Source organism: Delphinapterus leucas, chromosome 17, assembly GCF_059928025.1.
Source record: "Delphinapterus leucas isolate spDelLeu-1000000601 "Yukka" chromosome 17, BTC_Dleu_Yukka2, whole genome shotgun sequence".
Lineage (NCBI taxonomy): Eukaryota > Metazoa > Chordata > Mammalia > Artiodactyla > Monodontidae > Delphinapterus > Delphinapterus leucas.
The window spans coordinates 53,700,659-53,772,747 of NC_143145.1; the positions used below are offsets into that span (position 1 = coordinate 53,700,659).

A 72,089-nucleotide genomic window follows, 5' to 3' on the forward strand; every position below is an offset into this window, starting at 1 on the left:
TCTATTTGTATCATCTGTAATTTCTTACATCAGTGTCTTATAATTTTCTTCATATAGGTCTTTTGTCTCCTTAGGTAGGTTTATTCGTAGATATTTTATTCTTTTTGTTGCAATGGTAAATGGGAGTGTTTTCTTGATTTCACTTTCAGATTTTTCATCGTTAGTGTATAAGAATGCAAGAGATTTCTGTGCATTAATTTTGTTTCCTGCAACTCTACCAAATTCATTGATTAGTTCTAGTAGTTTTCTGGTAGCATCTTTAGGATTCTCTATGTATAGTATCATGTCATCTGCAAACAGTGACAGCTTTACTTCTTCTTTTCCGATTTGGATTCCCTTTATTTCCTTTTCTTCTCTGATTGCTGTGGCTAAAACTTCCAAAATTATGTTGAATAAGAGTGGTGGGAGTGGGCAACCTTGTCTTTTTCCTGATCTTAGTGGAAATTCTTTCAGTTTTTCACCATTGAGGATGGTGTTGGCTGTGGGTTTGTCATATATGGCCTTTATTATGTTGAGGAAAGTTCCCTCTATGCCTATTTTCTGCAGGGTTTTTATCATAAATGGGTGTTGAATTTTGTCGAAAGCTTTCTCTGCATCTATTGAGATGACCATATGGTTTTTCTCCTTCAATCTGTTAATATGGTGTATCACATTGATTGATTTGCGTATATTGAAGAATCCTTGCATTCCTGGAATAAACCCCACTTGATCATGGTGTATGATCCTTTGAATGTGCTCTTGGATTCTGTTTGCTAGTATTTTGTTCAGGATTTTTGCATCTATGTTCATCAGTTATATTGGCCTGTAGTTTCCTTTCTTTGTGACATCCTTGTCTGGTTTTGGTATCAGGGTGATGGTGGCCTCGTAGAATGAGTTTGGGAGTGTTCCTCCCTCTGCTATATTTTGGAAGGGTTTGAGAAGGATAGCTGTTAGCTCTTCTCTAAACGTTTGATAGAATTCGCCTGTGAAGCCATCTGGTCCTGGGTTTTTGATTGTTGGAAGATTTTTAATCACAGTTTCAATTTCAGTGCTTGTGATTCTTCTGTTCATATTTTCCGTTTTTTCCTGATTCAGTCTTGGCACCTTGTGCATTTCTAAGAATTTGTCCACTTCTTCCATGTTGTCCATTTTATTGGCATAGAGTTGCCTGTGGTAATCTCTCATGATCTTTTGTATTTCTGCAGTGTCAGTTGTTACTTCTACTTTTTCATTTCTGATTCTATTGATTTGACTCTTCTCCCTTTTTTTCTTGATGAATCTGGCTAATGGTTTATCAATTTTGTTTATCTGCTCAGAGAACCAGCTTTTAGTTTTATTGATCTTTGCTATCGTTTCCTTCATTTCTTTTTCATTTATTTCTGATCTGATCTTTATGATTTCTGTCCTTCTGCTAACTTTGGGCTTTTTTTCTTCTTCTTTCTCTAATTGCTTTAGATGCAAGTTTAGGTTGTTTATTCGAGATGTTTCCTGTTTCTTAAGGTAGGATTGTATTGCTATAAACTTCCCTCTTAGAAGCGCTTTTGCTGCATCCCATAAGTTTTGGGTCGTCGTGTCTCCATTGTCATTTGCTTCTAGGTATTTTTTGATTTCCTCTTTGACTTCTTCAGTGATCACTTCGTTATTAAGTAGTGTATTGTTTAGCCTCCACGTGATTGTAGTTTTTACAGATCTTTTCCTGTAATTGATGTCTAGTCTCATAGCGTTTTGGTCGGAAAAGGTACTTGATACAATTTCAATTTCCTTAAATTTACCAAGGCTTGATTTGTGACCCAAGATATGATCTATCCTGGAGAATGTTCCACGAGCACTTGAGAAAAATGTGTATTCTGTTGTTTTTGGATTGAATGTCCTATAAATAGCAATTAAGTCCATCTTGTTTAACGTATCATTTAAAGCTTGTGTTTCCTTATTTATTTTCATTTTGGATGATCTGTCCATTGGTGAAAGTGGGGTGTTAAAGTCCCCTACTATGAATGTGTTACTGTCGATTTCTCCTTTTATGGCTATTAGTATTTGCCTTGTGTATTGAGGTGCTCCTATGTTGGGTGCATAAACATTTACAATTGTTATATCTTCTTCTTGGATCGATCCCTTGATCATTATGTAGTGTCCTTTGTCTCTTCTAATAGTCTTTATTTTAAAGTCTATTTTGACTGATATGAGAATTGCTACTCCGGCTTTCTTTTGGTTTCCATTTGCATGGAATATCTTTTTCCATCCCCTTACTTTTAGTCTGTATGTGTCTCTAGGTCTGAAGCGGGTCTCTTGTAGACAGCATCTATATGGGTCTTGTTTTTGTATCCATTCAGCCAATCTGTGTCTTTTGGTGGGAGCATTTAGTGTATTTACATTTAAGGTAATTTTCTATATGTATGTCCCTATTCCCATTTTCTTAATTGTTTTGGGTTCATTATTGTAGGTCTTTTCCTTCTGTTGGGTTTCTTTCCTAGAGAAGTTCCTTTAGCCTTTGTTGTAAAGCTGGTTTGGTGGTGCTGAGCTCTCTCAGCTTTTGCTTGTCTCTAAAGCTTTTAATTGCTCCATCAAATCTGAATGAGATCCTTGCTGGGTAGAGTAATCTTGGTTATAGGTTCTTCTCCTTCATCACTTTAAATATGTCCTGCCAGTCCCTTCTGGCTTGCAGAGTTTCTGCTGAAAGATCAGCTTTTAACCTTATGGGGATTCCCTTGTGTGTTATTTGTTGTTTTTCCCTTGCTGCTTTTAATACGTTTTCTTTGAATTTAATTTTTGACAGTTTCATTAATATGTGTCTTGGCGTATTTCTCCTTGGATTTATCCTGTATGAGACTCTGTGCTTCCTGGAGTTGATTAACTATTTCCTTTCCCATATTAGGGAAGTTTTCAACTATCATCTCTTCAAATATTTTCTCAGTCCCTTTGTTTTTCTCTTCTTCTTCTGGAACCCCTATAATTTGAAAGTTGGTGCGTCTAATGTTGTCCCAGATGCCTCTGAGAGTGTCCTCAGTTCTTTTCATTCTTTTTTCTTTATTCTGCTCTGCAGTAGTTATTTCCACTATTTTATCTTCCAGGTCACTTATCCGTTCTTCTGCCTGTTATTCTGCTATTAATCCCATGTAGAGTATTTTTATTTTCATTTCTTGCATTGTTCATCATTGTTTGTTTCATCTTTAGTTCTTTTAGGTCCTTGTTAAATGTTTCTTGCATTTTGTCTATTCTATCTCCAAGATATTGGATCCTCTCTACTATCATTATTCTGAATTCTCTTTCAGGTAGACTGCCTATTTCCTCTTCATTTGTTAGGTCTGGTGTGTTTTTATCTTGCTCCTTCATCTGATGTGTGTTTTTCTGTCTTCTCATTTTGCTTCTCTTACTGTGTTTTGGGTCTCCTTTTTGCAGGCTGCACGTTCGTAGTTCCCTTTGTTTTTGGTGTCTGTCCCCAGTGGCGAAAGTTGTTTCCGTGGGTTGTGTAGGCTTCCAGGTGGAGGGCAGTAGTGCCTGTGTTCTGGTGGATGAGGCTGGATCTTGTCTTTCTGGTGGGCAGGTCCACGTCTGTTGGTGTGTTTTGGGGTGTCTGTGGACTTATTATGATTTTCGGCAGCCTCTCTGCTAATGGGTGGGGTTGTGTTCCTGTCTTGCTAGTTGTTTGCCATAGGGTGTCCAGCACTGTAGCTTGCTGGTCGTTGAGTGATTCTGCGTGCTGTTGTTGAGATGGAGATCTCTGGGAGATTTTCGCCATTTGATATTACGTGGAGCTGGGAGGTCTCTTGTGGACCAGTGTCCTGCAGTTGACTCTCCCACCTCAGAGGCACAGCACTGCCTCCTGGCTGCAGCACCAAGAGCCTTTCATCCGCACGTCCAGGTACGTGGGGACTTTCTTCCCTTTTGGGAGGTCTGAGGTCTTCTGCCAGAGTTCAGTAGGTGTTATGTAGGAGTTGTTCCTCGTGTAGATGTATTTCTGGTGTATCTCCGGGCGGCGGGCGCAGGTGCCCGTTTGCGGGCTTCTCTGGGCTCCCGGCTCCCGGCGGCGGGGAGCGGCGAAGGAACCAGGAGGGCTGGCGGGCGGTCTGGGAATGTGGCGGCCGCGCAAGAACGGCCCATGGCCCTCACTCACCGCTCCAGTGCAGCCGCGACACGGGCCCACGCCCACCACCCTCGGGTTCCGCCACAGCCGCTGGACACGCCGCGGACCCGCACGGCTAAGCGGAGCTGGGCTCAGGCGTCAGCCCTCCCGCTCCAACTAACTCCCCAGAAGTATTGCTTGGTGTGCATTTCCAGGCTCTGCCTTCTTTCTCATCTCTTGGTGGCAGGTTGAGGAAGAGGAGAAAAGGTTAAAAGTTTTTCATAAACCGGCAGAATAAGCTTATAACATCCTCTCACTATCTCTGCATAGGTTCTAGTCTCTGCAGCACTACATAAGCTTTGCCCGAAGTAATGGACAGTTAAAAGTCAAGTGTAGTACTTCACCAAACAACTTAAAAATGCTTGCGCACTGTAAAGGATTACGTTGCAGAGAGCACACATGGACCCAGAGCAACTTTTGCCAAAAGAGAATATTGTGCTAAATGTACAGCCATAGCTCTTTTCCATATGAAGAAACAGTCAGAAGGATAAAAGAACTTGGTCAAAATCACACAAGTAAGTAGGACAGAATCTGGTCTGTCTGTCGTAAGGGTTGTGTTCTTTAACCAGCAGGCTAGCTTTTCTCAAATCTGATTCATGCATAGAATAACTAAACACCTCTGTTTGCCTTGAATATTCCCTGTTTATACGTAGGGCTGCTGCGGTTTCTCATATTGCCCGCTTTGACTCCCAAAAGCAACCGAGAATACACAGTAATTTGGTCATTCTATCCATGGACCACTGTGGTGGGACTGCCCAGGAAGCTTATTAAAAGTGCAGCTTCCTGAGCCCTACTCCACATCTAGATAAGTTTTCTTGGGGTTGGCTCAAGAATCCAGGTACAAGTCTTTTTAAGTGCTTTTGTGGAACCCCCCAGGTGAGTCTCTCGCTCTCGTAGTTAATAAACCATTTATTCTGCCTCTCCCAGATGCCCAGCCAGGTCCTATTAAGGTAGAAGTTCCCCCACCACATCAGAGGGATGCTCCCAGCCAAGTAATCTCTGGAGCCTTGGAGAATCTGAGTGGTCTCATGCTGGCCCACCTGCCATGACAAAGCTCCTCCAGAGCATTCCCCTTCACATTTTACATTCTACCATTCCCAAAGGCAATCTGCTCCAAATGGGGCCTGACTTCGTGTGTCCTAACGTGCACCCGCTGATTCAAGCAGTTTAGGAATAGAAGGTGCTGTGGTTTTCAACCAGGGTGGTCCAACCTCTAAAATGGTAGTCGAAGCAGTCTCTACCTCCCGGGCACATCGCCTCTGCAACAGCCCCAGTGAACGAATGTCCCACCTTTGCTTTTTCGAGGTCGGCAACAGGGAGTCCCCTCCTAAAGAAGGTTGTCTCTCATTGCCACACTATCAAAGCCTGCCGCAAATGTTCCTTCCCGTAGGCTTGATCAGGCTAAGGGCAGAGTTGTCTCTTTCCTTCTCTGAGTCGGACCAAATCGTCTTAGAAACACCTCTTCACACTGTTGACCATGTTTTTCATGGGAGCTGCTGCTGAGTCTTTCTCTCATCCTTTCATGGTGGAGAGAAAGAGGATTCTAATGAGTTTTACTTCTAGGGGAGAGGGGAGTGTAATGATTATGTTGTCATTTTCTATTATGTCCTTGTGTCATGAATTTGTTTTCAATTTCATGTTAAAAGTGGGCCCACCATTTCCACTTTGTGAGGTCATTCAGCACCCTCCTTTTGCTCCTTTAACATCTCTCTCGGTATCACTTGGAAATATTTGAAATGGCATGAGCTTGTCCTCACATTCCTATTAGCTGTAAATGTGGAGCCCCGACATGAACCTAACCATTGAGCAGAACACCTCTCCACTACCTGTGTAACACTGGGTAGGCCCCGTAGCCTCTTGGTTTTTTTAAGTCCTCAGTTGTAAAAATGTGAGGGTGCTATGGATTTATATTTGGGGCACGACAAGGTCGAGAAGAGTGTGTCTTTTCCTTTATTCTTCCAAACTGGAATGTCTTCCCTCTCTTCCGCATGGGTCCAAATCTCACTTGTCCTTCAGGCCGACTGCCAAGGAGCCTTCCCTGATTCCCCAGGCCACACAAATCTCTGCCTCTTAGGGTCAGTGCCATACAACCTAGCTGTCTCTTACGTTAATCTTGTCTCTCAAGCCAAACTCAGAATATGGGTGTCTCTTGCCCTCCTGTGGCCCCTGCGGCTGTGCCAGCCCACCGGCACGCCCCACGTGGGGTGTCTACTAGGCTGGGGCGTGGGTGGGGAGGCCCAGGGGTGAGGGGCGAGGCAGAGTACCTTTGCCTCTACCCTGTTCTCCTCCACAAAACTGCCCCTCCTCCTCAAGCCTGCCCCTCAAGTCAAAGGTTCCATATATGACGTCACTGGGTAGTGATGCCCTCACAGGCGTTCTCAGGGTTTCCATGGCAGCATAACTGTGCAAACGGGCTGCACTCAGAGAAACTACTCTACCCGTTCTCCACCAGATACCAATCTTTTTGGCTGTCTGTGTGAGAATGTGTGACCGGGTAGTGTATGTGTACTCTAACCTGTGCTCTGTTCCCTGGGTGGGCAGTGCAGCAGGTACACCCAGACAGGGCAACTCTACAGGAGGTGTGATATACACACAACCTCACCCGGCTGGCACATGTTCCTGTGGGGGTTGCCAACTACGTACAGCTGAGCACTTTCCCCCCAAATGTAAGTAATACCAGTGACCTGGGACGCCTTCAGGGACGCACAGTTCTCACTGCTGAGGACAAGTGAAAGCTCATCCCTGGACAAGTGTGCAGGACGGTTCTGAGCTTTATAAATGTAGCCTTACCCTTTGGGCTACAGGATGCTTCCATTCAGACCCTTTCCTGATTGGCCTCTTAACAAAAGACAAGCGCATTTTTGTTGGCAAGTTGCAAATGGAGCGGTTTGAGGAACAGGGCCACTCTTGAACCGCACCTTCAAACCCAGGCACCACTGTGCTATCATGTAGACATCTATATCGGTCCCCTCAGACACATCCCTTACTGAGTTGCTGAGTACTAGGGGAGAGGGTGTTGCCATATTGATGGGAAGACCGTAAGAACGAAGGGGGGGGCGGTGATGAAGTGCTAATGAGACTGGAGGGCTGAGGAGATGGTGTCCCAGGAGGCTGGGTTGATGTGAGCCTAGACTTGGTACCCAGAACCCGGTTCTGAGTCTCCTGATCACTCTGCCTCAGTATTTGGCCTTGTTCTAATCGACATAAAAGTATTAGACAGCTAGAGTTCAGTGTGGTTGAAATAGGCAGTATAAATGGGGCCCAAGAGGGGTTGCCAAGGTGGGCGGGGCTCTTAACCAATTTATATTAGATTATTTTTTTCCAAAACTTGAAAGACATTTCCATGAAAGCCTCAGAAGTGACAGACTGCAAGAAATGTTTTCTCTGTTGTGGAAGCGAGAGATGGAGAGGATCATGATTGCAATTACTTTCGGGTTCTACTGTTTTCCCTGGGAATGGTGAAGAGACTTCCTCATGTGCTGCAGCCCTAGGCTCTAGGGATTGCTTTTGCAGCCAGTGTCCCTTCTCTAGGGACTCATAGAGATGATGCGCCAAGGCTGTGTTTTGGACGTCAAGTAGATTAAAAGGTCTTCAGCCAGAAACTGGGAGAGACATGAGAGAGGGAAATTCTGGCAGGAGACTGTGCACAGCAGAAGTGACTGATCAGTTCTGATTTTCTTTGCAGCAGCAGTGGCTCCCGCTTCTCATCCTACACCTGGTCACTACCATGTCCTGTACCGCGGGTGTGGAGAAACGCAGTTGGGCTGGCATGGGGAGACATACTGCCTGGTTGGTGGCTACCGGCTCTACGGGGATGTTCCTTTGGCCACGCCAGCTAAGGTAGAAGCAGAGAAGCCAGTCCCCAGACGTGCTCCGAAGAGAAAGCACTCTCTGGAATGGTCGGACGAAGACCTGGGTTGCCCCAGACCCAAAATCCGGCGATTGGAGCTTTCAAGCAGCACAGGAATACAAGGTGCTTTGATTGTCAAGCAGGGTGGCCCAACCTCTGGGCACATCGCCTCTGCAAGAGCCACAGTAAACGAATGTCCCATATTTGCTTTTTCAAGGTGGCAGCAGGGAGTCCCCTCCTAAAGAAGGTTCTCTCTCATTGCCACACTATCCAAGGTTGCCACACATGTTCCTTCCTGTGGGCCTCATCAGGCTAAGGGCAGAGCTGTCTCTTTGCTTCTCTGAGTCGCACCATATGGTCTTAGTGACACCTCTTCACCCTGTTGACCATGTTTTTCACGGGGGCTGCTGCTGAGACTTTATCTCATCCTTTCATGGTGGAGAGAGAGAGGATTCTAATGAATTTTACTTCCAGGGGAGAGGGGAGTGTTATGATTATGTTGTCATTTTCTATTATGTCCTTTTGTCATGAATTTATTTTCAATTTCATGTTAAAATGGGCCCACCATCCCCACTTTGTGAGGTCATTCAGCACCCTCATTTTGCACCTTCAACATCTCTCTCAGTACCACTTGGAAATGTTTGAAATGGCATGAGCTTGTCCTCACATTCCTATCAGCTGTAAATCCGGAGCCCCACCATGAACCTAACCATTGAGCAGAACACCTCTCCACTACCTGTGTAACACTGGGTAGGCCCCTTAATCTCTTGGTCTTTTTAAGTCCATAGTTATAAAAATGTGAAGGTGCTATGAATTTATATTTGGGGCAGGACAAGGTAGAGAAGAGTGTGTCTTTGCTTTTGTTCTTCCAAACTGGAATGTCTTCCCTCTCTTCCCCATGGAAGATGCTCCTTTGGCCTCGCCAGCCAAGGTGGAAGCAGAGAAGCCAGTCCCCAGACGTGCTCCGAAGAGAAAGCACTCTCTGGAAATGCCGGACGAAGACCTGGGTTGCTCCAGACCCAAAATCCGGCAATTGTAGCATGGTGGCAGGAGGCGGACCCCACAGAATCTTGCAGGTGAGTCATCCTGAAGAGAAGGCAACGGTTTAAATGCCTAAGGCAGCGAATGCCTCTTCCTGCACTGACACCCCCCGCCCCCCACTGCCCACTGCCACAGATTAGAACCTGCATCGTTTTGTCTGAGCCTTCCCCAGCCAGGAGCCTCCTTCTATACTAAATGGCCATAAGCCAGGAGCCTCAGAAACTGAGGTTTGTAATGAGAGTCTGCCCTGAACATCCCAGGGCTGAAGCTGGCCTGGAAGAAACCCTGACGTTCCTCTGCTTAATCCTCAGGGGCCCCTTTGTGAGCTGAAGAAAGAAAAGTCTAGAAAAAACGGATACCTGGGAGGGGAAGATGGCGGAAGAGTAAGACGCGGAGATCACCTTCCTCCCCACAGATACACCAGAAATACATCTACACGTGGAACAACTCCTACAGAACACCTACTGAACGCTGGCAGAAGACCTCAGACCTCCCAAAAGGCAAGAAACTCCCCACATACCTGGGTAGGGCCAAAGAAAAAAAGAAAAAACAGAGACAAAAGAATAGGGACGGGACCTGCACCAGTGGGAGGGAGCTGTGAAGGAGGAAAGGATTCCACACACTAGGAAGCCCCTTCGCGGGAGGAGGGTGCGCGTGGCGGAGGGGGGAAGCTTAGGAGCCGCGGAGGAGAGCACAGCCACAGGGGTGCGGAGGGAAAGCGGAGAGATTCCCGCACAGAGGATAGGTGCCAACTGGCACTCACCAGCCCGAGAGGTTTGTCTGCTCAGCCGCGGGGCTGGGCGGGGCTGCAAGCTGAGGATCGGGCTTTAGTCGGAGCGCAGGGAGAGGACTGGGGTTGGTGGCGTGAACAGAGCCTGAAGGGGTTAGTGCACCACGGCTAGCCGGGAGGGAGTCCGGGAAAAGATCTGGAGCTGCCGAAGAGGCAAGAGACATTTTCTTCCCTCTTTGTTTCCTACTGCGCGAGGAGAGGGGATTAAGAGCGCTGCTTAAAGGAGCTCCAGAGACGGGCGCGAGTCGTGGCTAAAAGCGCGGACCCCAGAGACGGGCATGACACGCTAAGGCTGCTGCTGCCGCCACCAAAAAGGCTGTGTGCGAGCACAGGTCACTATCCACACCCCGCTTCCGCGGAGCCTGTGCAGCCCGCCACTGCCAGGTTCCCGGGATCCAGGGACAACTTCCCCGGGAGAACGCACGGTGAGCCTCAGGCTGGTGCAAAGTCACACCGGCCCGTGGCGCCGCAGGCTCGCCCCGCACTCCGTGCCCCTCCCTCCCCCCGGCCTGAGTGAGCCAGAGCCCCCGAATCAGCGGCTCCTTTAACCCCGTCTTGTCTGAGTGAAAAACAGACGCCCTCCAGCGACCTACACGCAGAGGCGGGGCCAAATCCAAAGCTGAGCCCCTGGGAGCGGTGCAAACAAAGAACAGAAAGGGAAATCTCTCCCAGCAGCCTCAGAAGCAGCGGATTAAAGCTCCACAATCAACTTGATGTACCCTGCATCTGTGGAATACATGAATAGACAACGAATCATCCCAAATTGAGGAGGTGGACTTTGAGAGCAAGATTTATCATTTTTTCCCCTTTACCTCTTTTTGTGAGTGTGTATGTGTATGCTTCTCTGTGAGATTTTGCCTGTATAGCTTTGCTTCCACCATTTGTTCTAGGGTTCTGTAGTTTTAAAAAATTTTTTTCTTAATAATTATTTTTATTTTAATAACTTTATTTTATATTACTTTATCTTCTTTCTTTCTTTCTTTCTTTCTCTCTTTCTTTCTTTCTTTCTTTCTTTCTTTCTTTCTTTCTTTCTTTCTTTCTTTCTTTCTTTCCTTCCTTCCTTCCTTCCTTCCTTCCTTCTTTCCTTCCCTCATTTAGACAAAGAATCATCCCAAATTGAGGAGGTGGACTTTGAGAGCAAGATTTATGATTTTTTCCCCCTATTCCTCTTTTTGTGAGTTTGTAAGTGTATGCTTCTGTATGAGATTTTGTCTGTATAGCTTTGCTTCCACCATTTATCCAAAGGTTCTATCCGTTCGTTTTTTTTTCTTAATAAGTAATTTTTAATTTAATAACTTTATTATATTTTATTTTACTTTATCTTCTTTCTTTCTTTCCTTTTTCCTTCCTTCCCTCCTCCCTTCCTTCCTTCCTCCCACCGTCCCTCCCTCCCTCCATCCTTTCTTTCTTTCCTTCTTTCCTTCTTTTCTTCTTTCTTTCTTCCTTCCTTCCTTCCTTAAATTAAATTCAATATAGATATTTAAATTTAAGGTAAAACTAAATTATAATTTGAAATTATATGTGGAGTTTTATTTCCTAAAGAATATTTTGGAAATTTCAACTCCTATTTTAACTTATATTTTCAGAGAAGGTATTTGGTCCAAATGAAGAATATCTTCAATTATCGTTCTTCTATTGCAAGCAAAAAAAGATTTATACTTCTTTTCATGAAATATGGTTGTTTGACAACAGAAGGATAAATATTTTATATTTTTAGAAACAACAGTCAGGCTACTGATATTCTTAATGAGTTTTAATAAATCTGAATGCTTCTTATCATCTACTCTTTAGCTGGTACCTGAGGAGTTGTATACCTCCGGGAAGATATGTGCTCCAGACCCGTAAATATGCAGTTCACAGAGCCCACCACCAGAGGACAATAATGAAGTAAAATCTTGAAACCATGTAGTGAAAATAGTGGGAGTTTAAATAAAAGCAACATTTCACAGTATGCTTTTCTGACCAATGTTATATCTAATAACAATGGATTATATGTACATGGATTCTGAAAAGTCAGCAGCACACTTCGCTGGTCAATTTCTATGATAAGGGGAACGGAATTTGAGTGTAGAAAAACAGTATACTTACATCTTAAAATCCCACCCCTACAGAATCTACTCACTATTGAAAACTGGTAAGAATAATAGCTTTCTGTGTCTCAGTGACCAGTTAACATTTTCAAGAGTAGAATTTATCTTCCTATGATGCTCAAATACACAGGGAAAATGCATATCTAGGACAATGGATAAACTCTATATGACATGAGAAAATAGTTATTCAAATGGAAAAAGTATAAGATCTACAAGGCACAGTTTTATATGCATTAGTGTGGATATATACGTAAAGAAGCTCTAAGAAACATAAAAATCACTTCCAGGAAGTAATTTTAGGTAGAAGAGAATTAACATGGATGAGGAAGAAAAGAGAGTTGGTTTTAAAATAGTTTCATTTACTTGTTTTTTTGTTTGTTTATTTATTTGGTCTTTGGAATATAAGAAAACAGTGGCTTTCAGATCAGTATCCCAGTGGACCAAAGGGACCGAGGTCTATCCTGGAGCCCGGCCATTGTTTGACTATCTTGTAATAATCCTGGTGAAATACAACCAAATCATTTGAGCTATAAGCATCCTCTCTGACAATAAACTTAAGACACCAACATTATATATTAAAGAAAGTAAAGAGAGAATACTGTTTTCTTTAGAGAGAAAATACAGATCCTGGCCCAAATCAATAAGGTCAGCAAACCTCATGGGTATAGAATATTCTGCCGCCTGTCATTTAGAACATGCCTCTAGAAGAGGGAAACTGGGCGATAATTTCCCCAGATTTTATATTTAATTCAAATATTTTAGATAAGAGGCATCTCTAGTAAAACATTGTATTATTGATTCTTTCCAATATGATAGCTCACAGGAGTTCCTCTTTCCTTCTCAAATACATATGGGGAAATGGAGGTGGGTGGGGGTTAGAGGAAGTATCTAAATAGAGCATAATAATCAACAGTTTGTTTTTTAAAAATAGAAATTTCTATTCAAATTGTTTCCAGAGACAGAAACACACAGAGACAATTCCATGTGACAAGAGTGAAAGAGACCAGAGTGATGCAGCTGCAAATCAAAAAACTGCCAACACCAGTGATTGATGGCCACCACCAGAATCTGGTTAAGACAAAGAAGGATCCTCCCCTTGAGGCGTCAGAAAGAACATGGTCCTCTCAACACTTCGAGTTTGAACTTCTGGCCTCTAGAGCTGTGATAAAATAAATTTCTGTTCTTTTAAGCTAACAAGTTTGTGGTATCTTGTTATGGTAGCCCTAGAGATGACAGTATTTGATTCCTGAGCTGGCAACTGTATGTTGATTATGTAATGACTATTCCAAGATAATCAACAGACACAAAGATAAAGGCAAAACTGAGACTAAGCCCAGTTCTTTTTATTCCCAGAATAATAAATGATTTTTTAATTAATTTAGATCTCTTTGTCTAACCCCTCTGCTTTTCAGAAGAGTATGTGGGACCAATCAAGTATTAATATGTTATACTTTCATTTTAATTCATCTCAAATTATTTCTAATTCCCCTTACGAGTTCTTACTTGACCCATGAATTATTTAGGAATATATTCTTTAATTTCCATTTGTGATTTTCAACAAATTTCTTTCTGTTAACGATTTCTTATTGCATTCTGTTGTCATCTGAGAGCACTCTTCGTATGGTTTATATCCTTTAAAATGTACTGAAATTTGTTTTATGCTCTAGCATATAGTATATCCATGTGCATTTGAAAAGAATGTATATTCTGATGCTGTTGGGTGGAATGTTTTTTAGATGGCTGTTAGGTCTACTTGATTGATAATGCTGTTCAAGGTTTTTATTTTCTTGTTGATTTTCTGTCTGTTCTGCTATTGAAAGAAGGGTTTTAAAGTATACGACTATTATTGTAGAACTGTCTGTTTCTCTTTTCTGTTGTGTCGATTTTGCTTCATTGTATTTTGAAGTCCTGTTGTTACGTGCATATAAGTTTATAATTATTATGCATTCTAGATGGAATAATCATTTTATCATTTTAAAATGTCTTTGTCTCTGGTAAAAATTTTCGTCTTAAAATGTAATTTTTTTCTGATATTTTCTTAGCCACTCCGGTTTTGTTGTTGTTGTTTTGTTTTGTTTTTACTGTTATGGTATATCTATTCCAACCCTTTTACCCTTCGCCTATATATTTTCTTTTTTTTTTTTTAAACATCTTTATTGGGGTATAATTGCTTTACAAAGGTGTGTTAGTTTCCGCTTTATAACAAAGTGAATCAGTTACACACATACATATGTTCCCATATCTCTTCCCGCTTGCGTCTCCCTCCCTCCCACCCTCCCTATCCCACCCCTCCAGGCGGTCACAAAGCACCGAGCTGATATCTCTGTGCTATGCGGCTGCTTCCACTAGTTATCTACCTTACGTTTGTTAGTGTATATATGTCTATGCCTCTCTCTCGCTTTGTCACAGCTTAACCTTCCCCCTCCCCATATCCTCAAGTTCGTTCTCTAGTAGGTCTCTGTCTTTATTCCTGTCTTACCCCCAGGTTCTTCATGACATTTTTTTTTCTTAAATTCCATATATATGTGTTAGCATACGGTATTTGTCTTTCTCTTTCTGACTTACTTCACTCTGTATGACAGACTCTAGGTCTATCCACCTCATTACAAATAGCTGAATTTCATTTCTTTTTATGGCTGAGTAATATTCCATTGTATATATGTGCCACATCTTCTTTATCCATTCATCAGATTACGGGCACTTAGGTTGTTTCCATCTCCGGGCTATTGTAAATAGAGCTGCAATGAACATTTTGGTACATGACTCTTTTTGAATTTTGGCTTTCTCAGGGTGTATGCCCAGTAGTGGGATTGCTGGGTCATATGGTAGTTCTATTTGTAGTTTTTTAAGGAACCTCCATAGTGTTCTCCACAGTGGCTGAACCAATTCACATTCCCACCAGCAGTGAAAGAGTGTTCCCTTTTCTCCACACCCTCTCCAGCATTTATTGTTTCTAGATTTTTGATGATGGCCATTCTGACTGGTGTGAGATGATATCTCATTGTAGTTTTGATTTGCATTTCTCTAATGATTAATGATGTTGATCATTCTTTCATGTGTTTGTTGGCAGTCTGTATATTTTCTTTGGAGAAATGTCTATTTAGATCTTCTGCCCATTTTTGGATTGGCTTGTTTTCTTTTTTCGTTATTGAGCTGCATGTGCTGCTTGTAAATTTTGGAAATTAATCCTTTGTCAGTTGCTTCAGTTGCAAATATTTTCTCCCATTCTGAGGGTTGTCTTTTGGTCTTGTTTATGGTTTCCTTTGCTGTGCGAAAGCTTTGAAGTTTCATTAGGTCCCATTTGTTTATTTTTGTTTTTATTTCCATTTCTCTAGGAGGTGGGTCAAAAAGGATCTTGCTGTGATTTATGTCATAGAGTGTCCTGCCTATGATTTCCTCTAAGAGTTTGATAGTGTCTGGCCTCACATTTAGGTCTTTAATCCATTTTGAGCTTATTTTTGTGTATGCTGTTAGGGAGTGATCTAATCTCATACTTTGACATGTACCTGTCCAGTTTTCCCAGCACAATTTATTGAAGAGGCTGTCCTTTCTCCATTGTACATTCCTGCCTCCTTTATCAAAGATAAGGTGACCATATGTGTGTGGGTTTATCTCTGGGCTTTCTATCCTGCTCCATTGATCTATCTCTCTGTTTTTGTGCCAGTACCATACTGTCTTGATTACTGTAGCTTTGTAGTAGAGTCTGAACTCAGGTAGCCTGATTCCTCCAGCTCCGTGTTTTGTTCTCAAGATAGCTTTGGCTATTTGGGGTCTTTTGTGTTTCCATACAAATTGTGAAATTTTTACTTGTAGTTCTGTGAAAAATGCCAGTGATAGTTTGATAGGAATTGCATTGAATCTGTAGATTGCTTTGGGTAGTAGAGTCATTTTCACAATGTTGATTCTTCCAATCCAAGAACATGGTATATCTCTCCATCTATTTGTATCATCTGTAATTTCTTACATCAGTGTCTTATAATTTTCTTCATATAGGTCTTTTGTCTCCTTAGGTAGGTTTATTCGTAGATATTTTATTCTTTTTGTTGCAATGGTAAATGGGAGTGTTTTCTTGATTTCACTTTCAGATTTTTCATCGTTAGTGTATAAGAATGCAAGAGATTTCTGTGCATTAATTTTGTTTCCTGCAACTCTACCAAATTCATTGATTAGTTCTAGTAGTTTTCTGGTAGCATCTTTAGGATTCTCTATGTATAGTATCATGTCATCTGCAAACAGTGACAGCTTTACTTCTTCTTTTCCGATTTGGATTCCCTTTATTTCCTTTTCTTCTCTGATTGCTGTGGCTAAAACTTCCAAAATTATGTTGAATAAGAGTGGTGGGAGTGGGCAACCTTGTCTTTTTCCTGATCTTAGTGGAAATTCTTTCAGTTTTTCACCATTGAGGATGGTGTTGGCTGTGGGTTTGTCATATATGGCCTTTATTATGTTGAGGAAAGTTCCCTCTATGCCTATTTTCTGCAGGGTTTTTATCATAAATGGGTGTTGAATTTTGTCGAAAGCTTTCTCTGCATCTATTGAGATGACCATATGGTTTTTCTCCTTCAATCTGTTAATATGGTGTATCACATTGATTGATTTGCGTATATTGAAGAATCCTTGCATTCCTGGAATAAACCCCACTTGATCATGGTGTATGATCCTTTGAATGTGCTCTTGGATTCTGTTTGCTAGTATTTTGTTCAGGATTTTTGCATCTATGTTCATCAGTTATATTGGCCTGTAGTTTCCTTTCTTTGTGACATCCTTGTCTGGTTTTGGTATCAGGGTGATGGTGGCCTCGTAGAATGAGTTTGGGAGTGTTCCTCCCTCTGCTATATTTTGGAAGGGTTTGAGAAGGATAGCTGTTAGCTCTTCTCTAAACGTTTGATAGAATTCGCCTGTGAAGCCATCTGGTCCTGGGTTTTTGATTGTTGGAAGATTTTTAATCACAGTTTCAATTTCAGTGCTTGTGATTCTTCTGTTCATATTTTCCGTTTTTTCCTGATTCAGTCTTGGCACCTTGTGCATTTCTAAGAATTTGTCCACTTCTTCCATGTTGTCCATTTTATTGGCATAGAGTTGCCTGTGGTAATCTCTCATGATCTTTTGTATTTCTGCAGTGTCAGTTGTTACTTCTACTTTTTCATTTCTGATTCTATTGATTTGACTCTTCTCCCTTTTTTTCTTGATGAATCTGGCTAATGGTTTATCAATTTTGTTTATCTGCTCAGAGAACCAGCTTTTAGTTTTATTGATCTTTGCTATCGTTTCCTTCATTTCTTTTTCATTTATTTCTGATCTGATCTTTATGATTTCTGTCCTTCTGCTAACTTTGGGCTTTTTTTCTTCTTCTTTCTCTAATTGCTTTAGATGCAAGTTTAGGTTGTTTATTCGAGATGTTTCCTGTTTCTTAAGGTAGGATTGTATTGCTATAAACTTCCCTCTTAGAAGCGCTTTTGCTGCATCCCATAAGTTTTGGGTCGTCGTGTCTCCATTGTCATTTGCTTCTAGGTATTTTTTGATTTCCTCTTTGACTTCTTCAGTGATCACTTCGTTATTAAGTAGTGTATTGTTTAGCCTCCACGTGATTGTAGTTTTTACAGATCTTTTCCTGTAATTGATGTCTAGTCTCATAGCGTTTTGGTCGGAAAAGGTACTTGATACAATTTCAATTTCCTTAAATTTACCAAGGCTTGATTTGTGACCCAAGATATGATCTATCCTGGAGAATGTTCCACGAGCACTTGAGAAAAATGTGTATTCTGTTGTTTTTGGATTGAATGTCCTATAAATAGCAATTAAGTCCATCTTGTTTAACGTATCATTTAAAGCTTGTGTTTCCTTATTTATTTTCATTTTGGATGATCTGTCCATTGGTGAAAGTGGGGTGTTAAAGTCCCCTACTATGAATGTGTTACTGTCGATTTCTCCTTTTATGGCTATTAGTATTTGCCTTGTGTATTGAGGTGCTCCTATGTTGGGTGCATAAACATTTACAATTGTTATATCTTCTTCTTGGATCGATCCCTTGATCATTATGTAGTGTCCTTTGTCTCTTCTAATAGTCTTTATTTTAAAGTCTATTTTGACTGATATGAGAATTGCTACTCCGGCTTTCTTTTGGTTTCCATTTGCATGGAATATCTTTTTCCATCCCCTTACTTTTAGTCTGTATGTGTCTCTAGGTCTGAAGCGGGTCTCTTGTAGACAGCATCTATATGGGTCTTGTTTTTGTATCCATTCAGCCAATCTGTGTCTTTTGGTGGGAGCATTTAGTGTATTTACATTTAAGGTAATTTTCTATATGTATGTCCCTATTCCCATTTTCTTAATTGTTTTGGGTTCATTATTGTAGGTCTTTTCCTTCTGTTGGGTTTCTTTCCTAGAGAAGTTCCTTTAGCCTTTGTTGTAAAGCTGGTTTGGTGGTGCTGAGCTCTCTCAGCTTTTGCTTGTCTCTAAAGCTTTTAATTGCTCCATCAAATCTGAATGAGATCCTTGCTGGGTAGAGTAATCTTGGTTATAGGTTCTTCTCCTTCATCACTTTAAATATGTCCTGCCAGTCCCTTCTGGCTTGCAGAGTTTCTGCTGAAAGATCAGCTTTTAACCTTATGGGGATTCCCTTGTGTGTTATTTGTTGTTTTTCCCTTGCTGCTTTTAATACGTTTTCTTTGAATTTAATTTTTGACAGTTTCATTAATATGTGTCTTGGCGTATTTCTCCTTGGATTTATCCTGTATGAGACTCTGTGCTTCCTGGAGTTGATTAACTATTTCCTTTCCCATATTAGGGAAGTTTTCAACTATCATCTCTTCAAATATTTTCTCAGTCCCTTTGTTTTTCTCTTCTTCTTCTGGAACCCCTATAATTTGAAAGTTGGTGCGTCTAATGTTGTCCCAGATGCCTCTGAGAGTGTCCTCAGTTCTTTTCATTCTTTTTTCTTTATTCTGCTCTGCAGTAGTTATTTCCACTATTTTATCTTCCAGGTCACTTATCCGTTCTTCTGCCTGTTATTCTGCTATTAATCCCATGTAGAGTATTTTTATTTTCATTTCTTGCATTGTTCATCATTGTTTGTTTCATCTTTAGTTCTTTTAGGTCCTTGTTAAATGTTTCTTGCATTTTGTCTATTCTATCTCCAAGATATTGGATCCTCTCTACTATCATTATTCTGAATTCTCTTTCAGGTAGACTGCCTATTTCCTCTTCATTTGTTAGGTCTGGTGTGTTTTTATCTTGCTCCTTCATCTGATGTGTGTTTTTCTGTCTTCTCATTTTGCTTCTCTTACTGTGTTTTGGGTCTCCTTTTTGCAGGCTGCACGTTCGTAGTTCCCTTTGTTTTTGGTGTCTGTCCCCAGTGGCGAAAGTTGTTTCCGTGGGTTGTGTAGGCTTCCAGGTGGAGGGCAGTAGTGCCTGTGTTCTGGTGGATGAGGCTGGATCTTGTCTTTCTGGTGGGCAGGTCCACGTCTGTTGGTGTGTTTTGGGGTGTCTGTGGACTTATTATGATTTTCGGCAGCCTCTCTGCTAATGGGTGGGGTTGTGTTCCTGTCTTGCTAGTTGTTTGCCATAGGGTGTCCAGCACTGTAGCTTGCTGGTCGTTGAGTGATTCTGCGTGCTGTTGTTGAGATGGAGATCTCTGGGAGATTTTCGCCATTTGATATTACGTGGAGCTGGGAGGTCTCTTGTGGACCAGTGTCCTGCAGTTGACTCTCCCACCTCAGAGGCACAGCACTGCCTCCTGGCTGCAGCACCAAGAGCCTTTCATCCGCACGTCCAGGTACGTGGGGACTTTCTTCCCTTTTGGGAGGTCTGAGGTCTTCTGCCAGAGTTCAGTAGGTGTTATGTAGGAGTTGTTCCTCGTGTAGATGTATTTCTGGTGTATCTCCGGGCGGCGGGCGCAGGTGCCCGTTTGCGGGCTTCTCTGGGCTCCCGGCTCCCGGCGGCGGGGAGCGGCGAAGGAACCAGGAGGGCTGGCGGGCGGTCTGGGAATGTGGCGGCCGCGCAAGAACGGCCCATGGCCCTCACTCACCGCTCCAGTGCAGCCGCGACACGGGCCCACGCCCACCACCCTCGGGTTCCGCCACAGCCGCTGGACACGCCGCGGACCCGCACGGCTAAGCGGAGCTGGGCTCAGGCGTCAGCCCTCCCGCTCCAACTAACTCCCCAGAAGTATTGCTTGGTGTGCATTTCCAGGCTCTGCCTTCTTTCTCATCTCTTGGTGGCAGGTTGAGGAAGAGGAGAAAAGGTTAAAAGTTTTTCATAAACCGGCAGAATAAGCTTATAACATCCTCTCACTATCTCTGCATAGGTTCTAGTCTCTGCAGCACTACATAAGCTTTGCCCGAAGTAATGGACAGTTAAAAGTCAAGTGTAGTACTTCACCAAACAACTTAAAAATGCTTGCGCACTGTAAAGGATTACGTTGCAGAGAGCACACATGGACCCAGAGCAACTTTTGCCAAAAGAGAATATTGTGCTAAATGTACAGCCATAGCTCTTTTCCATATGAAGAAACAGTCAGAAGGATAAAAGAACTTGGTCAAAATCACACAAGTAAGTAGGACAGAATCTGGTCTGTCTGTCGTAAGGGTTGTGTTCTTTAACCAGCAGGCTAGCTTTTCTCAAATCTGATTCATGCATAGAATAACTAAACACCTCTGTTTGCCTTGAATATTCCCTGTTTATACGTAGGGCTGCTGCGGTTTCTCATATTGCCCGCTTTGACTCCCAAAAGCAACCGAGAATACACAGTAATTTGGTCATTCTATCCATGGACCACTGTGGTGGGACTGCCCAGGAAGCTTATTAAAAGTGCAGCTTCCTGAGCCCTACTCCACATCTAGATAAGTTTTCTTGGGGTTGGCTCAAGAATCCAGGTACAAGTCTTTTTAAGTGCTTTTGTGGAACCCCCCAGGTGAGTCTCTCGCTCTCGTAGTTAATAAACCATTTATTCTGCCTCTCCCAGATGCCCAGCCAGGTCCTATTAAGGTAGAAGTTCCCCCACCACATCAGAGGGATGCTCCCAGCCAAGTAATCTCTGGAGCCTTGGAGAATCTGAGTGGTCTCATGCTGGCCCACCTGCCATGACAAAGCTCCTCCAGAGCATTCCCCTTCACATTTTACATTCTACCATTCCCAAAGGCAATCTGCTCCAAATGGGGCCTGACTTCGTGTGTCCTAACGTGCACCCGCTGATTCAAGCAGTTTAGGAATAGAAGGTGCTGTGGTTTTCAACCAGGGTGGTCCAACCTCTAAAATGGTAGTCGAAGCAGTCTCTACCTCCCGGGCACATCGCCTCTGCAACAGCCCCAGTGAACGAATGTCCCACCTTTGCTTTTTCGAGGTCGGCAACAGGGAGTCCCCTCCTAAAGAAGGTTGTCTCTCATTGCCACACTATCAAAGCCTGCCGCAAATGTTCCTTCCCGTAGGCTTGATCAGGCTAAGGGCAGAGTTGTCTCTTTCCTTCTCTGAGTCGGACCAAATCGTCTTAGAAACACCTCTTCACACTGTTGACCATGTTTTTCATGGGAGCTGCTGCTGAGTCTTTCTCTCATCCTTTCATGGTGGAGAGAAAGAGGATTCTAATGAGTTTTACTTCTAGGGGAGAGGGGAGTGTAATGATTATGTTGTCATTTTCTATTATGTCCTTGTGTCATGAATTTGTTTTCAATTTCATGTTAAAAGTGGGCCCACCATTTCCACTTTGTGAGGTCATTCAGCACCCTCCTTTTGCTCCTTTAACATCTCTCTCGGTATCACTTGGAAATATTTGAAATGGCATGAGCTTGTCCTCACATTCCTATTAGCTGTAAATCTGGAGCCCCGACATGAACCTAACCATTGAGCAGAACACCTCTCCACTACCTGTGTAACACTGGGTAGGCCCCGTAGCCTCTTGGTTTTTTTAAGTCCTCAGTTGTAAAAATGTGAGGGTGCTATGGATTTATATTTGGGGCACGACAAGGTCGAGAAGAGTGTGTCTTTTCCTTTATTCTTCCAAACTGGAATGTCTTCCCTCTCTTCCGCATGGGTCCAAATCTCACTTGTCCTTCAGGCCGACTGCCAAGGAGCCTTCCCTGATTCCCCAGGCCACACAAATCTCTGCCTCTTAGGGTCAGTGCCATACAACCTAGCTGTCTCTTACGTTAATCTTGTCTCTCAAGCCAAACTCAGAATATGGGTGTCTCTTGCCCTCCTGTGGCCCCTGCGGCTGTGCCAGCCCACCGGCACGCCCCACGTGGGGTGTCTACTAGGCTGGGGCGTGGGTGGGGAGGCCCAGGGGTGAGGGGCGAGGCAGAGTACCTTTGCCTCTACCCTGTTCTCCTCCACAAAACTGCCCCTCCTCCTCAAGCCTGCCCCTCAAGTCAAAGGTTCCATATATGACGTCACTGGGTAGTGATGCCCTCACAGGCGTTCTCAGGGTTTCCATGGCAGCATAACTGTGCAAACGGGCTGCACTCAGAGAAACTACTCTACCCGTTCTCCACCAGATACCAATCTTTTTGGCTGTCTGTGTGAGAATGTGTGACCGGGTAGTGTATGTGTACTCTAACCTGTGCTCTGTTCCCTGGGTGGGCAGTGCAGCAGGTACACCCAGACAGGGCAACTCTACAGGAGGTGTGATATACACACAACCTCACCCGGCTGGCACATGTTCCTGTGGGGGTTGCCAACTACGTACAGCTGAGCACTTTCCCCCCAAATGTAAGTAATACCAGTGACCTGGGACGCCTTCAGGGACGCACAGTTCTCACTGCTGAGGACAAGTGAAAGCTCATCCCTGGACAAGTGTGCAGGACGGTTCTGAGCTTTATAAATGTAGCCTTACCCTTTGGGCTACAGGATGCTTCCATTCAGACCCTTTCCTGATTGGCCTCTTAACAAAAGACAAGCGCATTTTTGTTGGCAAGTTGCAAATGGAGCGGTTTGAGGAACAGGGCCACTCTTGAACCGCACCTTCAAACCCAGGCACCACTGTGCTATCATGTAGACATCTATATCGGTCCCCTCAGACACATCCCTTACTGAGTTGCTGAGTACTAGGGGAGAGGGTGTTGCCATATTGATGGGAAGACCGTAAGAACGAAGGGGGGGGCGGTGATGAAGTGCTAATGAGACTGGAGGGCTGAGGAGATGGTGTCCCAGGAGGCTGGGTTGATGTGAGCCTAGACTTGGTACCCAGAACCCGGTTCTGAGTCTCCTGATCACTCTGCCTCAGTATTTGGCCTTGTTCTAATCGACATAAAAGTATTAGACAGCTAGAGTTCAGTGTGGTTGAAATAGGCAGTATAAATGGGGCCCAAGAGGGGTTGCCAAGGTGGGCGGGGCTCTTAACCAATTTATATTAGATTATTTTTTTCCAAAACTTGAAAGACATTTCCATGAAAGCCTCAGAAGTGACAGACTGCAAGAAATGTTTTCTCTGTTGTGGAAGCGAGAGATGGAGAGGATCATGATTGCAATTACTTTCGGGTTCTACTGTTTTCCCTGGGAATGGTGAAGAGACTTCCTCATGTGCTGCAGCCCTAGGCTCTAGGGATTGCTTTTGCAGCCAGTGTCCCTTCTCTAGGGACTCATAGAGATGATGCGCCAAGGCTGTGTTTTGGACGTCAAGTAGATTAAAAGGTCTTCAGCCAGAAACTGGGAGAGACATGAGAGAGGGAAATTCTGGCAGGAGACTGTGCACAGCAGAAGTGACTGATCAGTTCTGATTTTCTTTGCAGCAGCAGTGGCTCCCGCTTCTCATCCTACACCTGGTCACTACCATGTCCTGTACCGCGGGTGTGGAGAAACGCAGTTGGGCTGGCATGGGGAGACATACTGCCTGGTTGGTGGCTACCGGCTCTACGGGGATGTTCCTTTGGCCACGCCAGCTAAGGTAGAAGCAGAGAAGCCAGTCCCCAGACGTGCTCCGAAGAGAAAGCACTCTCTGGAATGGTCGGACGAAGACCTGGGTTGCCCCAGACCCAAAATCCGGCGATTGGAGCTTTCAAGCAGCACAGGAATACAAGGTGCTTTGATTGTCAAGCAGGGTGGCCCAACCTCTGGGCACATCGCCTCTGCAAGAGCCACAGTAAACGAATGTCCCATATTTGCTTTTTCAAGGTGGCAGCAGGGAGTCCCCTCCTAAAGAAGGTTCTCTCTCATTGCCACACTATCCAAGGTTGCCACACATGTTCCTTCCTGTGGGCCTCATCAGGCTAAGGGCAGAGCTGTCTCTTTGCTTCTCTGAGTCGCACCATATGGTCTTAGTGACACCTCTTCACCCTGTTGACCATGTTTTTCACGGGGGCTGCTGCTGAGACTTTATCTCATCCTTTCATGGTGGAGAGAGAGAGGATTCTAATGAATTTTACTTCCAGGGGAGAGGGGAGTGTTATGATTATGTTGTCATTTTCTATTATGTCCTTTTGTCATGAATTTATTTTCAATTTCATGTTAAAATGGGCCCACCATCCCCACTTTGTGAGGTCATTCAGCACCCTCATTTTGCACCTTCAACATCTCTCTCAGTACCACTTGGAAATGTTTGAAATGGCATGAGCTTGTCCTCACATTCCTATCAGCTGTAAATCCGGAGCCCCACCATGAACCTAACCATTGAGCAGAACACCTCTCCACTACCTGTGTAACACTGGGTAGGCCCCTTAATCTCTTGGTCTTTTTAAGTCCATAGTTATAAAAATGTGAAGGTGCTATGAATTTATATTTGGGGCAGGACAAGGTAGAGAAGAGTGTGTCTTTGCTTTTGTTCTTCCAAACTGGAATGTCTTCCCTCTCTTCCCCATGGAAGATGCTCCTTTGGCCTCGCCAGCCAAGGTGGAAGCAGAGAAGCCAGTCCCCAGACGTGCTCCGAAGAGAAAGCACTCTCTGGAAATGCCGGACGAAGACCTGGGTTGCTCCAGACCCAAAATCCGGCAATTGTAGCATGGTGGCAGGAGGCGGACCCCACAGAATCTTGCAGGTGAGTCATCCTGAAGAGAAGGCAACGGTTTAAATGCCTAAGGCAGCGAATGCCTCTTCCTGCACTGACACCCCCCGCCCCCCACTGCCCACTGCCACAGATTAGAACCTGCATCGTTTTGTCTGAGCCTTCCCCAGCCAGGAGCCTCCTTCTATACTAAATGGCCATAAGCCAGGAGCCTCAGAAACTGAGGTTTGTAATGAGAGTCTGCCCTGAACATCCCAGGGCTGAAGCTGGCCTGGAAGAAACCCTGACGTTCCTCTGCTTAATCCTCAGGGGCCCCTTTGTGAGCTGAAGAAAGAAAAGTCTAGAAAAAACGGATACCTGGGAGGGGAAGATGGCGGAAGAGTAAGACGCGGAGATCACCTTCCTCCCCACAGATACACCAGAAATACATCTACACGTGGAACAACTCCTACAGAACACCTACTGAACGCTGGCAGAAGACCTCAGACCTCCCAAAAGGCAAGAAACTCCCCACATACCTGGGTAGGGCCAAAGAAAAAAAGAAAAAACAGAGACAAAAGAATAGGGACGGGACCTGCACCAGTGGGAGGGAGCTGTGAAGGAGGAAAGGATTCCACACACTAGGAAGCCCCTTCGCGGGAGGAGGGTGCGCGTGGCGGAGGGGGGAAGCTTAGGAGCCGCGGAGGAGAGCACAGCCACAGGGGTGCGGAGGGAAAGCGGAGAGATTCCCGCACAGAGGATAGGTGCCAACTGGCACTCACCAGCCCGAGAGGTTTGTCTGCTCAGCCGCGGGGCTGGGCGGGGCTGCAAGCTGAGGATCGGGCTTTAGTCGGAGCGCAGGGAGAGGACTGGGGTTGGTGGCGTGAACAGAGCCTGAAGGGGTTAGTGCACCACGGCTAGCCGGGAGGGAGTCCGGGAAAAGATCTGGAGCTGCCGAAGAGGCAAGAGACATTTTCTTCCCTCTTTGTTTCCTACTGCGCGAGGAGAGGGGATTAAGAGCGCTGCTTAAAGGAGCTCCAGAGACGGGCGCGAGTCGTGGCTAAAAGCGCGGACCCCAGAGACGGGCATGACACGCTAAGGCTGCTGCTGCCGCCACCAAAAAGGCTGTGTGCGAGCACAGGTCACTATCCACACCCCGCTTCCGCGGAGCCTGTGCAGCCCGCCACCGCCAGGTTCCCGGGATCCAGGGACAACTTCCCCGGGAGAACGCACGGTGAGCCTCAGGCTGGTGCAAAGTCACACCGGCCCGTGGCGCCGCAGGCTCGCCCCGCACTCCGTGCCCCTCCCTCCCCCCGGCCTGAGTGAGCCAGAGCCCCCGAATCAGCGGCTCCTTTAACCCCGTCTTGTCTGAGTGAAAAACAGACGCCCTCCAGCGACCTACACGCAGAGGCGGGGCCAAATCCAAAGCTGAGCCCCTGGGAGCGGTGCAAACAAAGAACAGAAAGGGAAATCTCTCCCAGCAGCCTCAGAAGCAGCGGATTAAAGCTCCACAATCAACTTGATGTACCCTGCATCTGTGGAATACATGAATAGACAACGAATCATCCCAAATTGAGGAGGTGGACTTTGAGAGCAAGATTTATCATTTTTTCCCCTTTACCTCTTTTTGTGAGTGTGTATGTGTATGCTTCTCTGTGAGATTTTGCCTGTATAGCTTTGCTTCCACCATTTGTTCTAGGGTTCTGTAGTTTTAAAAAATTTTTTTCTTAATAATTATTTTTATTTTAATAACTTTATTTTATATTACTTTATCTTCTTTCTTTCTTTCTTTCTTTCTCTCTTTCTTTCTTTCTTTCTTTCTTTCTTTCTTTCTTTCTTTCTTTCTTTCTTTCTTTCCTTCCTTCCTTCCTTCCTTCCTTCCTTCTTTCCTTCCCTCATTTAGACAAAGAATCATCCCAAATTGAGGAGGTGGACTTTGAGAGCAAGATTTATGATTTTTTCCCCCTATTCCTCTTTTTGTGAGTTTGTAAGTGTATGCTTCTGTATGAGATTTTGTCTGTATAGCTTTGCTTCCACCATTTATCCAAAGGTTCTATCCGTTCGTTTTTTTTTCTTAATAAGTAATTTTTAATTTAATAACTTTATTATATTTTATTTTACTTTATCTTCTTTCTTTCTTTCCTTTTTCCTTCCTTCCCTCCTCCCTTCCTTCCTTCCTCCCACCGTCCCTCCCTCCCTCCATCCTTTCTTTCTTTCCTTCTTTCCTTCTTTTCTTCTTTCTTTCTTCCTTCCTTCCTTCCTTAAATTAAATTCAATATAGATATTTAAATTTAAGGTAAAACTAAATTATAATTTGAAATTATATGTGGAGTTTTATTTCCTAAAGAATATTTTGGAAATTTCAACTCCTATTTTAACTTATATTTTCAGAGAAGGTATTTGGTCCAAATGAAGAATATCTTCAATTATCGTTCTTCTATTGCAAGCAAAAAAAGATTTATACTTCTTTTCATGAAATATGGTTGTTTGACAACAGAAGGATAAATATTTTATATTTTTAGAAACAACAGTCAGGCTACTGATATTCTTAATGAGTTTTAATAAATCTGAATGCTTCTTATCATCTACTCTTTAGCTGGTACCTGAGGAGTTGTATACCTCCGGGAAGATATGTGCTCCAGACCCGTAAATATGCAGTTCACAGAGCCCACCACCAGAGGACAATAATGAAGTAAAATCTTGAAACCATGTAGTGAAAATAGTGGGAGTTTAAATAAAAGCAACATTTCACAGTATGCTTTTCTGACCAATGTTATATCTAATAACAATGGATTATATGTACATGGATTCTGAAAAGTCAGCAGCACACTTCGCTGGTCAATTTCTATGATAAGGGGAACGGAATTTGAGTGTAGAAAAACAGTATACTTACATCTTAAAATCCCACCCCTACAGAATCTACTCACTATTGAAAACTGGTAAGAATAATAGCTTTCTGTGTCTCAGTGACCAGTTAACATTTTCAAGAGTAGAATTTATCTTCCTATGATGCTCAAATACACAGGGAAAATGCATATCTAGGACAATGGATAAACTCTATATGACATGAGAAAATAGTTATTCAAATGGAAAAAGTATAAGATCTACAAGGCACAGTTTTATATGCATTAGTGTGGATATATACGTAAAGAAGCTCTAAGAAACATAAAAATCACTTCCAGGAAGTAATTTTAGGTAGAAGAGAATTAACATGGATGAGGAAGAAAAGAGAGTTGGTTTTAAAATAGTTTCATTTACTTGTTTTTTTGTTTGTTTATTTATTTGGTCTTTGGAATATAAGAAAACAGTGGCTTTCAGATCAGTATCCCAGTGGACCAAAGGGACCGAGGTCTATCCTGGAGCCCGGCCATTGTTTGACTATCTTGTAATAATCCTGGTGAAATACAACCAAATCATTTGAGCTATAAGCATCCTCTCTGACAATAAACTTAAGACACCAACATTATATATTAAAGAAAGTAAAGAGAGAATACTGTTTTCTTTAGAGAGAAAATACAGATCCTGGCCCAAATCAATAATGTCAGCAAACCTCATGGGTATAGAATATTCTGCCGCCTGTCATTTAGAACATGCCTCTAGAAGAGGGAAACTGGGCGATAATTTCCCCAGATTTTATATTTAATTCAAATATTTTAGATAAGAGGCATCTCTAGTAAAACATTGTATTATTGATTCTTTCCAATATGATAGCTCACAGGAGTTCCTCTTTCCTTCTCAAATACATATGGGGAAATGGAGGTGGGTGGGGGTTAGAGGAAGTATCTAAATAGAGCATAATAATCAACAGTTTGTTTTTTAAAAATAGAAATTTCTATTCAAATTGTTTCCAGAGACAGAAACACACAGAGACAATTCCATGTGACAAGAGTGAAAGAGACCAGAGTGATGCAGCTGCAAATCAAAAAACTGCCAACACCAGTGATTGATGGCCACCACCAGAATCTGGTTAAGACAAAGAAGGATCCTCCCCTTGAGGCGTCAGAAAGAACATGGTCCTCTCAACACTTCGAGTTTGAACTTCTGGCCTCTAGAGCTGTGATAAAATAAATTTCTGTTCTTTTAAGCTAACAAGTTTGTGGTATCTTGTTATGGTAGCCCTAGAGATGACAGTATTTGATTCCTGAGCTGGCAACTGTATTTTGACTATGTAATGACTATTCCAAGATAATCAACAGACACAAAGATAAAGGCAAAACTGAGACTAAGCCCAGTTCTTTTTATTCCCAGAATAATAAATGATTTTTTAATTAATTTAGATCTCTTTGTCTAACCCCTCTGCTTTTCAGAAGAGTATGTGGGACCAATCAAGTATTAATATGTTATACTTTCATTTTAATTCATCTCAAATTATTTCTAATTCCCCTTACGAGTTCTTACTTGACCCATGAATTATTTAGGAATATATTCTTTAATTTCCATTTGTGATTTTCAACAAATTTCTGTTAACGATTTCTTATTGCATTCTGTTGTCATCTGAGAGCATTCTTCGTATGGTTTATATCCTTTAAAATGTACTGAAATTTGTTTTATGCTCTAGCATATAGTATATCCATGTGCATTTGAAAAGAATGTATATTCTGATGCTGTTGGGTGGAATGTTTTTTAGATGGCTGTTAGGTCTACTTGATTGATAATGTTGTTCAAGGTTTTTATTTTCTTGTTGATTTTCTGTCTGTTCTGCTATTGAAAGAAGGGTATTAAAGTATACGACTATTATTGTAGAACTGTCTGTTTCTCTTTTCCGTTGTGTCGATTTTGCTTCATTGTATTTTGAAGTCCTGTTGTTAGGTGCATATAAGTTTATAATTATTATGCATTCTAGATGGAATAATCATTTTAAAATGTCTTTGTCTCTGGTAAAAATTTTCGTCTTAAAATGTAATTTTTTTCTGATATTTTCTTAGCCACTCCAGCTTTGTTGTTGTTTTGTTTTGTTTTGTTTTTACTGTTATGGTATATCTATTCCAACTCTTTTACACTTCACCTATATATTTTCTTGACTCTAAAGTGGGTCACTTGTAGGCAGCATATGTTTGGATCATGTTTTTTATTTTTTTATCCAGTCTGAAATTTCTGTCTTTAGATGGAATGTTTAACCTTTTTATATTAAGTGTAATTAATATTTAATTTTGTAATTTTTATATTAAAAGTAATTCATGTAGGATTTATGTCCAACATTTGAGATTTATTTTCCAAGAGTCACATTTTTTTCCCTAATTCCTCTTCCTCTATTACTGACTCATTTGTTGTTGCTGTTGTTAAAGAGATATTTTTTAGTGTACAATTTCAATCCCCTTATCTTTTACTATTTTTTTGAATTATATTCTTAATGCTTGCTCTAAGGATTACAAATTGCATCTTAAGTATAAACATCTACGCTTGATTAATTAATACCAACTTAATTTCAATAGTATAAAAACCTTTTCTCCTCCTTTACATTGCCCTCCTTTGTGCTGTTACTGATATAAAAATTACATCTTTATACATTATATGTCTATAAACAGTTATAATTATTACTTTATGTTGGTGCCTTTTAAATCAGATAGAAAAAAATTTAGAATAAAATACATTTATATTATTTTTTATATTTACCTCTGCAGTTACCTTTCTTGATGTTCTTTATTTCTTCATATGGATTTAAGTTACTGACTTATGCTTTTATTTTTGTCTGAAGGGCTTACTTTAGTAGTTCTTGTAGCACAAGTCTGATAGGAAAAAATTCTCTTAAGTTTTTAATAAAAGTATTGAAATTTTCATGTCATCCTTCTGCAATGGCCATGGTAATCTCGGCATCATACCAACTCTAGTAGATATGTTGCCAAAGTGAGCATTTAGTGTCTACTCTTATATGGTACAAAATTTAAAATGTTAAAGATTATGAAGCTATAGACACAGGTTTACTTGTTTAGAGACCATTTCAAGAGCATATTTGTGCAATGCTAATATTGGCATTTCAAATTCAGTGCTACCATGTAGCAAGATAAAATAGATGAACCTCAAGTCATGATATTTTTCCTGATAATATAAGGTTAAGGTTAATTATCAGCTGTCACATTTTTTCCAGTATTTTTTAGTTAGCTTTTAACTTAGCATAAGTGAAATGAAAGGATGGTAAGTTTTGCATTAATTCCTGACCCAAAACAGAACTTTTGAAGATGAAAGTCCATTAACAGAGCTCTGTGTTTCCTGTGAAAAATAAATCTGGCCCACCCCCTGAAAAATTCATGAATTTTTTTTTTTTTTTTTTTTTTGCGAACGCGGGCCTCTCACTGTTGTGGCCTCTCCCGTTGCGGAGCACAGGCTCCGGACGCGCAGGCTCAGCGGCCATGGCTCACGGACCCAGCCGCTCCGCGGCATGTGGGATCTTCCCAGACCGGGGCACGAACCCGTGTCCCCTACATCGGCAGGCGGACTCTCAACCACTGCGCCACCAGGGAAGCCCAATTCATGAATGTTTTACAAATTGTATGTTCAGGAAGCTATTCTAGCCTTCTATTTAAAAAAAAACAACAACACTATTTAGAAATATTTATTTCCTTCATGTAGTACCAATATACATGTTATTTAGAAAATTTATAGTGAATTTTGGTTTGCTCATCTTCTGAAAAACTCCTAAGAAAGCACGTACTTCTGAGAATTTCAGCCTTATTTCTACATAAGTTATCGAATCTATAAAACATTATGCATGCTTTGGATAATCATCTAAATAATTACTATTCTAGCCTTTTAAATGGTTTCAGTGCACACATAATTTTCTCTACCCACACCCCCATTTTTCCTAGTTAAATTGATTAAGTGATATTTTTTCTTTAGTCACTTATTATATTTAGGTATGTTTAGGCCTCCTCTTCTGAACTCATTTCCTGGTAACAAAGAAATAAGGCATAGATGCTGTTTCTGACTCCCAGGGAAGTTTAGGCTCTGGCATGCTGGACTAGGCAGGGCCTAGCATCACCCTATTTATGTGGAATATGTGGAACTGGTGAGCTTCTAAACATCTCAAAGAGACATTTAACAAGACTGGAGGTTCTGGAGAGAGAATGTATTTTATTGCCATCATTTAATTTCACCATATGTCTAGATAATTCATGCTTTTGGTGCAAAATTCAAAAGTAACAGTGGTGGGCTTCCCTGGTGACACAGTGGTTGAGAGTCCGCCTTGGGATGCAGGGGACACGGGCTCGTGCTCCGGTCCGGGAAGATCCCACATGCTGCGGAGAGGCTGGGCCTGTGAGTCATGGCCGCTGAGCCTACGCGTCTGGAGCCTGTGGTCTGCAACGGGAGAGGCAACAACAGTGAAATGCCCGCGTACCGCGTAACAGTGGTGAATGAAAAGTAATTATTTTACACAGTTTTCCTGAAGCCACCCATTTCCCCCTCCTAAAGGTAATCATTTTTACCAGTTCCTTTTATATTTTTCAGGGGCAGTTTAGGCATATATTAACATGTGCTATATAGAGGATAATTCGTCTTATTAGGGTAAATTCGTGTGCTTTTTTTTTTTTTTTCTGAATTGTAGTATGCCGGAATCTGAAGTCTCTGGCAAGAGGAGAGTTAAAAAAGAGAGAAGCTGGGGCTTCCCTGGTGGCGCAGTGGTTGAGAGTCCGCCTGCCTATTCAGGGGACCCGGGTTCGTGTCCCGGTCCGTGAGGATCCCACATGCCGCGGAGCAGCTGGGCCCGTAAGCCATGGCCGCTGAGCCTGCACGTCTGGAGCCTGTGCTCCACAACGGGAAAGGCCGTAACAGTGAGAGGCCCGCATACCGCAAAAAAAAATAAAAATAAAAAAAAAATAAAAAATAAAGGCGCTGTCTGCACTGATTCCATCATTACCATTGAAAATGTTTATCTGCCAAATGAAAAAGAACAGTACAAATTAGGAACACTGATACATTCAGTGTATCTGTATCTGACATTCATTTAGAAGCTAGTTCTCAAATTGTCATCACATTTACCGCATAAAAATTACAAATGATTTCTTTGGAGACCTAAGGCTATTTCTAAATTCAAGATGTTTGGACAACTGTAGATAAAGTTTCATTATCAGACTGAACTAAATATGCTGTAGTTATGAATAAATCAGGATGATTTCTGCTCTGTGAACTTAAGTTATTAATGTACTCAGGCCAAGCATCAGGAAACATCATTCTTCAAAATTATACAAGTGTATTTCTCAGCCAAAAATGTAAAAAATAATGTTTGAAAATCAAGGTTAAGGATTGGTTGGATGATGTTTCTGTTTCTATCGTCTGATTGTTTCCATCTTTATTCTGTTCTATGAAACACAGACTAGGCTTGTACTTCCACAAGCCCTGTGTTTCCCCATTTATTAGCACTTATCACACTTGAAATTATTAGTTAAATATCTATTTTCTCCAATAAACAATAGGTTCATTAGGCCAGGGACCTCTGCTGTCTTATTTTCTTCTGTAGGTCTACACTATCATATTAGGTGCCAAAGAATATTTGTTGAATGACTGAGTTAATTAATGATAAATGAATGGAGAAACCTACTTTCTCAGGCTGACAATTGAACTAGAGAATGGAAGTTGGAAAATTTGAATTGAATTTCCACAATTTTTATATAGTGATAATTTGTTTAAAATTTGGCATGCAAAATGTTATATACAATAGAGTCAACAAATAGTAGAGAAAAGTGATGTCAGAGGGAGCTGAAGATGTAGATTTCAAGTTACCTGAGTCCTAGGAAAAGTGAGAACCAAAAGAAATTTATATTCTCTAAGTATTTAAGAAACAGAACTTAAGAATTTATCAGTATACTGAATTATTATGATTTCTAGACTAATCATAATTCATTCAAATGACATATGAGATGCAGCCCTCTCAGAATATTTACCATGTTAATCAAATGAAGAATTACACTGAAATTCGAGTTTACTTTTCCACTATAACAAAATTTTGTACTTAGGTAAAGATGAGATTGACATTTTGGAGAACTGTTTCCTCAGTACAGAAAACTTTTGCTTATTTTACATTTTGTGTTCTTAAAGTGATTTTCTAATATTTTCTTTTTATATACTGATATTTTATTTGTAAAGAATATGTAAAGTTTCCCTGTAGGCATGATGAACATGACTAGAATGCTACATAGCAGTGCTTTAGATGTAATCTAAAAATTGTCCTTACGTGCAATAGCAGAGACCAATGATTCATGAAATTGCTCAGTGTTGGGCATAATCCTTCTTATAGAACTAATAGTTTATATGAGACATTTTTCTTCAAACGTTGAAATCAAAATATAAACTCTACTCAGTATGTCAGCATTTACATTAAAATGATTTTTTTACTCATGGGAAAAGCTTTAATTAAGTGTATTTAAAAGTTTGGAAGTCAGCAGGACGTCCATCACTGTGAACAATTTAAATGTTTCTCTCCCTACTTGGTTTGGAATAAAATAAGAAATGGGGAAAAAAAAATACTCAACCCAGGAGGACGGTCCTTCTTTTGCCTACCAACAAAGCTATTAACTTATCAGCAGCTGTACCAGTATACTCAGCTCCCCTTCTCTGAAAGGGAAGAAATGTCCATTTCCTACCAAAGGCTATTGCTCTCTTTGTGCTCAGGGTCCCATCCCATTTCACCACTCAAGATTCCACTTTTGAAACTAGCTCGTTTTGTCCTGCATCATCAATTTCTTCCTTCATGCTTGATTATTCTCCAAAATACATAAGTATATCCTAATATCTCTCATTTTATTGATTTTTAAAGCATATATTAGTAACTTTCATTCTGCCAAAAAAGTTTCCTTTGTTTAAAATCTCTGTCCATAAAATCAATGTCTCTTCTAGCAATCACTGTGGGATACAAGAAAACCATTTCATATCTCCTTAGATGAGGTTTTCCTTGAGTATCCAAGGTAAGAACCCTCCATTGCTTTCTATCATGCCTCATTGTTAATTTCCTTTATTTTACCAATTACAATCTGAACATATTATAATCATTTTATAACTTGTTCATTTAATCTTTCTCCTCAAAGGAGCATGTTGACTCTTTGAGGCAGATCCTTTAACTCTCTTGTTCATCCCTATATCTTAAACTCCTAACAAAGCTCAGAACATAGTGGTTACCTAATATGTGTGTATAGAATGAATGAAAGACCTATACCACTTCCTTTAGAAGAATTAACAGTCAACCCTAAGTAATTGTGCAAAAGAGGCAAAATGTCTTGTTGCCACTTGCATTTCTCTATCCTTCCTCCCTTCTTTCTTATAAATACCTTATACCCTCTTGCTTTTTAGTGTAATATTCTACCCAGTATTTTGCCCTTTAGACAGACTTTATTCTCCAAATTAATCACTTATTGCAATAATTACTCAACTCAAGTAGTCCATGTACTTTAGAGAATGTTATTTAATTAATTCATAATGAAGCAGAAATTAAGATTTGTATTTTCTTCCCTGCCTGATTTTCCAAGTACATCTTAAGTTATGTAAAAGAGCAATCATTTTGTGGTTGGCAGGAAATTAGGCTCTGTCTGATTCTCCAAACATCTTCACTAATTCCCAGAGAAATCTGTGTAACTGTTCCCCAAACAACTTTTACTGCTTCTTCCACTATCATGTAATATTGGTTTGGAGAATAGGTACTAAATTTTCTAAAACTACTTTCATCATCTTTACCCTTCCAAACCTTATTCTTCTCCTGCTTTTCTCATCTTTATTAATGGGACCATCATCTATCTTGATGATATAAATGACCATCATGATATGGCTTTGTTGCTCAAGGCACAAAAATGTTATCAACTTCTTTCACTGCCTACATATTTAGTCACCAAGTGCTGTCAGTCATACCCGAAAAATAACATGAAATCCATCCATGTTTTTCTTATTTACATTTCTACTTCTTCTTTCTTAGTTGAGGACATTGAACTTTGCCAGTGAGTTAAGCCCTCTTCCACACAACGCCTTCTCCAAACAGCTAGTATGATCTTGCTGAAATGCCAATTTTCAGGCTACTTCTACATATAACAAGAAAATAATTCCTTAAGGATCTAGCCCTTGCCTTCCTTCTAAAGTGAACTCTCAACTTTGCCATATAGAGAATATGGTAATTATAACTAAAACATCAATTTTATTGAGGATTTACTCTGTTCCACGTGGCATTCTAAATATTCTACCGGAATAATCTCATCTATTTCTTATAACACGCTAAGAAGAAAGTACTATCATTAAAATAAATTTTAAAAGGAATAAAGTGAAGCCTAGAGAGGTTAAGTAATTTTCCCACACTGGTGAAGGGAGCCAGGATTCAAACCCAGGCTAGTCTGCCTCCAGAACTCACATTCTTGTTAAAAACATTTTTAAAATTGAAATATATTTGACATATAACACTGTGTAATGTCAAGGTGCATGACATGTTGATTTGATACATTTATATACTGCAGTATGATTGCCATTGTAGCTTTAGCTAGCACCCCTTTGACATCAAATAATTATCATTTCTTAAAGACCACACTCTACAGTGTCTTGCTATTTCCACATTAAACAAACGAACAAACAAAAAGGCTCTGTTGTCTCTTGTCTCTATCATCATTGCCGTGCAAAGAATCTTTGGCTTAGAGAAGGTAGATAAATTTCTCAAGTTTGCAATTCTAGTAAAATTATAAGTTGACCCTGAACCCAGGCTACTCTGAATCCACCTTGCTGTCCCTCTTCTGCCCTTGGACTCTCTGGCCCCTAAGATGAGATGGAGAGCCCCACAAACACTCCATCTTCCAACATATTGTTGATCACGGACTACAATTAGGGACTTTGTTAAATGCCTTGGGCTATACATGACAATGTTCAAGAAAGGAACGACGCTGTAGGAGGATGTTGGCTACTTCCTTCTCTCCAAATTCCATCTCTATCAGCAGTTTATAGTCAATCTGGGAGAACATCAAACCTATGCAATTTTCTTTTGAACTATGAAGAGAAAACTTTAATTTGTATGAAGTAAAGCATGTGATTAAAGCATGAAATTCTTTCCAGTCGTGACGATGAGAAATGTTTGAAACGAATTAGTCTGCATACCACATTAATGCAGTCATCCCAAGGGCCAATAGCAAGGAACACTTCAATGGTTCAAGTGCACCCGTGAGTGGTTACACAACCTGCATGTAGATTCAGAAACAGCTTCTGTTTCGAGTGACGATCAAGAGGTGCTGAAATTCGATAGGACATTGTCATTATAAGTCAGATCTGGCAAATGCTTTAGTACCCAATACAAACTACAACTCTAAAATTCTTTTACTTTTTCCCCCAAGGCATAGAGTGTCAGAAGATATTTTAGACATTCCTTACACTGAAAAAAAAGTAAACACATCTGAACATATCTGTGGGCTAAAAATTAGCCTACAGATTTTTTTCTGTTGTTGATCACAGACCATATAATTTCAAATAAACAATAATAAAAACAGTATGCAATAGTTCTAACCCATGATCTACATTAAAGATCAGTTAATTTTGAAAGTATATTTATTATAAGAGGTATGAATCATAAATATCCTTTGGCACAATAGATAAATATATACTTTTATAGTAACTAAACCTCCTCTATCTTGGTAGAAAGACAAGCTTAACTATTGTAATTGGTATGGACAGACATTCATTCTATAAATATTTAGGCTCTGACATTCGAAGTATGTAACTGAGAAGAGCAAAACCCAGTCCTGTTGATGAACTGAATAAACTGAGGAAGACATAAACATAAGCAAGGCAGTTTCTTTATTGCATTATGTTTTATTTACTTTTAGACACTATGTATGAATAAAGCCACAGGTGTCCCATCTCCCACTATGCTTTCACTGGAGAGTATGTCTTTCTGGTTCTTCTGTTTCTACAATAACATTATTCAAAAGATAAACCTATTTCATTTTTATTAACTAGGAAGTAACTTAATATGGACGATTTGAATAATTCTTTATGAAAATATATCTTTTATGACAAATATGTTGCTTGAAGTGTTAGGGTCTGATATGTGACAATCTAAACCGTTATTACTCATTGCAAAATGGTCAAATGCAAGTTCTACCTGTATCAAGCTGAAACCTTCCTTACTCCCAATAATTCTCCCATTAAGCTACAAACATAATCATGCCAATTCCAGAGGCAGAATATATGAACAGAGCCATCTGTTTAAAGCAGTACTACTGCTGGGAAAACACAAGAACATAAGAAAAAAATCTCTACTGGAAGGAAAAGGCAAATAGCAAAAATAATGAACTTTAAAGTTAGAGACAGAGAAAAACTCTCTTCAAACATGACATAGAGGGCTTCCCTGGTGGTGCAGTGGTTAAGAATCTGCCTTCCAGTGCAGGGGACACGGGTTCAAGCCCTGGTCCGGGAAGATCCCACATGCGGCGGAGCAACTAAGCCCGTGAGCCACAACTACTGAACTTGCACTCTAGAGCCCGCGAGCCACAACTCCTGAACCTGCGTGCCACAACTACCGAAGCCCATGTGCCTAGAGCCCATGCTCCGCAACAAGGGAAACCACCACAATGAGAAGTCTGTGCACCACAACGAAGAGTAGCCCCCGCTAGCCGCAACTAGTGAAAGCCCACGCGCAGCAACGAAGACCCAACACAGTCAAAAATAAACAAATAAAATAAATAAATTTTTTTAAAAAATCAGTTTTTAAAAAAAAGATGATATAGACGACTATGTATGCACAGCATTGGTGGAAAAGAATTCAGAATAAAACACTCAAGAAAAATCATAATTACTGTATTTATTGTCAGTGATAATAAAAAAGCCTTCTTTTCCAAAATAAAATCTTGGAACATCTGATATGGATGTTTACTGATATGGATGGCATGTTGTGTTTCACTGGATGTTTCTTTGTTATAAGTGTTATCAATATGATCAAAAAATAATTAGAGCAAATATAAACTTAAATGCACTAAGTTAAATGTCACGTGTGTTGGCAAGCTACTTCCATTATGACTGACAGCAGATCTGATGCTTTCTCATGCTACCGCATTCATGGCCCAGGTTGATTCTGTCAAGCACGGTGTTTTTCTCTCACAGCTCCACATTTCCACAATTTAACACATTCCAAGGTAGACGAGATCATAGGACACATGAGTAACATCACCACCATCACCCACATGATTTTTCTTCTGCAGCTTTTGTACTCAACTTGAGTGTAGGCCTCCTGCAGGCAGGAACAGGGACTATTTTGTAGAGGCTCCCTGTTCCATGTCCATTACCTAATACAGTGCTTGGTACAGGGCAGGTGCTGAATAAATATATGTTGAATGGTCAGATGAATGAGTGAATACTATTACAAGTTGATAACATCTAATTCCTTTCAAATACTTATAATATTGTTTCAATAAAATAATAAAAAACAGAGAACTGAAAGCCCCTTACTAAACATTTATTCCAATTTTTCACTCAGATGAAAAACTCCATAAAAACAGCAACAGCAACCTCTTTTGTGTCAATACTATGCTAATTGCTATGCATACAGTAGAAACTTTTTAAAATTAATTTTTACTGGAGTATAGTTGCTTTACAATATGTTAGTTTCTGCTGTACAGTAAAGTGAATCATATATATATATATATATATATCCCCTCTTTTTTGGATTTCCTTCCCACTTAGAACTTTTAATACCAGTATTGAGGAGGTAGATACAATTATTTTCCTTTTACAAATGGGGAAATGAGGCATATAAAGTTTAAGACACATGTGAATGGCCCACAGCTAGCCAGTGGTAAAGCCAAAATTCTAACCACTGCTGGAAAAGCTCAAATATCAAGTCAAATTAAGTTTGGCTGAGAGTAAAAGAATCCAAGGCTGGTTTGGCAGCTGTTCTCTACAAAATTTTTAGGAACCAAGATTCCAATCACATTACTGCTCTAACATACCTGGGCTGTGTCTTTTATCCTCAGATTCTAAAGCAATATCTCTCTTCCAGGGAGCAAGATGGAGGAAGAATCAAAAAGAGTAGTAAGGAATACCTGACAACCATGTCTTAAGGAAGACACCTGGAAATTGACACATTTTCTTAAATCTCCTTGACCAGAAGTTAGTCACTATTATGAGTTGAATTGTGTCCTTCAAAATTCACGTCCAAGTCCTAATCCTCGGTACCTCAGAATATGACTTCATTTAAAACTAGAGCCATTGAAGATGTAATTAGTTAAGATGAGGTCATACTGGAGTAGAGTGGGCCCCTGGTCCAATATGACTGGTGTCTTTATAAAAAGAATGCCATGCACAGAGCCAGGCATGAACACAGGAAGGGCACCATGTGAAGACTGATATTAAGCTGCATAAGCCGAGGAAGTACCAGATGCTAGGAGACAGGCCTGGAACAGATGTTTTCCTGGCAACTTCAGCAGGAGCATGGCTCAGCTGACACCTTCATCTTGGACTGCTAGCCTCTAGAACTGTGAGACAATATATTTCTGTTATTTAAGCCACTCAGTTTGTAGTATTTTATTAAGGTAGCCCTAGCAAACCAATACAGTAACCTTTAAGTTGGTATGGAAAAATTTAGTTTTTTTGCACTATGTTTAGTTAAAATTTTGAAAAAAAAAGAAAATGATTATTGTAGGACAACAGGCAGTCTCTGCCAAACTATGCAACACTCTGAGAGGTGGTCTCAGCATGTCATTGAATCTGTCACTATTAGTTGTGAAAGGTATATTATTACATTATATTTTGAACTACTTAGAAATAAAAAAATGCTAGCAATTTAACTATGATAAGTCACCTACTATAAGGTGCATCCTTATTTCAGAGATGTTAAATATGAAAAAAAGAAATGGGCATCTTAGAATCAATGAAATATAGTAAATGTTCTATAGACAATTTAGTTATAACAGTAAACACAGAAAAGAAATTGTTTACATGAGCTATAATTCAGTATTTTACATTCTAGCTTATATAAAACAAAATGACTTGTCTTACTACAGGAATTTTTAAAGTTTATATAAGATAATAAGCTACAAAGGATATAAAAATATCCAAATGGATATTGATATAGATATAAATATATAAAAATAAACCTGTTCTTTGATTAACTTTGTTCAAAATACTTCCACTAGATTAGTGGAATGTAGGATTGTGGTATCATATATTCCCTTTAGATCAAAGTAATATTTGGTATCAGTTATGCTTATTCTACAAAGAAAGGATAATTTGGGGTGGTGGCTTCATGAAAGAAATGTAATGCTCCTTTTTCTAGCAAATAAAAAATAATTGTACTGCTTTAATTGAGAATAATATAAAGAGGGTCTAATAAGTGAGATAAAAACTGTAAAATCAAATGCAGTAATAATTTCCTTGTTTAAACATTTTGCTTTTATTTTCCTTTTCTCTATGAAACTCAGTCACATTTACTTGAATTATTGTTCTCATTATGTATTGGCTAAATTTCTTTCGACGTAACTGGAATTTTTCATTTTAGTCCCAAAGGAAAGTGTTAATTGCATGTCGCCATGACAAGTTGAATTATTAAGACATATATTACTAGATCATTCTACACCTGTCTAATTTTAGAGAATCTGACCAAGAAATCCACTTTCTTAGATGTAGCTGAGATCTAAAAAAAATGCAAAGCATCTGTTTCACAATTAGCAAGGAACAATGTAAGGATGAGTTAACTTGCTAAACCAGGGGCAGAGAAAATAAACCAGAGTCTCCCACTGTGCAAGCTTTGATGATTTTACATTTGTGAACCCATAACTGAGTTTAATTCAGCAACTGACCTGTGAAACAGCACCAGTTATTAATATTAATAATTATTATAGTATTCAGAATATCCCCACAGTATTACAGAGCACAGTAAAACCAATTTGAGATTCAATTACATCAATAAACAGCTAAAACATTAGTAAAGATATTTGCTAACACAAAGAAGGAAATGCTTAGAGTCTAAAGAGGGCATTTGCAAGGCAAGGAGCTGGGCTGCCCATAAGGCTTGCTGGACACTGTTGCTTTAAGCAAAGCAGCCTCTGGTCAGATATATTTGGGGGGAGGTGGAGTCAAGTGGCCATAATAATTTCAATAAAGGGAGGGGACAGGGGAACAGTCAAATGTGTTTAGCAAAGTGGAGGTGATAAGTAATTCATTCTAATAATTTAAATTAGGTATTTGTAAAACTAAAAGAAGACAAGATAAAAACAAGGACACTGGAAATATAGAACAACTTAAGAGCTCTAGACAGCAAGAGATTCACTTTCAGCAGAAATTCATTTTATATAAAAAATTTAAATCATAAAATTATTATCAAACTTTTTGTCCTGAAGACTTCGAGTCAAGAAAAGTAAAAAAGGACTTTTCTCCCATTTTAATAAGTAAATTCAGTTCTTAAAATACCTAACAAAGAACAAATTCAGCAAAATTTCTTTTGGCACCTGGCCTCTTAGTGAACCTCTTCCTACTTTCTGAGCAGCTCAATCCTAACTCCATTTTCTTTAAAGATCATCTAAAATGTTTTAAACTTTTGTGTGGTCTTTCCTGATCTCCATGAGGAAATACACGCTCTCTAGATGGTATTTTTCCATTTGTACTTCATCTCCAAGATCACTTAAATGCTTGACTTATCTACATTCTAGATCAGGAGTTGGCATAGTTTTTCTATGAAGGCTAAATATTTTAGGCTTCACTGGCCATTTGGTCTCTTTCACAGTTACTCAGCTCTATTATTTTAAGGTGAAAGCAACCATAGACAATACACAAATGAAGGAGCATGGCTGTGTTCCGATAAAACTTCATTTAGGGACACTGAAATCTGAATTTCATATAATTTTCACATGCCACAAGTATTATTCTTCTTTTGATTTCATTCTCAATCATATAAAAATGTAAAAATCCTTTACTCACCAACCATACAAAAACAGGTGGCAGACCAGATTTGGCCCACAAACCGTGGCTTGCCAACCTGTGTTCTAGATTATGGGTTTTGTAACAAAAGGTATCTCCTAAACTCATCTTTATCACCCCTGCAGTACTTAATGAGTGCTTCTGTAAGTACCTGTCAAAGTGAATACTAGCATTATAGAGACAAGTGGCAATGAATAAAAACAAAATGTAAAGCAAGTTCACCGTTTTGTCTACCTCCTCAAAATGTCTTTAAGCAGATACCCTATTATTATCTTTCATACTGTCCTGTTCTTTCCCATTAAGCAGTTACCACAATAGTTAATAATGTATTTATTTGTGAGTTTTCATGTTTATTACTATATTAATTTCTGTCACTGATGTGATAAATTACCATAAACGTAGTGGCTCAGAGCAATACATATTTTGATCTCACAGTTTCCACAGGTTAGCAGTCAGATGGGCTTGGCTGGGCCTCTGCTTAGAGTGGCACAAGGCTGAAATCAAGATGTCTACAGGACTGTGTTCCTTTATAAAAACCCCAAGGAGAGGGCTTCCCTGGTGGCGCAGTGGTTGAGAGTCTGCCTGCTGATGCAGGGGACACATGTTCGTACCCTGGTCCAGGAAGATCCCACATGCCACAGAGCAACTAACCCCTGTGCAACAACTACTGAGCCTGCACTCTAGAACCCGCGAGCCACAACTACTGAGCCCGCATGCCACAACTACTGAAGCCCGCGCACCTGGAGCCCGTGCTCTGCAACAAGAGAAGCCACCACAATGAGAAGCCCATGCATTGCAACAAGTAGCCCCTGCTCGCTGCAACTAGAGAAAGCCCGCGCACAGCAAAAAAGACCCAAACCAGCCAAATATAAATAAATAAGTAAATAAGTGTATAAAAGCAAACAAACAAACAAAAATAGATTATTAAAAAAAAAGACATGGAATCAAGTTGGAAATTTTACTGTCACTTATTAACTGAGTAAGCTTAGGGGATATTCACCGAGAATCTCTGTGCCACAGTTTCTTCATATGAAAAATGGGAAATCAAAATCTCTTCCTAAAAGTTATGCTGAGGATCAAATATGTATGACTATGTGTCTAGTTCCTGGATATTACAGTGCCTAGCACATAGTAAGCACTTATTTTATTATAGCCATTATAAATGTTGCAGGTATTTTGAAGTCTTGGTAGTTGATGGAATTAACTTAAGTGGGAAGAAATAGAATAGAGGAGAGGAGGAAGGGAGGGGGGAAGAAGGGTAGGGTGGGGTCCAGGAGATGGAAGGGAAGAGAGAGGTCTCAGCAGAACATTGGCACCTATCAGTATTTAAGAAACAAGTAACTGAAGAGAAATAAGAATCAGTGACTAAAGACACAAGAGAAATAGAGAAGAGCACAGTCTTGCAAACAAAAGTGGAGGAGGACTTTGAAGGACAGAGTCATTAACAGTTTCAAATGCAGGGACAATAGCATGTAATGTAAAAACGGATGAGTCCATTACATTATTGGATAAAGAGGTCAGTGGTGACTCAGTAAGGAAGGTTTGGTGAGATATTGAGGAAGAGAGCCAAATGTAGTAGTTCGAAGGAGAAATGAAAGAGGAAAGAATGAGAAGGGAGAGAATGCAATGAGAAAGCATGATCTATTCTTTCCAGAAGCTTAATTTTGAAGTAAAAAAGAAAGATGAGCCATAACTTGAGGAAAAGGCTTGACGTAAAGGGGAATTTGGGTTGTGCATGTGTTTATTTTACTGTCCTTCACTTGTTCCTTACCACAGCTATTTCAATCCCTTTCCTTCTTCTCATGCCCCTATCCTTTCTACCTTACCCCTGTTGATGAAAAAATTAATCAATAGTCCATTTAAGAAAGAAATGGAAAATTTTATCTGAGCTGACCTGAGAATTATGACCTGGGAGACAGTCTTTCAGAAAGCTCTGAGGCCTGTTCTGAAGAGGTAAAGGGGAAAGCCAATATATATGTGATTTTAGAGAAGGGGTCCATGCAATTGAGCACACATATTGGTAGAAGGTTACTGCTATTTGCAAGGGACAGATATATTAGTGAAAGGTTTTAGTGTTTTCTAAGTATAGGAAGATGCAAGAAACGGGGTTCACAAGATTTTCTCTGGAAAATATCTATCTGAGGGCCAGTTCTGCCAGTTTTCTCAGAGCACAAAGTGCTTCATCCTGATCTTTGCTCTGAATTCCTTTTAGGGTGTATTGTAGGTCAGCAACTTCAGTGGCTAATGACTTGATTCTTGTAGAACTGGATGGTGGACAACATTCTTTATTTTACAATCCCTTCCCTTTTGGTCTTAATTTCAACAGAGGTCTGTCAAGCATTTTGTGAGTGATTTGTCCCATGGCACTAGGAATGCTTATTCCCAGGTCAGGAGAGGATTTCATTAGTAAGCCACTCAATGTGCTATTACAGGACTAGGCTCTGTTAACAGTAGCCAAAAGCCCTTGGACGGTCTGTCTTACTAGTCTATTATGATCCAGGAAATGGTTCCCACTTATTGCTTCTTCCCAAATCTAGAGTTACACTGTTATAATCATTGATATTATTGAACTGTATATTTGGTCAATGGTCTCAATTTGCCTAGTCATCATTCTTTTTAATCGAGGCTTAGTCACACATTTGTTAATGCAAGAAGCAATAATCCTGTAAAATAAGCAGACTACAAGTAATATACCTAGTAACATTAATAAGGTCATAAGTTAAGTATTCAAGGGAAAATCTTCCATTAGGTGTGGCTCAGTATCTCCCCAGATCATCTAATCCAGTCTGCTCTGCACCAATCACTATCTTTAAGAGACATGATATGTTGGAATCATGCATAAAGTTCACCATACATACCTGCATGTACAAGGTGAGTGGTGGGTCATCATGCCCCCTTACAGGATTGAGAAAGGAATGTTATCTTCGAAGGAGTTACATGGCTGCTGTCAGAAGAAGAAAAATTTATCTTTATGGTTGAGCAGGTATTTCTGCCATTGGGGAGGTCTGGTTAACGCTCAATGCAGATGCACGATGCACACTAGAGGGGAGGTATGAGGCCTAAATGGGCAGAGAAAAATATTATGTTTAAATTTTCTTGTTTTCCTTTAAAATATGAATTTTATTTCATTACCCCATCATGCTCAACAAAGAAGCTCAACCACTTCATGCAACATATAGGAACCATCAGGTAGGAACTTTCTCAACTTCTCAGGATAACCTCCCTCCCACATCTCAACCCCCAAAATGCCTTACCTTCTGCCTTGCTAACACAATGCAAGTGATAAACCTTCCCATACCAGAATACTTGTCTTACTTGTGGTTTGAATCAGTGCCCTACTTGCCTTCTTACCATGATCTTGAATAATTATTAGCTCCTCTGTACCTCAGTTCCTTTCATTGTAAAGTGGAAGCAAAAACTCACTATGTTAATGTAGATTAAATAAGATAAGCATGTATACAATTTTAATATAATGCCTGGCACTTTAGTAGGCACTCAATATCTCTTCTCCCTTGCTTCTAATACCAAATGGTCTCTCACCTTGTTTGTTCCTTATTCTGTTATGCTTTTCCCCTAAACTTTTGTCTTCCTCTAGCTTGGTCAATTGTTAGACTTTTACATTAGACACTTTCTATTCTCCCAGTATCCAAGGTTTACCAATTCTTTTCCATTTTTTTTGTCTATTACATGCCCATTGTTCTTTCATCTCTTATAAGCTACCTCTGCAGTTCTAATCTTTTAGTCTTGCCCCACATCTTTTCAATCTCCACCTCTATTCATACTCTTATTACAACAGCAGTTCTGCAGCATTTCACTTGTGAGCTCTACTCTTTCAGCCTTCCTACTTCATATAGTCCCCTTCTCTCACCACCTCCTTACTCTTTGACTTGACATCTTATAAACAATAAATAGAATGTCACTTACTAGATATACGTCCCATGAGGAAAAGAATATTATCTGTTTTGTCCATTGCTGTATCCCTGGGACCTTGAACCTTGATTGTTTCTTGAATATTGAGTGAATGAATTAATGAACATGTCCCTGCCTTCAGTGACCTCTTCCCGAAGTCACCAAACTGCTTTGCCTAACTGCCTATCAAATTTGTATCTTTAGCTAAGACTTTGCTTTTGTGTTTCAAGCTACCTGCTTGATAGTTCCCCTTGAATGTCTCCTCTTAAATTAGACATGATCCAAACTAAATTCAAGAACTCTACTTCCACGTCTCCATTGTTTCTTCTCCACAGCCCTCTAGCTCAATGAATCCATCTGTTGTTCTAACCAGACAGTTTGGAGTCATTTATAAGCTCATCTTATTCATTTCCCCTAACCAATCCTCACCAAATCTACAGACTTTGCAATTGCATATCTCTTGGCTCTGTACTCTTCTTCCCACCTCCTTTGCTAACATCTAGTCGAGCAATCACTATGTAGCCTGGACTTGTGCAATAGTTGATTAACTTCTCTCCTCATACTCATGCCTAAGCCCTGTACAATCCATTCTCCATACAGTGATAAGAATAATATGTTTAAGTGTAGATTTAATCATGTCACTTTCTTATTCAAAACATTGGAACGAAATAATAAACATGGCCTATGAGGCTGTACATGATTGAACTCTTGCCTACATTACCAGTTTAATTTTTTCTACTCTGCTCAGCATTTGCATTCTCATCATTTTCTCTAGAGTTCATGCTTCTCCCTACCTTGGAATCTTCAGAGGTAGTTCTTTCATTCATGCTTCTGCAATCAACTACACATCAGCTAGTTGTCTCTGCTTCAGCTGGTTATTCGGTTGTCAGCTGGGTATCCCAGCTCTCCTCCACAATCTCTTGCAGGCTATCCTTGTTCTATGGGCTTGTTCTGTGGCAGAGACAAGACAGAAAACAAGTCACAAGATGAAACCAAGTTCAAGGAGTGGAGAAATAGACCAACTACTGTTAGATGGGAGAAACTGCCAAATCACATTACTAACAAAGAGCACGGATATAGGTTACCGTTATCTGGGGCCATCAATACAATGAATTGACACAGCAGCCAAATAGCAGAAAGAAATGTTAAATTTTTTCTCACCTTTAGATTAAAGTATAGGATATTGGTGGATGCAAATATAAATACATTAATATATACTTAATTGGGTACTGGAAGATATTTATATCTCAAAACTTCTCCAAAGTAGTAGAAAAGTTTCCCTAATGATAAGGATAGAGGCTCTAGGAAAGTTTGGAATTAATATTTGGGAAGTGCAAAATGGCACTTGTTTTATCTTTAGGATTATAATAGTGATGGAATTTACCTGGGCCTTGAAAAAGGTACTCTAAACACCAGGGAAGTTTCAGGAGCAGTGCAGGAAGAATAAAACAACGAATAGAAGAGCTGATTTTTAGAGCAGGAGAAAGTCTTCAAGCGTTCCATATGTAGGTGATTTCCTCTGTGTCTCTTTATGCTCCAAAATTCACACATCCCTATTTTAAATAGTAGCACCAGGTACCTATCTTAATAGTATTTATTAAGGCTGAAACTTTACATTACTTTGTGTGGGTTTCTACACAGAGACAGAGGTTGCCTGCAATTTTTGCACTTCTTTGAGTATAAATATTTTATACATGAAAAGGATATATATTTGAATATATTATATGAAAAATAAATAACTTATCACTCTGCTTAAGAAATACAACATTACTAGTTTATTGAAGCCCTATGCACACCTCTCACTCAGTGCGTCCTCTTTCTCCCACCACTTACTGTTCACAGGTATTATTTTCTACCATTGTGATTTTAGGACATACACATGTATCAGCAAATAAATAGTATTTAGTTTTATGTTATTGGACTTTACATAAACTACTCATTTTTTTAACATCTTTATTGGAGTATAATTGCTTTACAATGGTGTGTTAGTTTCTGCTTTATAACAAAGTGAATCAGCTATACATATACATATATCCCCATAACTCCTCCCTCTTTCGTTTCCCTCCCACCCTCCCTATCCCAACCCTCTAGGTGGTCACAAAGCAGGGAGCTGATCTCCCTGTGCTATGTGGCTGCTTCCCACTAGCTATCTATTTTACATTTGGTAGTGTATATATGTCTATGCTACTCTCTCACTTCGTCCCAGCTTACCCTTACCCCTCCCCATGTCCTCAAGTCTACGTCTGCATCTTTATTCCTGTACTGCCCCTAGGCTCGTCAAAACCTTTTTTTTTCTTTTTCTTTTTAGATTCCATATATATGTTTTAGCATACGGTATTTGTTTTTCTCTTTCTGACTTATTTCACTCTGTATGACAGACTCTCGGTCCATCCATCTCACTACAAACAACTCAATTTTGTTTCTTTCTATGGCTGAGTAATATACCATTGTCTGTATATGCCACATCTTCTTTATCCATTCATCTGTCGATGGACACTTAGGTTGCTTCCATGTCCTGGCTATTGTAAATAGAGCTGCAATGAACATTTTGGTCCATGACTCTTTTTGAATTATGGTTTTCTCAGGGTATATGCCCAGTAGTGGCATTGCTGGGTTGTATGGTAGTTCTATTTGTAGTTTTTTAAGGAACCTCCATACCGTTCTCCATAGTGGCTGTACCAATTTACATTCCCACCAACAGTGCAAGAGGGTTCCCTTTTCTCCACACCCTCTCCAGCATTTATTGTTTCTAAATTTTTTGATGATGGCAATTCTGACTGGTGTGAGGTGATACCTCATTGCAGTTTTGATTTGCATTCCTCTAATGATTAGTGATGTTGAGCGTCCTTTCATGTGTTTCTTGGCAATCTGTATACCTTCTTTAGAGAAATGTCTATTTAGGTCTTCTGCCCATTTTTGGACTGGGTTGTTTGTTTTTTTGGTATTGAGCTACATGAGCTGTTTGTATATTTTGGAGATTAATCCTTTGTCAGTTTCTTCATTTGTAAATATTTTCTCCCATCCTGAGGGTTGTCTTTTCAGCTTGTTTATGGTTTCCTTTGCTGTGCAAAAGCTTTTAAGTTTCATTAGGTCCCATTTGTTTATTGTTGTTTTTATTTCCACTTCTCTAGGAGCAGAAAGGATCTTGCTGTGATTTATGTCATAGAGAAATCACTCATTTTTAACACTGCGTAGCATACCAGTATTTGTGTAGATGTATATGAAGTCTCATACATATAATTTTATGTGTTCCTCTGTCAATGGATATTTGGATATTTAGATTGTTTCCAGGTTTTTTGCTCTTATAAATAATACAGATGTACTCATTCATATCTTCTGGCATACATGTGCTACATGTGCAAGAATTTCTCCTAGGATTATAGCTAGCAAATGAATTTCACATGTTTAACATTACTAAACAATGCCAAATTGTTTCCCAGAAGTAGTGTTAAAGAAACAAATTCTCATCAGAAGTGTATAAAACTTGACCTTGTTCCACCAATACTTAGTTTTATTAGACTTCTTAATTTTTGTCACAAGGTTAGGGATAAAATAGTGTCTCATTGTAGTTTTAATATGTGTTTCCACGGTTATTAATGAGGTTGAGGGTCTTTTCTTATGTTTACTGGTTCACGTGTTTCATATGTTCAATATTTCATATGAGTGTTTATGTGCTATTTTTTCCCACTGTTTTATCTCTACCCTGTATCATTTTGTTTTGTTTTCCTATTGCACAAATTAGATTATTTTTGGTAAGGTAAGTTCTGCTAGCAATATATTTATTTGCAAATATCTTTCTTTGATCTTCTTTTAGAAAGTTTGTTGCCTAACATACACAATTTTTGTTGACAATAACCTCTGGTGATGGTCAATTTTATGTGTCAACTTGACTGGACCTAGATGCCTAAATAACTGGTAAAACATTATTTCTGGCTATGTTTGTGAGATTAGCATTTGAATCAGTAGACTGAGTAAAGATCCCTCTCGTGAATGTGAGCAAGCATAATCCAATCCTTTGAGGGCCTAAATAGAACAAAAAGGTGGGGGAAGGGTGACTTTGCTCTCTGCTTGATCTGGGACATCCAGCTGCTTCTGCCGTCAGACGTATGTGTTTCCGGTTCTCGTGTTTCCAGACTCAGATGGGGGCTTATACCATAGAAGTCCCAATTCTCAGGTCTTCTGACTCGGACTGAATTACACCACTGATTTCTCTGGTTCCAGCTTGCAGACAGCAAGCAGATCATGGGACTTCTAAACTTCCGTCACTGTGTTTGTCAATTCCTATAATACATCCTTTTATATACATGTCTATATGTCCTATTGATTCTGTTTCACTAGAGAATTCTGACGAAAACACTTCTCCATAACATACAGTTTCTACTGGCATTTTTTTATAAGAAGATTTTTTTGATGTGGACCAATTTTAATGTCTTTATTGAATTTGTTACAATACTGCTTTTGTTTTATGTTTTGGTTATAGGTCATGTGGGATCTTAGCTCCCCGACCGGGGATTGAGCCTGCACCCCATGCATTGGAAGGTGAAGTCCAACCACTGGACCACCAGGGAAGTCCCTCTACTGGCTTTTAATGTTCAATTTCAACCTGATTGTCACTCCTTTATAAATGACGTTTCTTTTATTTTTGGTGACTCTTATAGTGAGTCCTTGTCTTTGTTGTTCTGTGCTTTCACTGTGTTGTGACTACGGATTTCTACATATTTAAACTGTTTAGCTCATAAGATGGTTTTTGAATTTGAATTTGTACCTTTCATGAACTCACAAAAAAATGTTATCATTGTTTCTTCCCCTTTTTCTCTAGTCTCCTTTTAGAGCTCCAATTATGCATGTGTTCAGCCTTCTTGTTCTCTTTTTGTATGTCACTTAAGCTGTTTTTCAAGGTTCCTATATCCTAGCATCTCTGTGCTGCATTTACTTATTTTATTATTAATTTATGCATAATAATTTATTATCATCAGTTATAATCTATCTTTTAGCTTATGATTTAGCTTTTCTGCTATATCTTATATTTAACCCATCAATTGAGGTATTGATTTAAATTATTAAATTTTTCAGTTCTAGAAAATTATGCTCTATGTTCCCACACATTTCCCAACCCCCATGGTGTAAGTCACTTCCTAGAAGAATATCAGATAAGTTTGTTTGCTGCCCTTCAGCTGTCTCTCAGCCTTAGCCAAAAAGAGGACCATATATTGTGATGACAGAACCATGACCTTTAATCCACCTGGATATCTAAGTTGCTGCATAGAAGACAGTTACCACAGAGAGTCACCTGGTGCTTGGTCAACCTTGAAAGACTAAAAGTAACAGTTGTTACCTGTGACTCATTTATTTTGCAAAAGAAAGTTTGTACCTCTTAATCTCCCTCACTTGTTTGTATTTTCCCCCCAAATCCCTCTCCTCTGAAAATTACAGTGTGGGAAATATATTTAATAATTATGTAATATCTTTGTATGGTGATAGATGGTAACTAGACTAGTCCTGGTGATCATTTTGTAATGTACACAAATATTGAATTACTGTGTTATGTAACAGGAACTAACATACTATTGTAGGTAAATTATACTTCAAAACAAACAAACAAACAAACAAACAAAACTCATAGAAAAATAGATCAGATCTGTGCTTACCAGAGTCAGGGGATGGGGAGAGGGGGAATTGGAAGAAGGCAGTCAAAAAGTGCAAACTTCCATTTATACCATAAATAAGTACTAGGGGTGTAATGTACAACATGATAAATATACTTAATACTGCTGTATGTTATATATGAAAGTTGTTAAGATAGTAAATCCTAAGAGTTCTCATCACAAGGAAAAATAATTTTTTTTCTATTTCTTTAATTTTGTATCTATATAAGATGATGGATGTTCACTAAACTTATTATGGTAATTATTTCATGATGTATGTAAGTTAAACAATTTTTCTGTACACCTAAGCTTATAAAGTGCTATATGTCAATTATATCTCAATGAACTAGAAGAAAAAATTAATAAAAATAAAATAAAATTTGAAAGTTATCTTAGTTGTCACTGTTGAATTTTGCTGTGGCACAGCCTGGCTTATCCTAATACAAATTTTGAATTAATTATTTTTCAATTTTATTTGGTTGTTTTTTATATCCTCTTATCCTTTGGAAACTTTTTAAAATATATATATTTTATCCTGTCTTATTTTATGTTCTGTAAGCAATAATTTCAATGCCTGATGTTCTTGGGATTTAAATTTGTTGGTTGTTTTTTTCTCCAATATATATTTGAAATTTTGTGGGGTTTTTTGGTTGTATGTTCATATTTGATTGAATTAGTCTGTGGAAGAATATTAGGAACCTGATTTAAGGATGATTCCCTACAGAGAGGATTTTTACAGACTTCTGCTGCAAGTCGTCTCAACAAACTAGGATTAGTGTGATTTAATCTCTCAGCCTCTTCCGGTTTCCCTGACCGGTAGTATAAAACAGGTAGTATAAAGTAGAATTCTACACTGGTGTGAGATGAGCAAAAGACACACATTCTAAAGATCTACTTTATCCCCTGGTCAGCAGCTGTGGCCAAAACAGACGGATTTTCACAGCCTTTTCCATTTCTGGTCAGTAGTTTTTTTTTCATCATGCTCTTTCATTAAGGCTATATCTCTTTGGAGAAACAATTTGAAGAAAATTCTCCTGCCTGACTTTCTCTACTTCCATAGGCCCAAACCTAATATCCTCATCCCAATTTAGCTATTCCCTAAAATTCCAGCTTGCTGTTTATCATGTTTTCCCTCTCTATGTCCCAAGAAATGACCCACATTTCATACTGGCTTGCAATTTTGATTTCAGCTTTTAAATCCTTCTGTGTTATTGGGAAAAAAGGAGGTATTATACTTAAATATTTCCTTTAGTTTCTTGAGAACTCAGCTATGAATTTAAAAATATTTTAGCCTAGTTCATGCCTATACGTTTCTCAAAGGAGGAACTTAAAAGACATAAAACCATGTACTATGTTTTTACATACAGCCATATTCCCGCCATTTCGTACTGCATGAACACAAAACTATTTATTTAATAAATGTTACAGAATTGCTCAGATAGAAGCAAAAAACCAACAAAAATAGGACAAACTAAGTATTTTTTAAATTTCTAAATGCTTTAAACATATAGAAAAATAAAGAGAATGATATAAAACAAACAACCAAGTTCTGACAACCTGGATATTATAAATGTTGATATTCTTGTATACATGCTTCAATTTCTTTTAGAGTAATACAATGTTGCCAAAATAAATAACTTCCAGTTAGAGCTAACTGAAGAGTAGAGGATTTAATTATGCATTCTTTCAATTAACATACATTGACTCAAAATTAAATATCACATACAATGCTTAGCACAGAGATTTAAATCACTTATGTTTAGGTCAATAATGGAAGTATGCCTTTCAAAATAAAATTTTACTGTGACTGTGTTATTGATGATTCAATCTTGTTCCATAAACATTTATTGAACACCTAGGAAAAATCTAGCAGTGAAATTAAAGAAGGGGAAGAAAATGCTCTAATTATGAGAAAACTTCTTTATTCCTTACTGACACTGTCTAAAAAAATTGATTCATCTTTGTATGCTATTCCCTGTCTTTTACCTCTATCTGGATTATTTATTAATCCTTGACAAAAAAATCAATATATTGTGAATTCATTTATATACATTCAATATTAGTGAGATAAAATACAATGATGAAAGTACTATTACACAAAGAAGTACCAGATAGAACTATTATAGATACTTAGAGATGAGCTATGCCTCTCTTATTTCCTGTACTTTACTGTACAAGTAGATATAATACTATTTCTTCCATTATGAATTGAAATATTCTTAAATTTGTTGAAGAATTTCAATAAAGCCAATGAAAAGAATTATTAATCCCTTTAGATAGTAGTGGGAAATGCAATGTAATTGGTAGGCTTCATATCAGAGTTCTTGGAATTTCTCCAACTATATTTGCAATTGCTCATTTTAATTACATGGTCCATTAGTTGAAATCTGCATTACAAAAGTCCCATGTACAATTCTTGCCAACTCTGATCCATTCATTGCAAGGTCAAAGTTTCCTTGCTCATTGCAAAATGAAACTAGGTATTAAGTAAAAGTATTTCGAGCTCATTAAATATACAACCTCAAGTTAGATACCATATCACATACAGAAAATAACTACAGTTCTAGAGACAATGCCTCCAATACTTCCAGCTTTTTATGATGTAAGGTAGTTCTGCAAAAGATCTGGGCACATTCAAAAAATTTTAAGAGAATATCAATCTTTGAGCTTCTACTTTCTGTGCCTTATAGATATAATTAATTACAAACTTGACACAAATGTCTCAGTCTAACTGATGATAATCATAAGTATATTTGTAAATAAAAAGTAGATTCACTTATCACTGCCAGCAAGCATTCAGTCCGGAAGTATACATGGAACCTTAACCAAGGCTACCTTGCAATGTTTCTTTTAGTACAGTCCCTGCTCAGAAGTGCTTAGACAACCAACTAAAATTGAATGGATTTATTCAATATTCAACCCTGTACTCAGTAAGATATTAACTCTTTTTTTTTGATTATCTACAATGTGCTCCATTCTGGTATATCAATATTAATAAAATATACTCATTTTCTTCAAGACACTTGTGACCTAGTCCATTCTATGTAAATTTTTCAAAAAGGTACAGATTTACAAAAGTATGTACTTTTCTAGCACAGAGATCTCATTTCTCCATTTTCTTCCAAAGGATGCAATGGAAAACTCATTCGGATTCCTGACTAACATTTGAAAACTATATCTATACATTTCTTGAATACCATTTATCTAATTTATTGAAATATTGAGCCTAACCTAGAATACAGTATATGATGAATTTAGGCTAGCATTGTTCTAAATCTTAAATATTCTTGCAAATCAGCTATATGATAAGCCATTCTAGAATTTTGCCCAGTGCTGAAGGCATACTTATTGATTTACATTCCAGCCTCCAGTTTTGCCCCGATAAAAATGGGGACAGTAGGTGCCTGTCTCTTGTCTTCTTGCATTTTCTTTTTTTTTTTTTCTTTTGTTTTTTAGTTTCCCTGAATCTTTGGAGATCACAGAAAATTTCAAGTGCATATGCAAGTTCTTATACTAGCTGAGCTCCAATTGTTCTGAGTTGGAAGTGCTGCCAAATTGTCCCTTACAGTCTTTTCACTCAACTATGATTTTGCATCAAAGTTTATCCTAAACTTCCTCATCTAAAACCTGTTCCCGTTTGCTTGGAAAAGAAATGGAGGTGGTTGAGCACATCTACTTTCCTCACCTCTTTACATTACACCTATGGATTTACTGTACAGTCACACCGTAATCCTTCTCATGCCTTGAACAAAAAAAGAAAAACAAAAAAGCCTTTCTATTGTCTATACATTTTTCACATTGCAGATTTCAGCATTCATTGTACAGCATGTATCATTCTATTTCACTCTAATATACGTCCTTAGGTAAGTATCATCCAGTCTACCTTTTCTACCAATTTGTTTTTTTTATTAAATTGATCTCTATGCAGCCATATCTATCTCTATGTATTATCGCCCTCATTTTCTTTTTCATTTGAATCATTTGCAGTTGTGGAGTCTGATATTCCTTTTTGGAGGCTCCTAGGTTTCTTAACTCATCCTCCCTTTTAGAGGGTCAAGCAGTGGGATCAAATCTGTTATGGTGGAAGCTTGGAGATGATATGACTTAAGTCCAATCAACTTATACAAACCCAGTTGTCTGGAAATGTAAATAAAACAGTTTCCTGGAAGGGACTGTGTAGATAGAATGAGCTCTATAGAGTTCAATCTAGTTTCTAATCCTATTAGTCCCAGGGAATACACATAAAAAGGACCATTAAAGTGGTACAGATGTGTTCTGTGATTGTGATTGCACACCAACCTCTGACAATGCCTACCTCCTTATGGTCAGTGAAGAAACAACTAGTGTCAGGGAGTTTCAGCGGTGGTAGCAAAGATGAAGGGAACAGCACTGCACTTTGTATATTTCTTAAATTGTAGCTGAGTGCCACAGAGTGTTATTGAAATAGGTTAGAGGGAATTGGAACAACCTTCTTCCACCTTGGAAGCTAAAAGGTAAGTCAGAGGTGCCAGAAGTAGTCATTTTAAAGATACTGCCAAAGAGCAATGGGATGATGATGACAATGATTATCTAGTACCAGGACCATTCACCCAGGCTTATGTTGTCTGGGAACTACTTCCCACCAAAGATTTTTAACTTGCCTTTTATAGTATTTTGGGCACATGTCTCACTATGACGAGCATTTCCATTCACTAACAATTGGAAATTTTAAGGTGACACAGCCCTTCCCACAAGGTCTCCATTATTCTCATACTAAAAAACAATTTTCCGGGACTTCCCTGGTGGTGCAGTGGTTAAGAATCCTCCTGCCAGTGCGGGGGACACTGGGTTCGAGCCTTAGTCAGGGAAGATCCCACATGCCGTGGAGCCCATGTGCCACAACTACTGATCCTACGCTCTAGAGACTGTGAGCCACAACTACTGAGCCCACATGCCACAACTACTGAAGCCCACATGCCTAGAGCCTGTGCTCCACAACAAGAGAAGCCACCGCAATGAGAAGCCTGCACACCACAACAAAGAGTAGCTCCCACTTGACGCAACTAGAAAAAGCCCACGCGCAGCAATGAAAACCCAACACAGCCAAAAATAAATAAATAAATAATCAATTTATTTAAAAATATATATATTTTTTCCTTTGTTTTAAAAGTTATTTTGACAGTGGGTCCCATCATTCTACTTCTCCCTGTTTAAACATGAATAGGAATTGCAGCAGCTATCTGAAAAGTTGAATTTTCAGGAAAAGAAGTAAACATTATTTGAGTATTTGCTATGGTCTAAGTACCTATGTTTTATATTTTCACATGTTAACATATTTAATCTTTCAGTACCTCAAATTTCACATTTTGAGTATACTGATTCACTTCCTTATGGGAAGTTTCTATTCTTGCCTCCTTGACCAGGACTCAGTTCTTCTCCTCATTCACTACCATTCTAAAAAGTCTCTAATAAATTCTTCTCAGATATAGGTATTTTATTAAAGATTATTAAAGGTATTAGTCTAAGGGCTTTCATAACTCAGGGCATAAACCTTTACTTCCAAGTTCCTGTTTTTAAGTTAGGTCCACAGCATCCAGTTGCCCTCTCTTTTAAAGTCTCCCCTTGATACTTCTCTTGCCCCATCTCCCAACATGTTCCAGTTCTACCTTGGCCCCTTTACATCTTTTTTTTTCAGATGTGGATTAATTTATCTCCTCCAATCTATCACATCCCACAGTCATAATTTATACTGTCTTCAAGTCGACAAAAGGGCAGCAAATAAAAGATCCTCCAATTTATCTTGATCCATCCTCCTTAAAAAATGACTATAAGATTATCGCATCACATTTTTTTCTATTACATATTTAACACTTTTCAAATGCCTTTTATGTGCAAGACTTCATGTGAAGCATTAGGGAGATAGAAAGAACTAACATACAGCCACTAAAAAGTTGCTTTCCACCTATAAATGCACTTACAGATAAATGTATAACCAGGTGAATAGGACGTAGAAGGACATATATTCAAGTGATACAAAGAGATAATTAAGATTTAAAAGATGAGAGATGAGGGTTCAAATAAGATGCCAGTCAGCTACAGAGTTCCAAACTGAAAGTTTGGTCAATGAAGTTGCCCCAATTCTAGGTAGGAATAATATTTGAGGTCTTAAGCTCAAAGAGCATGCCTAATGGAAGGAGACAATGCTGAGTCTTGCACCATGAAGCTCACCTGTAAGGTGTTTCTTGTGTTCCACTGTAGTGCCCAGCACAATCTCGCTTGGTCTCAAATCCATGCTTTGCTCCCATACCGTGTCCAGTCTCACTATTCCAGGTCCCTTTTGTAACTATCTCATCCTCACTACTTCCTCCATTTTAATCCTCTTATCAGGTCATTCCCAATGTTTTCCATAAAAATATTTTACAGATTTCCCCCATCCAGATTTTGAAGTTTCATTTTGAAAAGGTCTGGATAAATATCTCTTGATAAAGATGCAGTTCATCCTCAGGAAAAAAAACAAAACAAAAAAAAACCCCTCTTGCAATATTTTAAGCCACGATCAAAAAGAGGCAAAATTTATACTTCAATAAAGTATATATAACCAGTCATCTTTTCCCACATTCTCCCTTCTCTTCCAAAACCCCACGCTTAATGAGAAAGAATGGAGAAAAATGCCTCCCCAATTTCCAATTCCTTTCCTTATTTCCTGAAGTAACAGATATAACATAGACTTTAGTATCTCCTGATCCCTTACTTACCTTACACTTTTATATGTCATTGTATTCATTCAACAAGTATATAAACAAGTCTTTGATAGTCCAGTATTCTGGAAATACTGAATATAAAAGATAATCTCAATGAACCTAAGTGGGAAAGGCCATGAAGTATGATGACTAGTGTGGATAATGTTGTCCTTGGGTTGCTATAAAGTAGATGCCTGCAGAACAGGCATCTACTTCTCAATTCTGTAGTGGAAGACGTGTGTGGCGGAAGCAGATAGAGAAAAGGCCTCCAAGAGTACCTAAGACTTGAGCTACCACTATTGCAATCGGTAGTGCTATCACCTACCAAAATGTTTAAACTGGAAGCCAAGAACTCAGCCACTTCAACTTATTCCTCAACATTTCCCTCAACGAGTTCTCTTGACGCTACCTCTTGCCTCCTTAATATCATTCAAAATTTTCCAATTTTCTCCCTATCTTAGTTACACTCCAATCTTTCTCTGGAATCTCTGCCACTATCTTAGTTATACTCCTATCATTCTCTAGAATCTTAAAATAGCATCCTGATTGCAGAATCATTTCCCTCCAATCTTGTACTCACTCTTTTTTTTTTTTTTTTTTTGCGGTACGCGGGCCTCTCGGGCCTCTCACTGCTGTGGCTTCTCCCGTTGCAGAGCACAGGCTCCGGACGCGCAGGCTCAGCGGCCATGGCTCACGGGCCCAGCCGCTCCGCGGCATGTGGGATCTTCCCGTTCCGGGGCACGAACCCGTGTCCCCTGCATCGGCAGGCGGACTCTCAACCACTGCGCCACCAGGGAAGCCCCTTGTACCCACTCTTTATTATTGGTTTTACTTTGCTAAAATTCAAGACCTAAAACTGCTCAGTGGTTGTCAAATACCCTGTAAATTTCAAACCTCTCAACGTGTCTCAACCTATTCCTTTGAAGACACACAGTATAGTGATGAAGAACATGGAATCTAGAGCTTCAGTTTGAATTCTGTCATCTAATAGATGGGGGTCTTAAGCAGATACATAATTTCTCTAAGTCTCCAAATTCTCATTTTTGAAATGGGGATATCTCTTCATATGATTATGGTGAAGACTAAATAAGGTAAATCCTCTAATGTTCTTAGGAGACTGCCTGGCACATAGTAATAGAAAAGAATATTAGCTGTAATTATTGTCTGTCCAATTTCATCTTCACTACTAATTCCCTTTCTATGCTTGTGTATGACAAATCTCCTCCCTGTTCCTCTGAGTCACCGTATTTTCTCATCTATGTGTCTTTCATATGCTTCTTTCTCTACCTAGATCTCCTTTCCAAGCCTCCTCCAAACTGTCTAATACCAACTCATCTTTCAGGTCTCATTGTTGATGTCATTTTCTGTCTCCAATTCCCTAGTGCTGAGTTAAATGCTTTTCCTGTTGGTTTCCACCCCTCCCTCGCATACTTTATCCTAGTACTAATCACTCTGTTCTCCTTCATTGACTTACAAATTCCTTAAGGGCTTATTCCCCTAACACCTAACACTTGCAGTGGCTTATATAGGTATAGCAGTTTTGGGGAGCAATCCATGTAATTTTCAATTGCATATGCAAATTGATATGATCAGGAACTACATCATTATTATTATTTCCAGAATAGTCAAGCTTTATAAACTGTGCTTTCTATAATACTATTTTCTTTATGTCAGGGTCTGTGTCTCATTCATTTTTACTTCCATTCCTCATTGCTAGCAACTAGAGGAGTGTCTTCTATAGAATAAATATTCAGATGTGTTAATTAAGTGTAAAGGCAGCAAAATAACTTTAAATTACACAACTTAATGAAGCATGGAAAAATCAGTTTGGGACCCAATATATTTTTCTACAAATGAATGCCACTGGGTCTTATGTCTTTAATCTTGGTGGTTTATATTATTTTAAAGTGAACATTAAAACAACAAAAACAGAAAAACAGCATTACTCAAAGAGAAATTTTGAAAGGAAGAAAATCTGAGGATTAAGGTCCTTAATATTCATTTCCAACAGCCTACGTTCAAGTTTAGGTTGTCTGGTTAACATTTAGGTCTGGCTTGTAGTTTCCAAATCATGGTGTGTCGTGTTCTAAGTCAATTCCCTAGAAGAGATTTAGGGATAACTTTTCCACAGGTTTTCTCATTTAAATATGCATCTAGCTCTTTGCCCACATCACCCCCATCTGCTCATAAAAAATGAATAATGGAACACACATGTGCCAACTTGTGATTCGTTTCAGCCTTTTGCAGGTGCAAATGCAAGTTTTAAGGTGCAAAGTGGAGCCACAAATGTTGTGGGCTTGTCCAGCTGAAATTCTAGGCTTAATCACATCTAAATAACTCCTCAGGTGATGCAATCACAAGATTTTGCTCACAAAAAGGGTGTAATAAATATTTAGATTGAACTGGTGTATATTAACAGATGAGGCTGCATTATTTAGAGAAAATGAAATCCAGCTGATTTTCACCAATCTGGTATTTTCTAAAGCATTCTTTTCCTGTATTAACCCCAAATTCACCTTAAGTGTGTTTCAAAGCAACTTCGACCAAATGTAATAGGAAATAAGATACTTTTATTTGTATACATAACTGATTCAGGGATTTACATTGACAGATAACTCCAATCTACTATAACTACTACATATCCTTGCAGCTGGAGTAGTTCTAGCAGACGAACTAAGTCAACATTCTGTTACAAACAGTAATAGAGGGGCTCACTGGTGCAGATAACCCTAAACAGCAGAAAATCCCCGAATCATTTATTTTCAGCTTGGATATGCATTTAAGAATCTTTTTTCAGCAGACATCCATTCTTAATTTCATTTTCCTTAGATTAAGGTTCTGTGGATTATACACCTTACTAATGATTAAATTGTCACATACCTTTCATTAGTCAATATATACAAGAATGTGTCCCTTGCCAGTGAAGATGATATAGGTAACAGAGCTGTTTGAAGATGGAGAATAGAATATTGTTTTCCGACGAGAGAAATATCTCTGTAGCCACTCTCTTGTGGCCAGATTTCCATGAAGTTTATTTTATTTTATTTTTTTAATATCTTTATGGGAGTATAATTGCTTTACAATGGTGTGTTAGTTTCTGTTTTATAACAAAGTGAGTCAGCTATACATATACATATATCCCCATATCTCCTCCCTCTTGCGTCTCCCTCCCACCCCTCTATTTACAATAGCCAGGACATGGAAGCAACCTAAGTGTCCATCGACAGATGAGTGGATAAAGAACATGTGGCACATATAGACAACGGAATATTACTCATAGGTGAAGTTTATTAAACACGGTATGCTCTGCAGCTTCTGATGCCCAGCTATACTTTGCTATTTTGCTTGAGTAAGGAGGATACCTTTCACTCTACTCTGACAGAAAAAAGAAGTACAGCTTCCTTGTTTCTTTATGCACTAGAGAAACCCAGGTTATAAAGAACACACACACACACACACTTGCTTTCATTTCAACATTGTAAATATAAAATTGTATCATAACAATGGGAATATGTTATTTTAAAAGCAACAGATATGAACATATCATTGTCCCAGGGAGTATAATAGAAAGGAGAATTTTCCAGCGTTCTTTGTTTTGAAAAATATAGTGATACTGGGAGAAAGTTCAAAAGTCAGGGAAAGAGAGAAAGGAGACTTCCCCGTTGGCTTCATGCTTAAATATATTTATCTCCTCTCATCGACCCTGAGGCAGAGAAGAATGAAAATTAAACTCTGCCTTTACACTTTACTTCTGTTACAACACTCCTCAACCCAACCCTTCTTGCTCTGTTTATCCAAATCCTGCCCATTTTTCAAAGTGCAGCTCAAATCCTCCTTCTCTTGTAAAGTATTCCCTGACAATTTCATCTGGAAGCAATTTTTCCTTCTTCTAAACTTCCACAAGACTTATTTTCCATACCACTCATTCATTACTTATTAGTTACTGACTGGTAGAGATGTAATATTTTCTGAATTGCTGCAGCTATTGTAGAGACTTTTTTTATCCTTTTGTATACACTACATCAACATAACTAAAAGGAAGCACATCTGTAATGCTTACAGTATGCCAGATACTGTTTTGAGAGCCTTAGAGATATTAAAAGCTCTAACTACTTTACAAATATTAGGTAGCTAATAATAGATATTTTACGTGCGTATATGTATTTTTGTGTGTACCCAAGTACAATATATGTATGTATATGTGTGAGGTATATGTATATATGTATGTGCATATATGTATGTACTGTATATGTATATATGTGTGTGATTATATATGTATATACATATGTATGTGTGTATACTTATACATACACATATTAAATCTTGTTTTTCTCATGTGAATATCATATTGTAAAATTGAAATAAAACAATATTTATTCAGGAGTTTATTAAAAGACATCAATAAGTTTTTAATAATTACAAATTTATTATTGAATTTATGTTATTTTTCTCATTTCTATAATAGATAAAGGTACAGACTGATAAACAACAAGAAACACAGTATATCTTAGTATTTTCCATCTTTGATGAAAATTTTAGAAGGGGAAAAAACTCATATATTATATTTAGAGTAATACAAAATTGGATTTTGTTTCTGAAATGGGGACCCTCTTATTTATATTCAGCAGACAAAACATGTTGGTTTTATTTCTCTGAAGGAAAAAAATGTGTACACAAACAAAAACTACTTGACAATTACCTAAGAGTCCTCCTAGATTCTAGTCCAACATCACCATCAACTAGCTCTAAGTATTAACCTTTCTGTTCCTTGGTTTCTTCATCTGGAGATGAGGGGCACCAGTTCAATTAACAGTATTATCTCCATTTCAAATTTCAAAATCCATGTATGATTTTGTCCATATAGAAGACAGTCTATTCAAAAGGATTTTAAACCGTATCTATCATTAGTTTCTACAGTTATACAACTTAATGTAATCCAGGCAAAAATTTCCATTTCCAGAAGCTGATAAAGATGAAGTGATTAAAATAAAATTATAGGAATCTATCTATACCTATATTACCCTTCTGTAGGTGTAAATATTTCCTGAATTGACATCATGCTGAAGATAATGCAAATTCTTTAGAGCAGACAAGCAGGAAAATGTCTTTTAAAGTGCTTGCCTCTGTGCTAGGTATATCCTTGGAAAAATCCCACATTTATTCTGGACTAATGGATACTCTACTTTTTTAGGTGCCTTTTCAACATCCGACAGTGAACATATTGCTTTCTGTGTAGTTCAGTCAAATACAATCATACTTATACCGCTATTATTTCATGCTTCTGGATTATGTGGCTTTGAATTTGAAAGATATTTGTTAAAAACGTGTTATGAAACAAATAGATGGCAAGAATATATCTCCATGCCTATATCAAAAGTCAGCCCACAGCAAAGAAGTCTTCAAACTCATTTTCCTTTTTTAATTTTTTGTTAAAATAACAGTGACTTATGAAAAAGGAACTAATTTTTTAAATTAGTAATGTTCTGTGTTGTGTTATTAACGAATCATCTGGAACTATAGATTATTTCCAATGAAACAGAAAATCCAGAGTGAGGGTCTAAGCTAGATGAACACTCTAAGAATATATATATATAATGCATACATAAATACATACATATGTATGTACATACATATATATTCTTAGTGTAATATATATAGTAGGATATATTATATTTCATTATATATTATATTCTTAGAATTTTGAATATATATATATATATATACACACAGACACCCCCAGACTTAATGATGATTCAACTTAAAATTTTTTGACTACCATGGTACAAAAGCAATACACATTCATTAGGAACCATAATTCGAGTTTTGAATTTTGATCTTTTCTCAGTTATCATGCAATATGATATTCTTCTTCTAATGCTGGGCTGCCACAGGGAACCGCAGCTGTCAGTCAGCGAGAGGATCACAAGGGTAAACAACCAATACACTTAAAAACATTCTGTACCCATACAACCATTCTATTTTTCACTTTCAGTACACTAGTCAGTAAATTACATGAGATACTTAACAATTTATTATAAAATACGCTTTGTGTTAGATGATTTTGCCCAAGCGTAGGCTAATGTTAAATGTTCTGAGCACCTTAAAAGTAGGCTAGGCTAAGCTTTGATGGCCAGTAGGTTAGGTGTATTAAATGTATTTTCACCTTACAACATTTTCAACTTAACAATGGGTTTATCAGGATGTAACCCCATTCTAAGTTGAGGAAGATTTGTGTGTGTGTGTGTGTGTGTGTGTGTGTATAGAGAGAGTTCAAACAACCAGATATATGCGTATATATATATATATATACACACACACACACACACATACATACACTTGGGCAAGCTGATCCTACTAAAGATTAATTTTAAGAGAATTGCTATAAGCCTCATGTATATGGTGATTTACAGGCTAAGAGCTAACCCACACAACCCCCTAAAATGAAGGTATTCATTGAGGCTGTTGAGGGACAAAGCTACTCTCTTAGCTACCCAGTCACTACAGTGAATAGAGAAGAAACTTTACTTAAAAGGAAAACCTAGTTACGGGATAGTCTTCATCCAGAACAGTGACCCAAGGTAATGCTTCTCAGATTATCCTGTAACCCAAACTCAAGGATCTCAGGGATTTTAGGAAGTGAGAGAATATGTAAATTTACAAATGCAAGATTTGATAAGAAGCCAGGAGCAAAGAACTATTGTTTTTCACTAATTTCAGCAATTAATGTTCTATTTACTGTGGGGACTATAGGAGTAAAAAAAGGAAGAACAATACTCCTTACATAAAATCAGAGGGAATTGTCTGAGCAAGCAGACTCAGAGGTCTTTGGGGAAGCATGGAAATACCTCGTTTTACTAAGTTTGGCTGTGAGCAGAAGACAGAGATGCTATAGATGGAAGGTAAAAAAAACACTGCAAGAGGGTCCCAAATCCCACCGGAACTAGAAAGAAAAGATTGGGTGCTGTGTTACAATCTATTTTTGTGATGCTTTGCACTAACCCAAAAGATTATGAAAACTGAGGAAATAGAGTTAACATGTAAAAATCTTTATATTCCATAGATTGAAAGAGTCAATTGCAGGTTATAAATGTTGTGTAACAAAACATAATTTGCTCATTTTTTAAATAATTTGCTCATCTTAAAACGTGTTTTTGTTTTACATTTAGTAAGAAGAATTCCTTATATAACACTTTAAGTTTTTGCTTAACCAAAAGTCATTTTGTACTATTTTTATTTCCTAATATACAAGGCCTTCAAGTTGTTACCTACCTTTAACATTAGTTATTTTTAGATATACTGATATCTTCACTTTAGCTGGGTTACAAGTTTCTTTGAAAGGAAAAGAAACATATCTACATTTATTTTATTCCCTCTCAGTGTGTAACAGAGCCTAGAGTACAGGTTTGATCTATGGAGGTGCACACATAGCAGGGCATTCATTTGAATGCACACATTAACTATGTCTCATCCACCAATGAGAAATGTAAGACAACAGCTGAGACTGCTGCCATTAATCTTAAGTAAGATTTATTATGGTGTCAAATTAGATTCTAAATTTCGATTATCTAAGAAATTGGAAAGTGAGTGAGATATCAACTCAAAGGGTACTTTTTTTTCTATTTTATGATGTATATTTCCTTTACAGTAGTCTTCTTATTGGCCATTTGCGAATCATGTATCTTTCAAAGTTATTCAGACACAAGTCTATTGTTATGATAAGATCTAGCAAATTTTTTTCATCAGCACCTTATCCTGGCTGCAACTGAGGATATGAATTGGAAGAAGGGGTAACGGGAAGGGGACAAAATAATTTGAGAAAAATGAGAGAAAATGCCTTGTGTAGAGAAAAGTAGGAAAGTAACTATATACAACTATACCAAAGCGGGCATACCCAAAACCGAGACCAGCTCCCCCAACCTTCCTTATATGCAAGGTTTAGCAAACTTGCCTGTCGTTTGCTAATTTTATTCATTTTTTATTGCAATTCAGTAAGTAAATGGGAATTCAGAAAGTAATTTCCTACCCTTTGGTGCCATCATGAGGCCAAAATGACAAAGTACTGAGAAAAGTAGATCTGCAGGGTAACCCAAGGTTTTGATATTTTCTTTTCATTCAAAATGTAATTACCCAGAGAATGAAAATTTATTTCAGAAAGAAATATAATTACCTTTACTATAATTGAAACCTTCAAACCAACAAATCATAGCTCATATGTCTACATAGGTAGTTCATTGAGTGGAATAAAAATGTACCTTAAATTTTTAAGCAACTGTGAAATCACAACTGTGAATTTAGAATTAATAAAATATTCATGTTTTGAAGTTACACAGCTATGACCCAAAGCTTTCAGTGTTTTAAACCAATCATAGCAATATCTTAGCGTTATGTATTTATTTTTTTTACTCTATGGTGTTATAGGGTAGCACATAGGGTAGTATGATAAAGTACCTCATAAGTCTCCAACACAATATTATGATACTACAAGAAGAGAATATGCTATTTTAGGAATTGGACAAATGAAAGAATATGGCAAAGCGATGCTTTAGAAAGAATAGCTAATGAATATCTAAGAACTTCTTACCCAGATGAATCAAAGTACAAATCACTCTCAGGTGATTCAGTATTTGAAATCATCACCACAAAGTACACCTAAAATATTACAAAAAGATGTTTTATTAAAAGTCTCAACCAAATATATCTTGTTTTACTATTTGTGTTATATCTGTGTTATTAACCCTGGTTCATATTATGTCCATTCTTAGCCTAATTTTACAAGTATATCAATAGAGGTACAAAGTATTCATTAATCATCTACTTTCTCAGTACATATAATTTTTTTGTGTGTGAATTGTTAAAGTTTTCTCATATGATGTAAACATCGTCCCTAAATGATGTCTGATGATGCCTAAATCTGATTTCTTCCCATTGGTCCTCAAAATTCCATCCACTTCACTCTCATTTTGCCCTTCATGGCATTTAGAAACTGAAAAGTCCCACAAATTTCAAGCGTAAGGTGTGGATTCTCTGTCTAAGGGATGGAAAGTTTCACTGTGCATATGTCTTGTTTAGCTCAGCTTTTCTTATTTACAAAAAAGCCACAGACAGACAAAAAATAAAACTGCTGAACTGGCTTTTACCTGCTTTTGTTTGTAGAGCGTCCTCTTCCCACCTTGTTCATACTTAACACTTTTATACAGTATTTCCATATTTTCAGAATTACCGTCATATTTTCAGAAACACTGTCATCAACTTCAGTTATAATAAAGGTAGCCTGAGTTGCTTTCTTTTCTTTGTCTTGTTTCAGAGACAGATCTTATATGTGGAAATATAATAATTTGCTCTCATTTAAAGTCAGTGGTGATCTCCTTTTGGGACCCAGCCTCCAGCATTCTTTCAGTAAAATCACAGTGCTAATCCCAGCTTGGCTTTGGGCATACGTTGCCCTCATTTGGTCCCTGTAACATTGCTCAGGATGGATCATTATCTTTAACATTATCCCAGGGATGAAGAGAAGTTAAATCTTCCTCCACTGTAATAGCATCAAAGGCCCCTTTCACTGGCAAGAGTTACCAAAAAAGACATGGTTTCTGCCCTGATAAAATTCTGAAAGGCCCCCAGTCTGAGGGAGGAAGCTTGGGAGCCACCGTCATTCTATATGAAAAGGAGTACTCTGATCACCTGTAACCTCCTTGGTGCAGGACGAGACTATTCCTAGGTCAAACGTTATACAATGCTCAAATATTTAAATGCCATCTCATCATAATTCTATTCATCTCACATGCTGAGATGCTATCTTTCCATTCCAATGACATCATCTCTTGCTTTTACTTCATTATGTACTTTGGGGGAAGGGAAAGAAATTTAGGAAAGAACTGAGTATCTGATTCAGTTGGGATCTAAGAAAAGAGTCTAATTATAACAGAAAGTATTTAATGCATAAAATTAGTTACACAGGTTATAGAGGAAACAGTAAAGAAACTCAGAGATTGTCAACAACAGGGAGCCACTATTAATCCCTAAATAGAAGAGACAAATGAGTGAGACAGTGTGGGAGGAGCCCAGGGATAGTGTCACCTGGCAGAAGTTGGAACTATATCACTCCTTTCCATAAGGAGTTGGAGCCATTTATGCTCCAGACATATATGTACACCTGAGGCTTTTCCTCCTTTTCTTCTCCTTCCTGCTGCCTTCCAATTTCTGGCCAATGTGCAAACTGACCATAAACCCTTCAACAAGGGAGCTTGAGGTACACAGCCTACATGATTCAGCCTGCCTGACACAGGGAGCAGAACAGAGGAACCGGGAAGAATGGGTCTGGGTCAAACTAACTCAGGACTGGCACAGAACCCTGGGTAAGGAGGAAAAAAAACATGTCATTGGGTATTTGTTAGAAGAAAAAGAGAAAAACCTGAGAGTCTATAAATACCTAGCACATACCTCCCCTAGTTCACATATTCCCTTTTGTGTTAGCCATTATCATTTTAAAATAATCCATGGTTGGTTTTTCCAATCAAAAGACTTTCTGTTATTACAAAAAATGACATAAATATTTTTTATTTCTTTGACATGTTGCAATTAAGAATAATATATAATTTATTAATATTATTTTCTCTTTTTAAAAAACTATTCTTTCACTGGGCTTAAAATGGAGTTAGTGTAAAAATACTTTTCAGCTAAATTAGCTTTCCATTTTATTCCCTGCTGCTAGTAATGAAAGCACATCTTCCAGCAGTGATGAAAGCACAATTTCTAATGGTTCACAACAAAGAGAGTTTGATTTTTTGATAAATTGGGAGCAGTCAAATGCAAAATCATAACTCTGAGGCTATTTTATTTCAATTGAATAATCTTTAAATGACATTATTCAAGAATTTTTGTCCCACTAATAATCATACTTGATTTTTAAAATTTTAATTAATAAATTTAGTAAATGTTTAGCCTAAGAAAACAGACCCATATTTCTAGCTCACTATTTCTATAACCTATTAACTAACTGTATAAAATATTCTGTTTTATTTCTACCATCAAAATAATCACTGATTTTGACTATTATCTTTTGATGGATTGATACTTCACATAATGCAATGTAAAACACATATCTAACCTTACAAACATACATTCTAAATAGAGCCAATTCCAATTTCCTATTACAATTTTTTCAGTTTTTTTTCATAATTCCTATGAAGTTTAAACTTAATATAAAGATTCAATTATTTTGGTAGTAATCTCTCTAATTTTCCCTCTAGACTATAAATTCATTAAATAGAAACCATAACAAAATTGTTTGCTTCCCTTTTCACAGCATGAATGAAATATCTCTTTCCTTTTAGCATGAAAAATCTGTAATATGGGCTCTCTGTAACATTCATTCTCCAATATATTCCTCTGTATGGCATACTTCCCTAGTCTATACTTCAATTGTTTTTAACCCAACCTGAGGATAGTTAAGGAAGTGGGTTATGCTCTATTCTGGCACTATCCACGGTAGTTAACATCTTAAGTTATAATAGGCAAATTATATTCTCTGACCTCAATACACAGCAATTTGGGTCTGTCTTCCTCCCTTCTTTAAGTCACCATCCTTTTCTTTTTTTTTTTTCACCATCCTTTTCTTATTCTCAATAGTACCTGTGTTTTTTTCACAGAGCTTCTTCATTGTTACCTAACTACCTAAGCTCCTTGTTTTTGATTGTTAACAGCCTTGATAGTAACATAAACATCAGTAATCCTTTGGTTCCCCATAGACTTAAAAAACAAAATTTAATCTTGTTAAAATAGCATAAAAGCTCTTCATGATCTGGCTCCTATCTGCCTCTTCTCTACTGTTCCCCTTTCACATTTTTACTTAAACATTATCAAATTGCATACTGCCCTCAAAATATGTCATAATAATTATATTGACCATGTTGTTCCTTTTACCTGAATGACTATATCTCTACTAATTCTTGTGGATAACTACTCATTCTTCAACACATGTAAATTACCATTTCCTCTGGGAAGTCTTCTCTAGACCATTAACTCATCCCTCCTTAGACTACCAGACAGTATGATGATTACTCATTCAGATATAAAGTTTTCCAGTGAGCAGCATAAAGGCACAGACAATGTGCTTATTATTGTTCCTGCGCTGCATAGGTGCTCAACAAACCTTCTCATGAATTAACTATGAAATTTGTTTTGTAAGCTCCTAAAACATAGTGCATTTTAATTTTAAAAGATTTAACACATATTAAATGTATTTTATAATGGCTTTTGATAGGTCTGATCCTGAAAGTTTACTAAATAAGAAATTACTGTATCAGTAGTCTAGAAAAAAATGGAATTACAAAGTTTCAGCAATTTAGCAATAATGCCTAAGCCAAACATAAACTGCCACCTTTGATGCTATGGAATTTTATGCTCTTTTCCTAGTTGAAATGTGAATATGAGCCATTTTAAAAAGACCAGTAAATAAACAAGGAAACCCTAACCAACCTGCATCTGACATACTGGAATTATTGAGCTGATAAGAATCTGAGAGACACATGATTCTCTCCAAATCAAGGAATCTTCATTACTATGATAAATCTTCATCACCCCTCACTGAATATTTCCTATAGCAGCCAGCTCACTCCTTTGTCAGTTCCAATTGTTAAAGACATTTCTTCCTTATACATAACTTAATTCTACCCCGTATGAAGTCCCATGTCTGTTTGCCCCTCAGTAACTACAAAGAGGTCAATAATTTTCATCTGATTCTTCACATCTTTGAAGTTAGCCTCATGCATTCTTGTTTCCAGAAGAGGATTCTTCTAGAATTAGGGGGCACACCGATTGGTTTCCAGGATCTTTTGGGGATCATCTGTGCCTTTCCTAGACAGATGTAGTTTACAAATTATCACTGTTTTTTGTAAATAATTAGATCATAACTTTTGAGCACTTAATAATCTGAGCCCAGGCATAACTCTCCCCACACCCAAAATCCCACTGAAATAAGCCACAGAGTATATAGCGAACAAATTATCATCATCAAAAATTACATGATGATAGAGTACCATTAACATGCTAGAAAACTGGAGGAAATTCTAGATAAAATGTCCAAGAGACAAAAAATGAACATCAGTTCTTGATTCATTTTGCTTTGTAGATTTTGAGGAATTGCAACACACATCCGCCATCTCGACTTCATGTAAATTTCATA

General features: G+C 38.6%; 2 long non-coding RNA genes and 1 other non-coding gene across 10 annotated transcripts; 2 read left to right on the forward strand and 1 right to left on the reverse strand.

Moving 5' to 3' along the window:
- Window positions 1–3,194: 3,194 nt before the first annotated feature.
- On the forward strand, window positions 3,195–13,067 carry LOC149747036 (uncharacterized). 4 transcript variants are annotated; one of them, XR_016388535.1, is made up of 7 exons: window positions 3,195–4,614; window positions 7,785–8,072; window positions 8,855–9,025; window positions 9,302–10,205; window positions 10,456–10,600; window positions 11,572–11,667; window positions 12,827–13,067. It is a non-coding gene; the product is annotated as an uncharacterized LOC149747036 (long non-coding RNA). The 4 variants fall into 4 exon arrangements; XR_016388534.1 differs by lacking the exon at window positions 3,195–4,614 and having other exon boundaries at window positions 7,128–8,072; XR_016388536.1 differs by lacking the exon at window positions 3,195–4,614 and having other exon boundaries at window positions 7,128–8,072; window positions 10,456–10,551.
- Window positions 13,068–19,001: 5,934 nt separating this feature from the next.
- LOC149747037 (uncharacterized) lies at window positions 19,002–29,962 on the forward strand. Of its 5 annotated transcripts, XR_016388522.1 has the most exons (7): window positions 19,002–20,420; window positions 23,591–23,878; window positions 24,661–24,831; window positions 25,108–26,011; window positions 26,262–26,406; window positions 27,374–27,469; window positions 28,629–29,962. It is a non-coding gene; the product is annotated as an uncharacterized LOC149747037 (long non-coding RNA). The 5 variants fall into 5 exon arrangements; XR_016388521.1 differs by lacking the exon at window positions 19,002–20,420 and having other exon boundaries at window positions 22,934–23,878; XR_016388523.1 differs by lacking the exon at window positions 19,002–20,420 and having other exon boundaries at window positions 22,934–23,878; window positions 26,262–26,357.
- Window positions 29,963–30,524: 562 nt separating this feature from the next.
- LOC149747038 (U6 spliceosomal RNA) lies at window positions 30,525–30,629 on the reverse strand. The gene has a single exon (XR_016388579.1). It is a non-coding gene; the product is annotated as a U6 spliceosomal RNA (small nuclear RNA).
- Between the last annotated feature and the right edge of the window lie 41,460 nt (window positions 30,630–72,089).